At 35.8% G+C, this 72,089-nt stretch overlaps 1 protein-coding gene across 1 annotated transcript; it reads right to left on the reverse strand.

The window, feature by feature from the left end:
* Positions 1 to 15,257: 15,257 nt before the first annotated feature.
* Positions 15,258 to 50,465, reverse strand: CYLC2 (cylicin 2). Its single transcript, XM_020916518.2, has 6 exons — positions 50,371 to 50,465; positions 37,174 to 37,214; positions 35,741 to 35,862; positions 32,445 to 34,123; positions 32,065 to 32,129; positions 15,258 to 15,347 (listed from the first exon to the last, which is right to left on the reverse strand). Exons 1-4 carry the CDS (start codon positions 50,385 to 50,387, stop codon positions 33,071 to 33,073), a joined length of 1,233 nt encoding a protein of 410 aa, XP_020772177.2. The 5' UTR covers positions 50,388 to 50,465; the 3' UTR covers positions 15,258 to 15,347; positions 32,065 to 32,129; positions 32,445 to 33,070.
* Between the last annotated feature and the right edge of the window lie 21,624 nt (positions 50,466 to 72,089).

Here is a 72,089-nt window from a genome sequence, read left to right on the forward strand (position 1 = left end):
TTGTTCATGTTTTCTTTTATAACAATTTTAGGTTTACAGGATTATTTTAAATATAGCACAGAATTCCCTTATAACCCACACCCAATTTCCCCTATCATTAGCACCTTACCTTAGAAATGATCACAGTTATGAGCTGATATTGATACATTATAATTAACTAAAATTCATACTTTTTCAGAGTTCTTAAATGTGTCCTTAATGTTCTTTTTTGATTTGAGTGTGCACCCAAAATTTATCATATTTATGTTTAGTAGTCATAGCTCCTTAGAATCCTCATGGCTATGACAGTTTCTTAGACATCTCTTGTTTTTGATAACTTTGATGGTTGTTGTTTTTTTGTTTTGTTTTTTTTAAATTTAGTCAGGTATTTTGTAGACAGAACACTGTATAGATTGCCCTCAATTTACAATGATTCAATTTATTTTTCAGCTTTAAGATGGTGTGAAACAATATGAATCCCAGAGAACCCATACTAGAACTTTTTTGACATTTATCTTTTCCCAGGCTAGTGATACATGGTACTTCTTACACTCTCTCTCGGTGCAGGGCAGTGGCAGTGAGCCGCTGCTCCCAGTCAGACACTTGATCACAGGGTAAAAAATAGATACACCTTTAAGCATGCTTTCCTCGTAGCTCAGTCGTTAAAGAATCTGCCTGCAATGCAGGAGACCTGTGTTTGTTTCCTGGGTCAGGAAGATCCCCTGGAGAAGGAAATGGCAACCCACTCCGGTGTTCTTGCCTGGAGAATCCCATGGATTCTAGCAGGCTACAGTCCATGGATTTGCAAATCAGGCATGACTTAGCAACTAAAGCACCACAAGCATTCTATACCTCTACAACCATAATATTTTTTCACTTTTAGTACAACATTCAATAAATTACAAGACATAGTCAGTTTATTATAAAATAGACTTTGTATTAGTGGTTTTAAGGTTTTTGATTTTAATCTTATTATACATTTATCGGTCTGCTCTGAACACTATCTTCTGGTGGAATATTCTGTAGTAATCTCCAATAAACATAACAATATCATTTCCACCTTTTAATAGAATGTGATCTATCAAGTGACACGAGATTTGGAGGCAGGGGTGGAGAGACAGAGGACTAAAGTGCTAAATTTTGTTTACATGTAAAGGGAAAAATAACATCAAATGACTTTTCTGAAAGCTTATATGAAGATGAACATTTTGCCATAAGGAAATGAATAAAAACAAAGAATCAAAATTTAATTAGGTAAAATAGCAGATACTAAGAAACAAATTATTGAATATCAGAAACAAATGCAAATAATCCTAAAAAGATTCAAAAAATTGTCTGTGGTAGGTAATCTATGTAAACTAGTATAATCATAAATGTCATACTGAAAATAAAAAGAGAATAAATAGAAAAAATTAGGTCAAAATTTAGCCATCCCAAATTTAACCAAACAGCAACTTAGTGCATGGAGAAGCATAGAATAAGAGTGTGCTATTGTGACAATTTCTTAATTTTTCCAAGAAAGAGGCAATAGAAAAAAAAAATACTAAATATGAATAGTTAGAAAAGGAGAGATTCAAATGTGAACATATAGCTTTATTTACATGTAATGAACAAAAGTAATAATGAATAATGAATAAATAAATAGCAAATAAACAAAAATAATGATTCTTGTTGGCAAATATCTTATTTTTTTGATGTAAAAAGTAACTAGGAACTAGAGAAGAAAAAGGAGGAAGACAAAGACAAGAGAGAAGAAGGAGATAGAAGAAGCAATAAAAAGAGAAGAATGTGGTGGAGGAAGAGAGGGAACGTGGAGAAGAAATATAAAAATATAACAAGAAAAAATGTGTTAGGACAAGTATATAACAGTTCAACTATTCCTTTGAAATTCATACTTATTTTAGAAATTAAAATTACCAAATATACTCAGTTATATGTTTTCTACTATTGGAAATTAATAAATAGACAGCTACTTAGCAATATTGGATATATAGTCATTCCTGGATACCAAATTCAGTGAATGCTCAAGTCTCTTACATAAAATATTGGCCTTCTGTATCCTCATTTCTCATCCCAAAACTCAGCCATCCATGGATAGATCCCTGGGAATCTATTCCCTGGGAATCTATAACCCTGGGAACCTTTGAATATTCAGTTCAGTTCAGTCGCTCAGTCGTGTCTGACTTTTTGCAACCCCTGAACTGCAGAACGCCAAGCCTCCCTGTCCATCACCAACTCCCGGAGTCCACCCAAACCCATGTCCATCGAGTCAGTGAAGCCATCCAACCATCTCATCCTCTGTCTTCCCCTTCTCCTCCTGCCCTCAATCTTTCCCAGCATCAGGGTCTTTTCCAATGAGTCAGCTCTTCGCATCAGGTGGCCAAAGTATTGGAGTTTCAGCTTCAACATCAGTCCTGCCAATGAACACCCAGGACTGATCTCCTTTTGAATGGACTGGTTGGGTCTTCTTGCAGTCCAAGGGAACCTCAAGAATCTTCTCCAACACCACAATTCAAAAGCATCAATTCTTTGGCACTCAGCTTTCTTTATAGTCCAACTCTCATATCCATACATGACCAGTGGAAAAACCATAGCTTTGACTAGACGGACCTTTGTTGACAGGGTAATGTCTCTGCTTTTTAATATGCTGTCTAGGTAGGTCATAACTTTACTTCCAAGGAGCAAATGTCTTTTAATTTCATGGCTGCAGTCACCATCGGCAGTGATTTTGGAGCCCAGAAAAATAAAGTCAGCCACTGTTTCCACTGTTTCCCCATCTATTTGCCGTGAAGTGATGGGACCAGATGCCATGATCTTAGTTTTCTGAATGTTGAGCTTTAAGCCAACTTTTTCACTCTCCTCTTTCACTTTCATCAAGAGTCTCTTTAGTTCTTCTTCACTTTCTGCCATAAGGGTGGTGTCATCTGCATATCTGAGGTTATTGATATTTCTCCTAGCAATCTTGATTCCAGTTTGTGCTTCCTACAGCCCAGCGTTTCTCATGATGTACTCTGCATATAAGTTAAATAAGCAGGGTGACAATATACAACCTTGACATGCTCCTTTTCCTATTTGGAAGCAGTTCTGTTGTTCCATGTCCAGTTCTAACTGTTGCTTCCTGACCTGCATACAGGTTTCTCAAGAGGCAGGTCAGGTGGTCTGGTATTCCCATCTCTTTCAGGATTTTCCAGTTTATCGTGATCCACACAGTCAAAGACCTTGGCATAAAGCAGAAACAGATGTTTTTCTGGAACTCTCTTGCTTTTTCGATGATCCAGTGAACGTTGGCAATTTAGCACTGACTATACAATGATGAGTTCTATAAAAATAAGCTAAGTTCAAGCAAAAGTACTTCATGGCTCATGTATCAATCTCAATTAAAATCTAGAGAATAAACTTTGAGAAAGAAAATAATAATAAGGAATTACTATTTAAGCAGTATAACATTAAATTTGAATACGTAGTGATTATAACATAAATTGGTACTAAAAATTCTGAAATGTATCTTAAATGTGGGAAATTCAAGCAAAGTTATGTCTTAATGTAAAAAACATAATGATATGTCCATTTTAAGTTTTATTGAGATATAATTAGCATATCATAGAATTAATCTATTCAAATGAATAGCTTATGAAATGTTTGTATATTCATAAATTTTGTAGCCATCATCATGGTAAGTTGTATTTTTTCATATCCCTTAAAAACCCTGTACATGTTAGCAGTCAATTCTAATTTTCCCAAACCTCTACTTCCACCCCCATCCTAGACAACAACTACTTTCTGTCTCTATGCAAGCATGCTATAACTACTTTCTGTCTCTATGCAAGCATGCTATGTTGCTTCAGTCATGTTCAACTATTTGCAACCCCATGGACTATGGACCACCAGGCTTCTCTGTCCTTGGGATTCTCCAGGCAAGAATACTGGAGTTGGTTGCCATGCCCTCCTCTAGGGGATCTTCCAGACCCAGGGATTGAACCCATGTCTCTCATGTCTCCTGCATTGGCAGGCAGGTTCTTTTCCACAGTACCACATGGGAAGCCCTTCTGGTCTCTATAGATTTACTTATAATTTATATCATAAAATGTATTGCTCATTGTGACTTGATGTTATACTTTACATAATGTTTTCAAGGCTCATCCAAGTTGTAGCATGTATCAGCATTCCATTCCTTTTTATTGTTAAATAATAATCCATTGAATGAATGATATTACCATGAACATACACATACTTTTTTTTGGTATGACTGCATATTTTCATCTCTTGCATTAGAATCATTGGTTCATACAATAGGTCTATGTTGTACAGAATTTCCAAGCAGTTGTATGTTAAGTTGCCACACTGTTTTATATACCAACTCAGCAATGCATGATTTTTTCCATATCCTTGTCAGCATTTGTTAACTATATTTTATTTTTAGCCATTATATTGGCCATGAAATAGCATCTCACTGTGACACTGAAATGTGTTTATCTGGTGGCTAATGATGTTGAGCATCTTTTCACATGTTTAGTTCAGTCAGTTAGTCAGTTCAATTGCTCAGTCATGTCTGACTCATTGTGACCCCATGGACTGCAGCACGCCAGGCTTCCCTGTCCTCACCAACTCCCAGAGCTTGCTCAAACTCATGTCCATTGAGTTGGTGATGCCATCCAACCATCTCATCCTCTGTTGTCCCCTTATCCTCCTGCCTTCAGTCTTTCCCGGCATCAGGGTCTTTTCCAATGAGTCAGTTCTTCACACGAGGTGGCCAAAGTATTGGAGCTTCAGTTTCAGCATTAGTCCTTCCAATGAATATTCAGGACTGATTTCCTTTAGGATGGACTGGTTTGATCTCCTTGCAGTCCAAGGGACTCTCAAGACTCTTCTCCAACACCACAGCTCAAAAGCATCAATTCTTTGGTGCTCAGCTTTCTTTATGATCCAACTCTCACATCCATACATGACTACTGGAAAAACCATAGCTTTGACTATACGGACTTTTGTCGGTAAAGTAGTGTCTCTGCTTTATCTAGAATGATCTTATGGAGTAGGAAATGGCAACCCACTCCAGTATTCTTACCTAGAGAATCCCATAGACAGGGAAGCCTGGCAGGCTACACTCCATGGGGTCACAAAGAGTTGGACACGACTGAGTGACTAAGCAAAGGATGATCTTTAATTAAGGTCTGCATATTTTCCAAAAGTGCTGGAGACATTATATATATTCCATTGCAAAAGTATTAGGAAGCCTATGTATTCTATTGTTTACTATTGCATTAACTTGCACAAAGTTTATGTAATTTTTCTGCATTTTTTGCTTCAAGTCATGTGTTCTTGTGAGCTAACATTTCCTGAATGGTTTCTTGTGTCCTCCCTCTTTCCCTCCTTCCTCTTTTTCTCCTTTCTTTCTTTCATCTTTCCTTTTCTTTTTCTCTTTCTAAACCTACTTTTAGGCATTTCAAATTCCTAATGTGTGAACTGTTGGGTAGTCTACCATTTGGCTCTAAAACAGCTCTGGCCTTTCATAGCTAAGTTTTTTCTGTACTGCATGATTTTATTTCATTAGAACTTCATGTATTTGGATAGTAATAAGCAACACATAATCTAAAAAAAAAAAAGTCAAAACCAAACAAAGCATCATATCAAGTCACAGTTGTTGACTTTGCTTTGATGTGGTGAAATTAATATTAGACCAAAACAGAGAGTGGAAAAGAAGGAAGAGTCAGACACAGAGTTGGATTTCTTTTATAATTGAGATTCTGTATGATATTGTATGATATCCCATTTTTCAAGTCCTAGTATCATAATAGGAAAAGGGATAAGTAGGCAAAGCAGAAATTCAAACTATTTTTAAAGTTCACAAAATTGAACCATGGACGACATAAGCAAAACAAAACTAATCATGTAAGCATGAACTGGCTTGAAATTATGGACCATAAAGTGGTCCGTATTAAAGTTTATAGCAAGCCTATTCCCAGATGTCATCTGCATCAGTACTCTTTTTTATTTACTTACTGATTTTTTATATTTGACTGTGCTGGGTCTTCACTGTTACGTGGGCTTTTTCTCTGCGGAGAGTGGAGGCTAGTCTCCAGGTGCCATGCACGGAGCACGGAGGCTTCTCACTGTGGGGGCTTCTGCGGCGGAGGACTGGCTCTCGGTGCGGGGGCTTCAGTGGTTGCGTCCTGCGGGCTCAGTAGTTGGAGCTCTGGGCTCTAGAGCACAGACTCATTGGCTGTGGGGCACAGGCTAAATAGTTGCTCCACGGCATGTGGGTCTTCCCTGATCAGGGATTAAACCCTTGTCTCCTGAGTTGGCAGGCGGATTCTTTCCCACTGAGTCACCAGAGCAGGGCCTCCATGGAAGGGCCTCCCTGGTAAAGAATCCTCCTCTAATAAAGGATACCCCAGTTCGATTCCCAGATCTGAAAGATCCCCCTGAGGAGGGGATGACAAGCTACTCCAGTATTCTTGCCTGGAGAATCCGCATGGACAGAGGAGCATGGAGGACGACAGTCCATGAACTCTCAAAGATTCGGACACGACTGAGGGATTCAGCGTAACACAGCACAGCACTAGAGCAACCCTCGTTATTCTTATCTATTTGTGCTATTTGAGTTTTAGTCACTGTAATTACAAGAAAATTATATAAAGTGTAAGGATTAGAACAACTTTTTTTTTTTTTCACTCTTCAGGTGATAGGGCTATCTATATAAACAATCATATGATAATCTAATGAGCAAATATCAAAAATAATAAGTATTTGTTTTGTTATAAAATAAATATACAAATATCATAGAATTATTTTTTACTAAAGTGATAGTAAGGAGAATAACATGGAATAAAATATCTCATTCAGATAAATGAGAAAAATGTTAAAAAAAAAAAAAGGAAAAATTTGAACTATGCAGTAGCTATGCTTTTTAAGACTCTAAACTCTACAGAAGAGATTTGTCATGAACTTGGGCTCAGGAGATTATGTATTTTAGACCTACTGTTTCTGCTGCTACTCCAGAGATCTTCCCAACCAAGGAATTGAACCCACATTTCTTGCCTCTCCTACAGACATGAAGATTATTTACCACTAGTGCCACCTGGAAAACCCTTAGACCTACTAAATCTCTCTAAATAAAATTCACTAAATATATGACTTTCCATTATAGAACCTAATTTACATAAAATTTAACAAAATGATTCTGTAGTGCTTCTGAAAGATTATACTTGCAAATACTCTGGAAGATTTCAAATGGAAGAGTAATGAAGGAATTTATCCTTTAGATGTCAAATGTATTTTAAAACCACAGGGTTCAGATTATACAACATAAAATTAAAGTAGGTTATAAACAACATGTGAAAAGGATAATTTCTTTCTCTAGTTGTTTTACTTCTAAAATATTTTTTACATGAGATTCTTTTAAATATTGACTTAAAAAGCAGTGGGAATTTTTGAAAAAGCTGTATGGTGAACGACAGCAGAGGCATGTATTTATAGACTTGTTAAGTATTCATTTGTTTACATTGAATTAATATATGAAAGTAATTTTTCTTTGTTTCTCTATTAGGTGATTAAATCTGCCATATATCTTACTGCACAAAGTATACTAACGGGCAATTAATATAATCTGATTAAGATTAAAATCATCTGAATTTTTAATATTTAGCAACTTTATTAACTTATAAAAATAAAATTTATTTTATAGAATCTTAATAAATGTTTAATTCTGGAATAACAATAGGTATATACGATAAATGCAAAGAAAATACCAAGTGTTCTGATGTACCCCTTATTCAATTTGTTTGACATAATAGTTTACCTTGACACTTCAACACTAAGAAATCAACTTTGGTATATTGCTATTAACTCAATTCCAGTCTGTATTCATATTCATATTCACATTCACTTTCCCTAATTTTTCTATTGATGTCCCTTTAATATTCCAGAATACCACATTGCACTTATTTGTCAAGTCTCTGGGTTAAACTCCCCTGTCCTGTGCTACTGTGCTTCAGTCGTGTCTGACTCTATGTGACCCTATGGACCATGGCCCGCCAGGCTCCTCTGTCAGTGGGATTCTCCATGCATGAATACTAGGGCGGGTTGCCATCCCCTCCTCCAGGGGATCTTCCCAAGCCAGGGATCGAACTCCTGTCTCTTGTATCTCCTGCATTGGCAGGCGGTTCTTTACCACTAGCACCACCTGAGATCTCCCCTGGTCTATGACAGTTTCCCAGTCATTCCTTGTTTTTCATGCCCTTGAAGGCTTTAAGGACTACTAGTCAATATTCTCAGAGAAGGCAATGGCACCCCACTCCAGAACTCTTCCCTGAAAAATCCCATGGACAGAGGAGCCTGGTAGGCTGCAGTCCATGGGGTCATAAAGAGTCGACAGGACTGAGCGACTTCACTTTCACTTTCTACTTTCATGCATTGGAGAAGGAAATGGCAACCCACTCCAGTGTTCTTGCCTGGAGAGTCGCAGGGACAGAGGAGCCTGGTGGGCTGCCTTCTATGGGGTTGCTCAGAGTCGGACACGACTGAAGCGACTTAGCAGCAGCAGCAGTCAATATTTTGTAGGTTTCTCAAGTTGGGTTTGTCTGATGTTTTTCTAATGATTAGACTTGGTTGATTAGTTTTAGAGAGAATATTATAGAGGTAAAGTCCTTTTTTTACCCCTTAGAGTTATTATTTATATCATTTCTAGGGTTGTTTGACATCCACATGACATCATTGGTAGTTTTAGCCTTGATCATTTGATCAAGGTAGTATCTGCCAGGTTTCTCCACTATAAAATGATTGTTTCCCCTTTTCGGTATCCTTTATTTGGAAGTAAGTCACTATGTTCTGCCCATAGTTAAGGGGCAAGTGTTTAAACTCTTCAACCTTGAGAAGAGAATATTTACGTATAGTATTTGAATTTTTTTCTGGTGGATGATTTGTCTCTTCTCTCTTATTTACTTATTTATTTTATAATCTATAATAATATGATCTCCTTGATATTTATTTTATTTTTACCCTTGCTAATATAATAGTATGCCATTTATTATTGAATATTTTGCTCAGATTATTTCAATGGAACATTGCTTCCATTGGAGAATCTTTCAGGTTGGTTCTTGTGCCACATTGACAACCCCATCCTTTTTGGTTTGGAGTACTTTCTTTCCAGTACTATGAAATGCATCTCAATTCTCTTAGAGGCTAGAGCTGGGTAATATATGTATGATTAATGATGCATGCATATACAGACATATCTATAATTATTTATCATATATTTATCTGTATGTATGCACACATACACACACACACATCAAAAAATGAGTTTACATGGATGCCTCTAACACAGGCTCTAGACTAGCTTTCCTTCTTGTCCATTTATAACTTCCCTCTCTGACAGTGAAACACTTAGCTCCCAGTATTCTGGTTAATCCATGCCATCATGAAATATGAACGTACCAGCCAGAGTGCATTGCTTATGTTGAGGAATTCCTTTTGTTTTTAACCTTAGAGTCTCCAGTCAAAACATCATTTCCCCAAATTCTGTAAGATTCTGTATCCCCCCAACCCTTTTAATAAAGTGATATATCTGTAATACACTTAAATTTATTTATAATAGTTGCATTCCATCCTAGTATTCTTCATTATTTACTTGTGTGTGTGCGTGTGTGTGTGTGTGTGTGTGTGTGGTTTTTTTTTTTTTTTTTTGCATACATGAAAGATCACTTTTGGTAATAAGTAGTTCTGTGGGTTTTGACAAATGCCTGGTCATGTATCTTCCTTCCCGAGTTCTCCGCCATTCAGTATACTCTGGTAACCACAGATGATCTATTTTTTTATGCCTCTAATTTTACCTCTTTATTAAATAATAATAATATAATCTATCTTTATTTCCAGATAAAGTTTAGGTTCCCTTTATATTATGTTTCACTTCTTATCTCTCTGACTTCCCAGAAAAGAACTTAGAGACTTTGGCATTTATTAGAAAACACAGTCCCCAAGGAAAAGGAGGCTTTCTATTTGTAGGATGCAGATTGAAGCACTGTGAGTTTTCCAAGGATAGAGTCTGAGTGAAATGGTTTGTTCCAGTGTGTTGTTTCTCCTTGTTTAAATGTATGAAAATTTAAGATCCAGTACTTTCACAAGGGGTTAGAATCGCAGCAGGTCTTTTGACTGCATTGTTTTAGAATTGAGGGCCTTAAGAACAGGGAAAAGAATTGTGAGCATCAACCAGCACAGCTTACCAAAGCAGAACATTGGGATTTCAAGTCAAAGCTTTTTATGTAAACCCTTTGCTATGTACATCACTTACCTATTGCTGAGTAACAAATTACAACAAATCTTAACAGGTTCTGTCCACAGTGACTATTTATCTTTTCACAATTTCTGTCCAAGAATTTGATGCCAACCTAACTGATCAGATTTGACATTGGCCTCAAATGCTGAAAGCCTCAAAGTTTCACATTTATCGAGCCTCAGTCAGAGGTTAGTGAAATGAAGTGATAGTTTTAGCAGCCTAGTAGGCAAAGTGCTAGCTTTTATTTCCTAATATGGATTAATTTGAGGAAGAAACTGGCTAATACTGGGATTTACATGGTTGTTTCCATATAACATATTTCTCTGTGAAGGTGTATTGAGTTGTTTAGGACATCAGAAATTGTTTAAATCCCACATCAAGTCTTTTATGAATATTACTTTTAAAAAGATTCAACTAATATGAAATAAAATTATAGCACCAAGTATTTGAAAGTATTAAATATTATTTAAAATTTTAAAATATTAAAGAAACAAGCTACATACTAGCCCAAAACAGTTTTTTCCAGGAAAATTTATTTTCCAGAACATAAGTTCAGTGGTATTGAGAATCATATCAGATCAGTGATATTTGAGTCATGGATTGTGAACAGGAGAAAAAATATCTAATATTTGTCATTATCAAAATAATAATTTATTTTAAAATACAGGACCTTTGGATTTTAACTAAGTTGACTTAAATATTTGATGCTTACTATGGCACTTTAAATTATCTGGAGGGAAAAATCCATATATGCAAATCATCTCCTCAAAAATGGAAAAAAGAAATCTGGTATAATCAAAAAATTAATTTCCATTTTTCTTTTGAATCACATGTTTGTGCCAAGTGAGAGTTTCTCCGAGAATATGTTACAGTTTTAATCCTGGACCAAATGACTGATTAAGACACATTGTCTATTGTCTTCCTAAACGTTAGTATGCCTGTGTTTTCCTTTTATATTGGACTATTCTGGACACTGTTACTTCATATTTAATTTCATGTGTATCCGATTTATGTCTTAATGATTCCTGATTTCTCTTAAGGGAACCTCTATTTGTAGCTTTTGTTCTCTCTTCCTTTATATTGTCTTCATTCTGACCGTAAGACAGAATCCATCCTAGTCCTTTATTGATTTACTTGCAGACTTATCTCGAAAGACAGTGCTCCAATCTCAGGCCTTTTAAATCCCTTTTGTATCCTTTGGCTTTGCAGTATTCCTAACTAACATTTTCACTAACACAACTTAAGAAATTTGACATATTTTCACAATAATAAGAGCCACCATTTCTTTTAATTTATGTTTTAGTAAAAAATTAACATCTTTTCATGGGAAAAGTCACAGTTAGGTCTCAGACATAATTTATAAATCTGGAATTAACTTGACACGACGTATGACCCTGGTTCTCATATCTGAGGACAACTTCATGAATCTAAGGTGTATGCTTCCTCTTCTTTTTCCTGATTTTTAATCCCAAATGACACTGCCTACCTAGAAGCATGAAAAAGTTAAAGCTAGAAGCTCACACACAATTGCTCTATGGCAATCCGTTCAAATCAACAGCCTGGAAAAAAGTAGGGTTTGTTATGTCCAACAACGCACAAGGAAGATTGCAGTCAGTATTAGCATCTCCTGCAAGAAAGGTAAAGATACAAACATGCGGGGCCTTCTCTGGTGGCTCAGACAGTAAAGAATCTGCTGGCAATATGACAGGACTGGGTTTCATCTCTGGGTCAGGAAAATCCCCTAGAGAAAAGAATGGCTACACACTCCAGTATTTTTGCCTGGATAATTCTATTGCAAAGGCCATTACTCTTTGTCTGAATTCACCAATGCAGTCACCAGGCTATCTGAATAAGGTCTAGCAGTGAGTACTTCAGTTGAGGCTTTAGGTACCACATACCCCTCTCCCAAGAGAGAAAGAACCTACACCATTATGGGATTTATAATCTAGAGAAAGAAGTAGATCCAGTATTCTCCAAGGCAGACTGACTCCTAAGAAGTAGCAAGTGAAGGGCGATTAATTAATTAGCAATTTTTTAATGAAAACATTAAATCAAATGAAAGAATATGACAATATTAATAAAGTCAGAGCAGGGATAATAAAGAACAGAATGATGAAGTATAGTTTTAGAGTAATTCAGGAAGATATAGTAAGACAATTTAAACAGAGAAAGAGAGTTCCATGATAAAGCTCATATTTCTTGACATATAATAGGTGTTGAACAAATTTTAGGTTTTTAAAAATTAGACACCAATATTAAAATCTATGTTTTTATATTTAGTCAAGATACAAAATCAAGTTATGTACATTATGTGAGGTTTCCTACACCTTGTGTGTTTGTTGCCTATCTTGACTAGAAACACTGACTCATTAGATCCACGGTAAATAAAATGAATTTACAAACAAACAAACAATTTCAGCAGTGACAAAAACCTTGATTAACAGCCAAAACCACTGAACACGAACTTAAATTCACATATATTTGCCATAGCTTCCTCGGCCTCTATTTTCCCTGCTTTGTTTAACATCACCTATCAAATGAACACCATGCATCAAGTGGCATGTTAGGAGTCCTTGGTAACAGTTCCAGCAATGCAAAAGTAGTTGCATCTTAATCTAGACATTTTTACCACCCCCCCCTCTTTTTTAGATAGCATACTGTAAAAATGGTGTAGAAGCTAAAATCCTTATCTAATTGGAATACTGACCAATCCTGAACAAATACTCTCATTTAAATATCACTTGAAAATATACAAAATTTCAGGGCTAAAATAAATATCAAATAGGTAGAGAATAAACTGCTTCAGAAATCTACAGTCTTATTGCTGTAGGGCCATCCCATCAGGAATGTACTACATTATCTCAAGCAATTGAGAGAGAAGAAAAGGTGTGACTCTTAAACTATTTTAGGAGGAAAAACTCATGACAACAGTTTTGCACTTCTGCCTCCTTATTTACCCATGATAACTGAGAAAAAGAGAAAATGGTCCAAATTAGTATAAGTCAGATGTTATCTGAGGAAGAAGTTGAAATCATTCACCTATTTTAAGAGACTAAGAATCAGTACAGATGGGGAGAGGTAAGGTGAGAGAGATAAGACAGGGGTAGGGGATTAACAGGAACACACTACAATATATACAATAAATAAACCAAAATGATATACTATACAGTACAAGCAATATAGACAATATTCTGTAATAACTGTAATTGAGTTTAACTTTCTTTTTTTCAGTTTTTTTTCTTTTGTTGTTTTCTGTCAAACCTCAACATGAGTCAGCCATATGTACACATATATACACCCTCCCTCCTGAACGTCCTCCCATCTCCCTCCCCATCCCACCCTCTAGGTTGGTACAGAGCCCCTGTTTGAGTTTCCTGAGCCATAGAGCAAACTCCCACTGGCTATCTGTTTTGCATACGGTAATGTAAGTTTCCAAGTTACTCTTTCCATACATCTCACCCTCTCCTTCCCCCTCCCCATGTCCATAAGTCTATTCTCTATATCTGTTTCTCCATTGCTGCCCTGTAAATAAATTCTTCAGTACCATCTCTCTAGATTCCATATATGTATGTTAGAATACAATATTTATATTTTTCTTTTTGACTCACTTCACTCTGTATAATAGATTCTAGGTTCATCCACCTCATCGGAACTGACTCGAATGTGTTCCTTTTTATGGCTGAGTCTAATCCAGGCTATGATTTTTCCAGTGGTCATGTATGGATGTGAGAGTTGGACTGTGAAGAAAGCTGAGAGCCGAAGAATTGATGCTTTTGAACTGTGGTGTTGGAGAAGACTCTTGAGAGTCCCTTGGACTGCAAGCAGATCCAACCAGTTCATCCTAAAGGAGATCAGTCCTGAGTGTTCACTGGGACTGATGCTGAAGCTGAAACTCCAATACTTTGGCCACCTCATGTGAAGAGTTGACTCATTGGAAAAGACCCTGATGCTGGGAGGGATTGGGGGCAGGAGGAGAAGGGGACGACAGAGGATGAGATGGCTGGATGGCATCACCGACCTGATGGACATGAGTTTGAGTAAACTCTTGGAGTTGGTGATGGACAGGGAGGCCTGGCGTGCTGCGATTCATGGGGTCACAAAGAGTTGGACATGGCTGAGCGACTCACACACACACACACACACAGACACACACACACACAAAATGATGGTTTGAGACTTCCCTGGTGGCTCAGATAAAGAATCTGGTTGCACTGCAGGAGACGTGGGTTTGATCCTTGGGTTGGAAAGATCCCCTGGAGAAGGGAATGGCAACCCACTCCAGTATTCTTGTCTGGAAAATCATATGGATGTAGATCCTGGTAGGCTATAGTCCATGTGATCACAAAGGATCAGACATGACTTAGCAACTAACTCAACAACAACAAATGGTAGTTTTGAGTTAACTCTGAAGGGTTACATGTCATAAAATTCATTAGCTAAATGTCAGACTGTAAGTTATGTGTTAGAGGTGGGTAAACTAGAAATTAAGAAATTAGTACTAGCATTTTGAGAAGGTGGAAATCCCTAAATTCCCAACTAGAAATAAGCCTCATGGATGGGAATTTTGTGGAAGAATAAAAGTGTAAATTTTCAAATTTATGGGAACTAACACAAATTACATGAGAAAAAAATGAAAAATTCAGTGTTGAAATTAGAGAATGTGTTGAGAATAAAGTCAAACACATAACTGCAAATTTTGAAGGACATTTTGAAATTTCTGACACAGGAATCATATGGTGATGGAGATCAGGATGCTTTCATATCTCAGTCTTGATGAGCACATGCTGAAGGCAAAGTCAAGGTAGACCAGTAAGGAAAAAAAGAGAAAGAGAGAGAATTTTAAGTAAGACTGGTTTAATAGTTTGGCAAAACAGAAGCCACATGCAGCTGTGTGCAAGTAATTGTATGTTTGGTCAGAACACACAGGGAAATAGGGAAACAGACACACACAGGACAGAGAGTAGATTTTTTTTAAATTTATATTTTCACCATCGTGGTCAGTGTGTTCTTTCAAAATTAGAGCTGGCAAATCACCAAATGAGTGGGGTATTAGACTCCTCCAGTGTGATAGAACTTTCAATGCATCTTCATGGTAGTCCTGAAATATAATCAGACCAGAATCTAGTAAGATACTAAAGTTTCTCTCCAGGGGCAGCAATTTATACCAAAATAATAAATACAAATTTCTCTACTGGAGTTGTAAGTTCCAAACCTACTATCTTATGGATTTGAGTGATTAAAACTATAAAATGAGCTAGCCTTATATGTCCACTTTCGTGAGCCAAACTGTGTCTTCCAAAACTCATGTATTGAAATCCCTGCCCCCAGTACTTCAGAATATGGTTTGGAGATAGAGGATATTAAATAGGTGATTATGGTTATATAAGGTCATCAAGGTGGCCCCAATCCAATATGAATGATGTTCTTATAAGACGAGGTTAGTACACACACACACACACACACACACACACACACACACACACACACAGAGGGAAGACCATGTGAAGAAAGAGGGAGAACACATGTAAATCCATGGTTGATTCATGTCAATGTATGGCAAAAACCACTACAATATTGTAAAGTAATTGCCTCCAACTAATAAAAATAAATGAAAAATAAATAAATAAAACAAAAAAAGAATATCTACAAGCCAGAGAGATGACTCAGAAGAAATCAACTATGCAGACACCTTGCTCTCAGACTTCTAGCTTCCGGAACTGTAGGAACATAAATTGATGTTGACTAGGCTACCCAGTCTGTGGTACTTTATTATGGAAGCCCTAGAAGACACATATATTCTTTCTATATAAATTCTAAGAAAGATTTATCAGTTATGTTTAGAAAAGTTAAAGGGGGGTCCAACTAATATTTGGTTATGCCAGTTTAGAAAAATACGTTTTGAATATACTTACTTACATTCAAATATGTATAAATAGAGGAAAATGCCATGAAAGAGAAGTTTCTGAAGTTAAGCAGAATATATAATTGATGACTATACTTTTTTCAGATCAATTCATAAGTTAAATTAGAGGCAAGCAACAACTAAAGAATGTTTTCATTGTAAATTAAACAGCTCTTTATGAAATAAATATATTTCAGATGACACCAAACCTTAAACAATCTGTCTATATCCTTTATGTCTAAATAAGAAACCTATAACTATAATCATATGAACCTTGAGATTTTCTAGCTCTTTATTGTTAGTTTGAATTTTAGGAGTTTTTCAGTATTAATAAGATGTATTTTAATGGTTAGTTCATTTTTAAACTTGTTTCACAGCTGCTGCCCAGTTTACATTTCATTTTAAAATTTCTTTCTGTTTTCCTTACTATTTCATAACATTTTATTTATTCTCCATAAATATCATTAAAACAAATATAATGGTAGAAATGATCTTTATTGCAGATATGGGACAGCAGATGATGACAATAGATGTGACTAGAAAAAAAACTTAAATACTAAACATGGTTGTCTTAAAATTAGATCTTCAGTATGCATAAAGTGTAATTTAATTTTTTTTTCTTAGCTTTCTTATGTTCTTATTTGCTACTTTACCCTTGCCACTTAGGATAACTTTCTTTAGCACCAGCTGCCAGCTTCCCTCCCTCCATCTCAAACAACAGGACAATAATTTCCTTTTCATTTCTTATGTAGAGGAATTGACATTTCTAATGTAAATATCTTTTATCTGGGCTATGCTTAGAAGACCTCATCTCTTACGTTTAATTATCTTATTATTCCATTTCAAGGTATTTTATTTAAGATAAAGAAAACTTTTCCTGTTAACTCAACTAAATCAACTAAATCAATCAGCATGCAGCTTTTATCCCTTGATCACAAGAAATTTACAATCAATAATTAATCAGAAGCTGGATGCATGCCAAGTTGCTTCAGTTGAGTCTTTGACAGGAGAATGAAAATATAACAGAAAAATTTAAACCAAAAAGCAAAGAAAGTCTTAAACTACAATGCAATGTCCTTCAGTTCAGATCAGTTTAGTTCAGTTGTCGTTCAGTCATATCCAACTCATTGCGACCCCATGAATCGAAGCACGCCAGGCCTCCCTGTCCATCACCAACTCCCAGGGTTTACTCAAACTCATGTCTATCAAGTCAGTGATGCCATCCAGCCATCTCATCCTCTGTTGTCCCCTTCTCCTGTCCCCAACCCCTCCTAGCATCAGGGTCTTTTCCAATGAGTCAACTCTTCGCATGAGGTGGCCAAAGTATTGGAGTTTCAGCTTCAGCATCAGTCCTTCCAATGAACACTCAGGACTGATCTCCTTTAGGATGAACTGGTTGGATCTGCTTGCAGTCCAAGGGACTCTCAAAAGTCTTCTCCAACATGACAGTTCAAAAGCATCAATTTTTCGGTGCTCAGCTTTCTTCACAGTCCAACTCTCACATCCATACATGACCACTGGAAAAACCATAACCTTGACTAGACGAACCATGGTTGGCAAAGTAATGTCTCTGCTTTTTAATATGCTGTCAAATTTGGTCATAACTTTCCTTCCAAGGAGTAAGCGTCTTTTAATTTCATGGCTACAATCACCATCTGAAGTGATTTTGGAGCCCCCAAAAATAAAGTCTGACACTGTTTCCACTGTCTCCCCATCTATTTCCCTTGAAGTGATGGGACCAGATGCCATGATCTTAGTTTTCTGAATGTTAAGCTTTAAGCCAACTTTTTCACTCTCCTCTTTCACCTTCATCAAGAGGCTTTTTAGTTCCTCTTCACTGTCTACAATAAGGGTGGTGTCATCTGTATATCTGAGGTTATTGATATTTCTCCCAGCAATCTTGATTCCAGCTTGTGCTTCTTCCAGCCCGGAGTTCCTCATGATGTAATCTGCATATAAATTAAAGAAGCAGGGTGACAATATACAGCTTTTGACATACTCCTTTTCCTATTTGGAACCAGTCTGTTGTTCCATGTCCAGTTCTAACTATTGCTTCCTGACCTGCATATAGGTTTCCCAAGAGGTGGGTCAGGTGGTCTGGTATTCCCATCTCTTTCAGAATTTTCCACAGTTTATTGTGATCCAGTCAAAGGCTTTGTCATAGTCAATAAAGCAAAAATAGATGTCTTTCTGGAACTCTCTTGCTTTTTTGATGATCCAGCAGATGTTGGCAATTTCATCTCTGGTTCCTCTGCCTTTCCTAAACCCAGCTTGAACATCTGGAAGTTCACGGTTCATGTATTGCTGAAGACTTGCTTGGAGAATTTTGAGCATTACTTTACTAGCGTGTGAGATGAGTGCAATTGTGCAGTAGTTTGAGCATTTTTTGCTATTGCCTTTCTTTGGAATTGGAATGAAAACTGACCTTTTCCAGTCCTCTGTCTACTGCTGAGTTTTCCAAATTTACTGGCATACTGAGTGCAGCACTTTCACAGCATCATCTTTCAGGATTTGAAATAGCTCAACTGGAATTCCATCACCTCAACTAGCTTTGTTCATAGTGATGCTTTCTAAGGCCCCTTGACTTCACATTCCAGGATGTCTGGCTCTAGGTGAGTGATCACACCATCATGAATATCTGGTTCATGAAGATGTTTTTTGTACAGTCCTTATGTGTATTCTTGCCACCTCTTCTTAATATCTTCTGCTTCTGTTAGGTCCATACCATTTCTGTCCTTTATCGAACCTATCTTTGCATGAAATGTTCCCTTCATATCTCTAATTTTCTTGAAGCAATCTCTAGTTTTCCCCATTCTGTTGTTTTCCTCTATTTCTTTGCATTGATCACTGAGGAAGGCTTTCTTATCTCTCCTGGCTATTCTTTGGAACTCTGCATTCAAATGGGAACTTCTTTCTTTTTCTCCTTTGCTTGTCACTTCTCTTCTTTTCACAGCTATTTGTAAGGCCTCCTCAGACAACCATTTTGCTTTTTTGCATTTCTTTTCCATGGGGATGGTCTTGATCCCTGTCTCCTGTACAATGTCACTAACCTCCATCCATAGTTCATCAGGCACTCTGTCTATCAGATCTAGTCCCTTAAATCTATTTCTCACTTCCACTGTATAGTCATAAGGGATTTGATTTAGTAGTAAAAGCAGAAAGTATAACAATAATGTGACTGGCTAGCACATACAAAATTCTATTAAAATTCTGAAGGAAAGGATAAATGAATAGCATGAATAAGAGTAATATAATTGATAAGTAAGAATGCACTGATTTAAGATCTAATACACTTCGCCCAGTTCTTACAGTTCATGATAGGGCTCCCGATGGGTGAAGACTTTTCACAGAGTCATAGTATTGATCACCCTCTTTTGCTTCACTCCCATTACATGGTTCAGGGAATCACACTCATTAAGAGCTGTTCTCCTCAGTTGGCTTTATAATACTCAAGGGATTAAAGGACAGGAGACAAAGAATCATCCTACAGTGATGCTACCAACACCTCACAGTAACTATAACATTGACTTGCACCATTTTTCTGCCCAGAGGGAGCAGCAGCATGCAATGCTATTCCCATGGCAATGTGCTCAAAAGAAAACTGTCCCATTGTCTGACCTATTCTGTACCCATGATGGTGAATTTCTGCTTCCAGAGATTCCTGCTTTCCCTCAATCTTAGGCCACTCTCTTTGCCCAGTTTTGAGGTCTTTATCAATTTTCATTTGATTTCCATTCACTCAGTCATTTACTTCTGTCTCCAAATCTGAGCTTGTACTGGGCCTCAGCAATTGAGATTTGTTTCTATCTTTCCATTTTCTCTGGTTTAACGCATACTTAAATTTGAATGAATAAAGTCATTTGCGGCAAAGCAAGAAGTGAAACTAGAAGGTTAGAATATGCATAGGGACAGTGTATAGCTAGATGTAGGGAGAACATCTAAAAGCCACAGGCAGTCAGAGACAGAATTGCCCTATCCTGAAGTCTAGTAATCCATATCACTTGACATGCTCACATAGATGCTCCAAGGAATACTTACGAGATACATTTTAGAGATGATCCATGTTGAAAATGTCTCAAGGATTATTATTCTAGATTTATCCTTATATTTCCAAACATACTACATGGTACTTAATCTTGGTTTCAATAAAATCACATCTTTACTTCTTTCTCTAAAAAAATGTATTTCCAATGTTTATGTATATTTTCAATTTAACATTCTTTATCCCAAGACTGTGTTGCACAGTTAAGTGTTCTGTCACTATTACTCACTCAGCACACTCTGAAACTTATTTTATCATTTCTAACTGTAAGAGTGTAATTACCATGGATGCTATTTGCTTTTGCATTCAAGAACTTAGGAAATGTAAAAATTATAGCATGTGTTATAGCTTTCTGAGAACCATAAAATTAATTCTTGAACAGATTCAGCACTCCAAATAGATTTCCTGTTTGTCTCCTACTACCTCAATCTGGTAAGAAAACTAGAAGTCACTAGCCAGATACCCTCCTCTGATGTTTATTCATAGTAATATTTTTCATTCATAACAAGGTATACTTGTTTCATATACTTGTTCCATAATTGCCTATGGAAGCACTTTTTTTTTTTAATAGGCAATTTCATTTTTATAATACACTAGGCTCCAGATTAGGCTGATTGCAGTTCTATTTGAATCATTTAACAAGGAGAGTCTTGAAATCAGAGCTATGTTTTCTTAGAAATTATTATATTTCTCCAGAAACCATGTTCAATGATGACTAAAACCCAGAATTCTTCCATCTGGTGTACTTGAAAGTGAAAGTGAAAGTCAGTCAGTCATGTCCGACTCTTTGTGACCTCATGGACTATACAGTCCATGGAATTCTCCAGGCCAGAATACTGGAGTGGGTAACCTTTCCCTTCTCTAGGAGGTTTTCCAAACCCAGGGATTGAACCCAGGTCTCCCTCATTGCAGGTGGATTCTTTACAAGCTGAGCCATCAAGGAAGCCCAATAATACTAGAGTGGGTAGCCTATCTCTTTTCCAGCAGATCTTCCCACCCCAGAAATCAAACCAGGGTCTCCTGCATTGCAGGCAGATTCTTTACCAAGTGAGCTATAAGGGAAGCCCATCTGGTGTACTTACTAGTGAATTATTGTCCAATGCATAAATAAAATTGATATGACAAAGCATGATGTAAAAATACTAAAATAACTGAAAGAAGACCATAGAGATAGATGGCAGGTAGGCAGACAGGTAGGTGTATCGGTAGATAGGTATGTCAGTGGATGGTTGGATGGGTAGATAGATAAATATATAGGTGGAAGGGTAGTCCTCACTAGTGACCTTTTGAGAAATTTGTTATAACAATGATTACTTTTCTCTCATTTTTACAGAGATTGATCCAGATTTTAGCAAGTTATTCCTCTACTACCTGAGAAAGGTATACATTGCAAAGGGAATTTGAATAACACCTTATTCAGAATTGCTTTCATATTTTCCCTGAACTATCACTTTCTTGTTGAGGCCAAATTTTGTCTTAAAAAAAAGTAATGCGTGCCCACAAAATTTTCATGTAAGTTTTGGATACTTATAAGCTTTATATTGGAGAAGGCAATGGCACCCCACTCCAGTGCTCTTGCCTGGAAAATCCCATGGATGAAGGAGCCTGATGGGCTGCAGTCCATGGGGTCACTAAGAGTCGGACACGACTCAACGACTTCACTTTCACTCTTCACTTTCATGCATTGGAGAGGGAAATGGCAACCCACTCCAGTGTTCTTGCCTGGAGAATCGCAGGTACAGAGGAGCTTGGTGGGCTGCCGTCTATGCGGTCGCAGAGTTGGACACGACTGAAGCGACTTAGCAGCAGCAGCAGCAGGATTTATATTAATACCTCCTTCCTTGGAGGTAAACTTTATATGTACACTTCATGAAGAAAATTTAGAGACTTTATTGTTTTGTTCTTCCGGATATTTGTCTTTACTCAGGGTGTGCTGGCCATTATCTCTTTGATAGAGGGTGTAGTTGGTATTGATTTATCTGAAGCCTGTGCAGGATATGAGTCAGGGCTTCCTCTCTGTTATATCTGCCAATGTCCTGTTGGGTGTGAAGTCTGCCCCCAGTTGTTGGATAAGAAGCTCTGAGGGTTAAGTTCGACCAGGTTTTGTTGCCCATGAGTGTGCACCTTGCCCCAGAACAAGGAGTGATAATGCAGGTAAGCCTGTGTGGTCACCCAGGACCTATAAATAGTCTCTGTAGGTGTCCATGGTTCTGCTCAGAAGCAGTCCCCATCACAAAGCTTTCTCTCTTGTGTTCATCACAGATTAGTTAGCGCAAAGCTGTTGTGTTTAGTAGTCTGGGCCTAGAGCTGGTGGTTTGGAGTTGTGGCTATGCAAGAATTGAGGTGACTGCACCGCTGCCTGAGATCTCGGCTGCCCCTGTGGCAGTCTTCTCCCAGGACCTTTCTGTCCCAGATTTAGCAAGCTGCAGTGTGGAGTCAGCAGAACTTGAGTACTCTCACTGGGAGACAAACCACTAAGTACTTCTGAGTGTGCTGACAATGACCGTCACCCTCCCACTGTGACCACACCCCAGATCCTCCAGGCTGTCTCTGTGTAGCTAAATGAGTCTTATGCCACGGACTCTCTGCCCTAGATTCAGTGGTTAGCCTTTGCATACCGTTGTGTTACCAACTCCCTCTGCACACACTGACAAAGGCCACTTTTGACCGTGTTGGAGCACTTCTGCCAGTTTCCAGTTAGTTTTCCATGAGAATTATTCCACATGTGTATGCATCATATATGTGTGTGTATATAACTACATTGTGATGAAGCTAAATACAGGTATATTAGCAGTAGTGGTTTGGGCAGGACCTGATGGTAGTTTTTACTCATATGCATTATTGGAGATGAGAACTGAGGGCTACTTAGGAATAACCATAGAAATTGAAATTGAGTTGTGTTGCAAAAGTAGAAGTTGAGATATTTAATATTGTACTTATTGTTGGAGTCTGAAGTTCAAATAATGTCTTAGAGTAAATGGTGATATTTTCCTCATTAAGATATTATGACAGATGAATAATACCTTTTTTGCCCACTTGATTTAATGATTCATTTTCCCCTAAGGACTTTTTTCCAGTTTTACTGAGGTATAATTGACAAAAGTACACATCATGGTTATTTGATATACATATATATTGTGAAATGATTCCTCCAATCTAACTAATTAACATGTCCATATTTGTTAACACTGTATTGTTTAATGAAAAGTACTAAGAGAGCTGATATATTAACACCCCTCCTTGTTCCAACATTGACGACTATGACCAAGCACTGACACTATTAAACACTAACTTTCTTTAATACATTTTGTATCTTCTGATTAATATCATGACTGATTTTTGTGTATAACTGAGAAAAAAAATCATGTTTACTTGAAACATGTAGCAGAATAACAAAGCTAATGCCTGTAACTACTGTGCCTTTAAAGTTATCCCAGTTTTATTCATAACATTAATCGGAGAATTTGCTTGTTAACCAAAGATACCTCACATGCTGTGCATTTTGAAAGATCAAATCTGTGGAAGAATTTATTAAAGAAATCACATTCAGTGATGCTATTAGTAAAAATAGTCTCTACTTTAAAGAGGATGGCACATACATGGCCCAATCTTCCATTTCTATGTCTTGGTTGTTAATTGATAAAGATATAATTTCCGACTGAGCCTTTTCAGAATCCTCAAAACAGCACTGTGCAACCAGTTAATCAGAGATGGTATGAGAGTTGGAATTCATTTGTCATCCCCATTTTGTGCATACTTGTTCAGTTGCTTCAGTTGGGTCTGACTCTTTGCTATCCCATGGACAGTAACCCACCAGGCTCCTCTGTCCATGGGATTGTCCTGATGAGTAAGTTGCCATTTCCTCCTCCAGGGGAATCTTCCCAACCCAGGAACTGAACCCACAGTCTCCTGTGGCTCCAGCACTGCAGGCAGATTCTTTACCACTGAGCCACCAGGGAAGCCCATTCCCATTTTAGCAGTAAGTAATCCTTTGTTCCCCCCAGATAATCACTTTGAGTGTGTATCATCTAGGTTTTTCTCCCACCACAAGTATAGTTTTCTGGTTTTTGTCAACTCAGCTCATCTGAGCTCACAGAAAGTGATGAATGTTTCTAGCAAATTGACAGTCCTACCTTAAACACCAGAATTTCTTAGTCTCTGCTTCAGAACTTTCTCTGGTACTACAGGTTTCTCTTGATTAGGGACAACCCAAAATTGTGGGAAAGTGCAGTCTGGGAGACCAATACTCAGTGAGGATCAATCTATTTCCCCAAGTGAGAGAAGAATCAGAGGATAAATGCCCTGGCCTGGTCATTCCCTCATGGTTCAGCTGGTAAAGAATCCAACTGCAATGCGGGAGACCTGAGTGTGACCCCTGGGTTAGGAAGATCCCCTGGTGAAGAAAACAGCTACCCATTCCAGTATTCTGGCCTGGAGAATGCCATGGACTGCATAGTCCATGGGGTTGCAAAGAGTCTGACACTGACTGTCTTTCACTTTCATTTTCACTTGCCATTCCACAGTAGTAAGGTCCCAGTATGTGTTCTCCATGGCTTATCAGAAGTTTCAGAGGGAGACTGAGTGATTATCTGCTCATTAGCATTTTGTTTCCCTGATTTTCTTTCTTCATTCTTCATTTGTGTCTCCTAGGATCACTCAAGTCCTTATGTCAGGGTCTGCTCTTAGAACTAAAGCTAAAATGGTGGTTTTTGTCTTCATGTTATATAGGACATTTATTCACAAGTTTCAGTCAGTGACGTTCCTCCTGATGATCCATAGACTGAGATGCAAGCTCTGACTCAGCACTCCATAGAAGATCCAGTAAAAACAAAAACATCTTTCTTTCCTCTATGGAAAGTCCCACAGGAGAATTATCTTTTGGACTATAGATCAGAAATCCAACAGGGTTCTCACTGGCAAAAATCAACATGTCAGCACAGTAGCTTTCTTTTATGGAGCCTCTAGAGAATACTCTGTTTCCTTGCCTTTTCGAGTTTGTGAATGTCTCTATAGATGTGTTTTTGATGTTGCATGTTATGGGGAGGTGAGCTCTATGTCTTCCTACCCTGCCATTTAATCCCCCTCCTTTTTACTATTGATTTTTATTCCTGTATTAGAATTATTGACAATAGTGATTTTAGTGAAATTGGAGGAAACTGGTAGTATCTAAAATCTATTATTTCAGAAAATCAGTGGGTATTTTATATTGGGTATAATGTGATGTTTGTTTTCCCTTACATAAAACAAATAATTAAAATCAATCAGTTATTTCATCTTTAATGATACTCACTTTTAACATTTTTTTATTTGCTCTGTAACATTGACAAAATTACATAAATATAGACAGACGCACATATACACACATGCAGAGAAGAAAAATTCTTCAAACCAGGAACACCTTGCAACTATTCATACCATTGCAGGTAATGAAGCATATTGTGGAGTATCTATAGAATTCTATAATATCAAACATGACTAAAGAATGATTTATTGAACTACCTTAATTTTCCACACAAGGAGGCCAGAGAAATTACGTACTTTTTTTCAGACTATACATTGCTAAAGACAAGATTTCCCTTTTCTTTAAACAGTAACTGCTAATGGGATTTTAGTCATACTGAAAATCTTTAGCCATCACTGCAAGTCATCACAATGTTTAATCATGTATCAACAAGCTTACAAAAGTAGCAATTCTTTCATATCTGGATTTCAATTTTAAAGCTCTAAACTTTACTCATGAAAAATTAACCAATAAGAGAAGAAGACTATCTTCCACATGCAAACTGTGTGATGAAAAGTCAAAATTGAGGATTGAATCATATGTCAAGATTATTGAGACAAATGTTGTCCTACACATGGAGTTCTCCCTTTGAATTGATATCCCATCCTGTTTCACTTCCTGTTTGGCCTTAGTAGGAGACCAGGCCAATAAAGGTTAGTGAAACAACCTATAGTTAAACAATCAATCATCTCTGCTGCTTATTGTTAGAAATAAAGAAAAAGCAAATGACTAAAAGTTAGAAAACTGGATATATCTTAGAGACAGATAATCCTCATTGATTGGAGAGTTTTCTTAATATATATTTATTATGTTAATGACTAAAAGCCTTTTTTGCATATGAATTACAGGTTTATTTTTTTATCATTTCCGTATATTTCTAACAGAACTCATAGTCCACATTTGGCTCATAAAATAAAGCATTAGGAAAAAACCAAGAGCCTCTTCTATAGGTCAGAGTCTAAACTGATAAGTAAGGTTGTTTTTAGGTGGTACTAGTAGCCCTTATGGAAGAATTAAGTATGTAGGTTGGAAATCAGAGCTACAAGTAATTACTCAAAAAACTGAGCCTGTATTTTTTCTTCATACTAGATTTGGAGGGAATATGATCCTTAATTGATTCTATGTAGTGGAAACCTTTTTTTTTTTTTTAATTCTAATCTATCATACCAGACCATAAATAGGAAGGGTACAAAACTAGGTAACATAACTTCTAAGTTGAGCTAACCATTTGAGAGTGAATATAGTCACATTGAGAGGAATCTTATCACGTGAGATTAGGCCATATCCTTATGAGCTAAATAGCAATTGGAGAATTAGTTTGATTTTTCTAAGTCATATGTTTCAGTTTAGGATCTTGGAGATGCCTGCCCCAAGTAAGTAATTTCAAGTAGATACTCCAACTGACACATTCATCTACCAGACATATGGCTGAGTGTATACTGCATGCACAGTACAGTACATGCTCTATACTAGGAACAGCAGTAAATACGCCCCATAATTTTCCTTACCCAGTGAAGTTTTTATTCTTATCAAGAAAGCAAGCAGAAAGCAATAAATGATTTTGACAAGAGAGAGAAGTAGATAGATTAAAGATAAGTTAGATTGGAAAATGAATAAAATAGATTGATAGATATAGACAGACAACAGGTGGTTATAGGTGTTACACAGAATATAGCATGTTAGAGGAGAGAAGTAGCTGGGTGACAGGGAAGTGAAGGGCAAAAAGATGTACAGAGAAACATGTCTAGATCAAATGGATCACAGACCTAAACAGAAAATGTAAAACTCTAAAAGTCTTAGAATGTAAGAGAAAAACTAAATAATCTTGGGTTTGGTAATAACTTTTTAAATACAAAACCAAGTAAATTCGTGAAAGAAAGAATTGATGAGCTAGACTTCATTAAAACAAATTTAAAAACTGTGCTTTATGTAAACATTGACTAGAGAATAGAAAATAAGCCACAGAGTGGGAGAAAATATTTGAAAAAGATATATCTGATAAATAATGTTTATCCAAAATATTCATAGAATTCTTGAAAATCAACAATAAGTAAACAGACAGTCTGGTTAAAAAATGAGTCAAAACCTTGACCTCATCAAAGAAGATAGATTGCAAGTAGCATATGAAAGGGTTCTCACCTGTGTGTCTTGGAAGACATGCAAATCAAAACAATGAGGTACCACACCAATTAGAATGGCCAAAATCCAAAATACTGATACTGCCAAGTGCTAAGAAGTATAATATAGAGCAAGAGTAACTCTTATTCATTGCTGGTGGGAATGCAGAACTGTAAAGCTCAGTTTAAAAAGTAGTTTTCAAATTTCTTTTGTGTGTGTATCTATATGAGCATGTGTAATAAGTAAAGTACACATACATGCATGTGTTTTTTACTTCATCGCTCAGTTGTGTCCAATTCTTTGCAACATTATGGACTGTAGCTGGCCAGGCCCCTCTGTCTGTGGGATTTTACAAGCAAGGATACTGGAGTGGGTTGTCATCCCCTTTTCCGGGAGAGCTTCCCTATCCAGGGATTGAACCTGTACATGTATATATCTGTATGTATATACATATATATATACACACACACTTTTTTGACTTACAAAGATCTATAGATATTTAATGTAGACACCTTGATGACTTCATGAGTTTGGAGATCAATATATATCTTAGAAATCATCACCCCAGTCTTCATTATAAACGTATTCATAACCTCCAAAAGTTTCCTTCCACCTTCTTTATATATTGTTACCATTTTTAATTTGATTAAAAACAGACCTAACCTTTTAGCAAATTTCTAAGTATATAATATGGTATTGTTACAAAACTAAGCATTCTTACCATACAATCAACTAATTGTGCTCCATGGATTTTACCCAAAAGGGTTGAAAACTAATACCTATGAAAATATCTACATATGCATGTTTATAGTAGCTTTATTCATAATTGCTAACATTTAGAATCACCTAATATATTTTTCAGTAGGTGGTGGTGGTGGTTTATTCGCTAAGCTGTGTCCGACTCTTGCAACCCCATGGACTGTAGCCTGGACTGCCAGGCTCCTCTGTACATGGGATCCTCCAGGCAAGAATGCTGGAGTGCGTTGCCATTTCTTTCTCCATTTCAGTATGTATATAGATAAATTGTGGTATATCTAGGTAATAGAATATTATTTAGCACCACAAAGAAATGAGCTATTAAGCCATTCAAAGACATGGAGGAATCTTAAATACATATTGCTAGATGAAAGAAGCCAGTCTAATAAAGGCTATTAATATTCCAACAGTATGATATTCTTGAAAAGGAAAAACTCTGAAGACATTAAAAAGATCATTGGTTGCTAGGGGTAGGGGGTAACAGTGAGATGAATCAACAGAGCACAGAAGAGTTTTAGGACAGTGAAACTATTATGTGTCATTATGCATTTTTTAAAACCCATAAATTATACACCATCAACAGTAAACTATTGGTTTTATGTCATAATGATATGTAAATGTAGGTTCATCAGTAGTATCATGTATTATTCCGGTGAGGGGTATTGACAATGGGGAAAGCTATGCATGTGTGGGTACAGGGCATGTATGGGAAATCTCTGTACTCACAGATTAATTTTTATGTAAACCTGAAACTGTTCTAAAAATAAAATCTATTTTAAAATACTCAGGTAAAATTTAAGCTGAAGATGATTAATTTGAAGGTGTCAACAGTGTGAAGTGTGTGGAGAATTGTATTATAAGCAGAGGGAACAAGTGTGAAGCCTAAAAACCTTGCTGGTCTGTACAGTTAAATATAGAAAGAAAGCCAATGTGACAAGACCATTGTAGGCAGTTTTGATACAAGAGGGCAGAGAAGTAGTGAGCAGTCAGATTATTAAAGACTTTATAAGCTAGAGCAGAAGGAAAGTTTATGCTTAACATGGCTGTAATACACGGAGAAGTTTGAGTAATGGAGAAACATCATGACTTTTTGTTAAGAATGATTTACAGCGTAGAGGTGAGAAATGATAGAGGGGGGCTTCCCCTACATTTAAGTGGAATTTGGGAGGTATCCAACTGAGATATAATAGCTAATTGGACTTCTAGTGTGAAAGTGATAGAAATGCAGTGAAAAAGACCAATTCAATTATCTTGGAGGTAATCAGGAAGAATGTGTTAATTAATAAGTCAGATAAAAGGAAAAATTAATTATGAATGACCCATCAATTTTGGATTGCGTCAGCAGGTTAGATGTCACTGTCATTTACTGATTTGGTGACATTTTGGAGAACCACAGGAAGGGTATCACGAATTCTACTTGGGAAATGTTAATTTGAGAAAGAGAAGAGCTCCTTGGAAGAATAGTTATGACAAACCACCTGACAGTGTATTGAAAAGCAGAAACATTAATTTGCCAACAAAGGTCCATATAGTCAAAGCTGCAGTTTTTCCAGTAGTCATGTATGAATGTGAAAGTTGGGCCATAAAGAAGGCTGAACACTGAAGAACTGACATTTTCAAATGTGGTGCTGGACAAGACTCTTGAGAGTTCCTTGGACAGCGTGGAGATCAAACCAGTCAATCCAAAAGGAAATCAACACTGAATATTCATTGGGAGGACTGATACTGAAGCTGAAACTCCAATACGTTGACCACCTGATTAGAAAAGAGCTGATACTGGGGAAGATTGAGGGCAAGAGGAGAAGGGGATGAGGATTTCATCTCAAGCATTGAGGATGAGATGGGTGGGTCGCATCACTGACTCAATGGACATGAGTTTGAGCAAACTCAGGGAGATAATGAAGGACAGAGAAACCTGGCATGCTGCAGTTCACGGTGTCACAAAGAGTCAGACACAACTTAGCGACTGAACAACAAAAAAAATTGAGATGGGCTTCCTTTACCATTCAGCGGTAAAGAATCTGCCTGTCAGTGGAGAACATGGGAAGATCCCTTGGAGAAGGAAATAGCAACCCACTCTAGTATTCTTGCCTGGGAAATCCCATGGACAGAGCAGCCTGGTGGGGTACAATCAATCAGTTGCAAAAGAGTCAGACACGACTGAGAAACTAAACAAAACAACAATTTTGAGTTGCCCGGATGACAGTGATGTATATGCTTTAATTTAATATTTGGATGTATGAATTTGGAGTTGAGTGGAGAAGTCGATATGATGTTTAAAATGCAGGATTCAACAGAGTAAGAATGATGTATAAATCCCTTTAATGGATGGGATAACTCAGGGAAATATACAGATAGAAAAGAGACGAGCTGTCGGGATAAAAAGATACTGTTGTTTGATTGGGCTATGCGGAGGTTTCCTGATGACCTTGGCGAAGTTCAGTAGAATGGTAAAGGCAAATGTTCAGTTGTTCTTTCACTAGATATTAAATTTGAATCTAAAATTTGACTTTTGAATATTATGTTAGAAAATTTTAAGGGTAGTTTTAGAGGTAAATGGGGGATTTTAAATGATTTCCTAAATTAACACAACATTGTAAATTAACTATATGTCAATAAATTTTGTTTTCAAAATGTTTTCCTAAATTTTCAGACTGATGCTAATATTTTCAGTAAACGTTGAATATCTGAACAAGAATTTTACTATAAGCAGAGGGAGAATGAGGAGTTTCCTGGAAGGGGGAGAGGAGACCAATGGGGCAGGATTCAACTGTTTGTCATCACAACTGATTCAGATCAGCAAGGTAAGACCACCTGGAAGACCATGAGCTACAATAGCCATTAACCCCTGAGTAGTTGATATATGGCGACAGGGGCCAATATTTAAACAGGCAAAGAAACTACACTTCACTCTTAATAGAAAGTTAGTTTTTGAGTGCATACGGAATAGGAGACCCTTCCTTTAATATTAAAGGGGAAGCTTTATTTTAGATATAGAGTTTATATTGGGAATAAGAAAGGGGAGAGAAAATCACTTAGCAAGTTCTGCAACATTGTTGAGTTCACCTGAAAGAGTATGTTTTAAATCAAAAAAGATTTAATTGACACTAATTGGGAAGTCCAAGGTTTTGACTTTTGTTTTATTTTGCTTTTTATTTTTTTCACATTAATAAGATCCGTGGGATAAAAGAGAGCTTAATATAGTTATAAAGTTAACTATTTTCACATGAAAATAGTATCATGGAAGTATTTTCACTCTGCTAGTGAGTAGTGAGTGAGTGAAGGTCACTCAGTCATGTCCGACTCTTTGCAATCCCATGGACTATACAGTCCATGGAATTCTCCAGGCCAGAATACTGGAATGGGTAGACTTTCCCTTCTCCAGGGGATCTTTCTGACCCAGGGATGGACCTAACCCTAACCCTAACCCAGGTCTCCCACATTGCAGGAGGATTCTTTACTAGCTGAGCCACAATGGAAGCCCAAGAATACTGGAGTGGGTAGCCTATCACTTCGTCAGCAAATCTTCCTGACCGAAGAATCGAACCAGGGTCTCCCGCATTACTGGCAGATTCTTTACCAACTGAGCTATCAGGGAAGCCCCTGCTAAACTCTGTTTAACTTTGGTTCATTTGCTTTTATATATATATATATATATATATATATATATTTATCAAATTATCAAGAATTGATATGTCTCATTTAAATTTACTCACATTTGTAATTTGGACAATTTTGATTTGCATCATTCCTTAAATGGAGAGAAGTTGGCCACCATTTTCTGTTAAAACAATCAAATACATAAAATTTTTGGTAAACAATTATGTTATATATCATAAACCAGTCTCTTCTCCCTCACCTTAAATAATTCTGCTTCCCTTAACCTTTCCACTGGTGCTTTAAAAACCTTCATTCATGTGGTGTTCCCATCAGATTCTTAAATATTATGAAAATGTTCAAACCTGATGAAAATCTAGTAAAAATCTAATCAGATCACAGAGATTTTATAAGAATGATAAATTTCAGTTCAAACCTTTAAGCTAGTTCAGTTGATTTTTAATCTTATTTTATTTAAAAGGAAGAAAAACTAACTCACCAAGTATGTTTATCTTGTCTTGGAAGCAGAGTATTCAATATCCATCAACTGTTTGTGGCTGATTATTCTTCAGAGATGGTATAGGCTCACAAAAAACAGTATTTTTTTTCTTTTTCCGTTTTTTTTTTAAGGAATTCTACTTTTAATTTGTATTTGTGCTTATTTGAAAGTAGATTTTATGAAATTTGTTTGACTTCCCCTCATGACTTCTATGATTCTTTTTTTAAATCTGTGGGTATTAACTTCTAGTTGTTTAAATCTATGGATTCAACATCTGCATCCATGAATTTTTTGACTCCTTTGTTGGTTTTGTTTCTTCTTTGTATCCATAGATTCAACATCATTAACTTCTACATTCTTATTTGAATATTCTTTCTTGAATCTTTCTGGGGGTCTTTTGTTGAATCCTCATCTCCTCAAATTTCATGTAGTTAACCTTCAAGCCCTTTTAAAGTTTTGCCTTATTTTTTTTAAAATGAAGCTTTTCTGAGTCCATCTTTGAATTCTTCTTTCCCCCATTTACAAATTATTTCATTAATTCTTTGAATACCCCTTTCACTCATAGATGCAGTTTCAGACTACTAAAATTGTTTCATCAAATATGCTTTTGAATTATCATCCAAGGCCTACTTTCCCTTTTTGGTATCTTTCTTGGCATCTTTCTTGGCATCCTTCTTGGCATCCTTCTTGGCATCCTTCTTGGCATCCTTCTTCGCTGCATCCTTTGGTTCACTATCGGCCTCACCAGGCTTCTTCTCATCTTTCTTTTCTTTTTTACTATCCTTCTTCTTTGAATCTTTCTTGCCCTTTGATTCATCACCTTTCTCACCTGCTTTCTTTGAATCTTTTTTCCCTTCCTTATCCTTCTTTGAATCTTTCTTTTCACCTTCCAATTCTGTAGCAGACTCCTTGCCCTTCTTTGAACTTTTCTTATCTTTTTTGTCATCTTTCTTTGCATCTCCTTTTTCACCTTCTTCCTTTGAATCAGGCTCCTTGCCCTTCTTTGAACCTTTCTTATCTTTATCTTTTTTGGAATCTTTCTTTGCATCCCCTTTTTCACCTTCTGATTCTGTAGCAGATTCCTTGCCCTTCTTTGAACCTTTATCTTTTTTGGAATCTTTCTTTGCATCTCCTTTTTCACCTTCTGATTCTGAAGGAGATTCCTTGCCCTTCTTTGACCCCTTCTTATCTTTTTTGGAATCTTTCTTTGCATCTCCTTTTTCACCTCCTGAATCTGAAGGAGATTCCTTGCCCTTCTTTGACCCCTTCTTATCTTTTTTAGAATCTTTCTCTGCACCTGCTTTTTCATCTTCAGATTCTGTCACTGATTCCTTGCCCTTCTTTGAATCTTTTCTCTCTTTTTTTAAATCTTTCTTTTCATCTGGTTTCTCTTTTTTAGCTTCTGGTTCTTTCTTTGAAAGTTTCCTGGATTTTTCCTTTGAAACTGTGGGTTCTGCTTCTGAATCTGATTTGTCCTTGTCTTCTTTACTTTTCTTAAGCATCGGAGATGAAGGTTTTGCTGCCTTTTCAGAATCTTCCTTGGAGGAACGAGTTGCTTTCTGGGGAGGCTGACTCCTGGCAGCTAAATAAACAGATGGTCTCTCAGAAATTCTCATTAAAGAACGATGCATCCATAAAGGTCGTTTACGATCTCCCCTTAACTTCTCTGCATCATAGTTCTGAAATATTGGTTAGAATAATGATGAACAACTTGTGTGTGAGTTACACAGCCCTTTTTACCAAATATTAAATGCATTCAACTTTGACCATGAAAACATTTTAGATTTTGATAAATAGAGGGTAAGTGGTAGTTTGTATAGTTTATTGTGCTTTTTAAAAAAATTTGTTCCTTGTTGTACTAAAGGACAGCCATACCTCATTTTAGGCCTAATAATTTAGAGGACCTTCATAATTCCCTCAAGATATATGTTAAAATTCTCAGAGACCTCCACTTTCTAATGACATACCAGAAGCTCGCTTCACAATCATGAGAGACTTTTTTTTTTTTTAACTCTGTGTTCTTGAAGCTTGTTGGAATATCTTATCCACTTTCCATTTCTATGCTAACTCAGGAACTAATTATTCTCTAATATCTAAGAGTTTCATGTTCAAGCATATCCTGGTCTCTATTGTCATGTTCAAGGTCTCTGGAATTTTGAATGCTACCTGTGGCTAAAATTAAAAGCCTGATACTCCTCTCCTTGACAAGATATAATTTGAACATCAGCTGGGAACCTGCATTAATGAAAGTAATAACCTTTGGTTGACAACTAGTTTCTGAAGAATGGTGCATTTTTTCAACTCCTAATCAAATATTTTTAAAAACTTAATTGCAAAAATAACAAATTTTGGAAAGAATGTTCATGAATGGTAAAACAAACAATAAAGAAAGAAAGAACATGAAAAAACAGAAGAAACTGGGTTATATCAACAAGAGTTGAAGATACATCATTTTGTGAAAACTTTTCTTGAAATTTTTCATATTCCATGATGATCCCAGAAACATTGGGAAATATTAATCTTCTAATGCTCAGAATTCTGAATTATGTATTTCTAGAAATGAGAAAGCATTGAAACTTTCTGTGTATGATGTAACCTCATGATTCTAATGAGGGGATATCTCCAGCTGAGAAATATTTTCTGAATGTTTATACTAACTGTAACATTAGGATATCCAGATTTCTATGTTGCTTGGATACATATTTTCTGTAATGTGGTATTGCTGAACAAATATTTGATAGAAAATACAGGAATAATTTTTAAACAGTGAAATGCAAATAAAATATATCTACTTTCTCCAAGTAGTAGAATTGAGTTACCTTTAACTGTACTATTCATGGATTTCCCAGGTAAATAAGCTGCCTGCTAATTTAGGAGCCTTAAGAGATGGGGGTTAGATCCCTGGGTTGGGAAGATCCCCTGGAGAAGGGCATGGCAGTCCACTCCAGTATTCTTGCCTGGAGAATCTCATGGACAGAGGAGCCCAGTGGGCTACAGTCCATAAGGTTGCAAAGAGTTGGACATGACTGAAGCAACTTAACACACACATATGGTCCAGTATGCTATTTAAAAGCCACATGTGAACTGAATCTAGTTGAATTGTAAAATCCAATTGCTCATTTGTACTAGTCTCATTTCAAGTGTTCAGTAGCAATATTGGAATTAGAATGTAAAGATATAAAATACTTCCATCATCACAGAAATCCCATTAGTCAGCACTGATTTGTAACATATATAAAATATTCATGATTTTAAGATTATTATGAGTAAAATTATAAAATCTTTTCAATACTCACAGGACCTGTATCTTCTCGTAGTTGGGAAGGTTTTGATCTCCTTTTTTTCCCTGGCCTTGGTGGTTTGGGAAATACCAGGGCGAAGTGTTGCTGATTCCATGATTTTTTGCTTAATTCACTGACTGAAATAAAAAACCAAAAATAAGCATACATCTCAGAGTAAATAGAATTTTATCAGGTCTAAAATGGCAGTATGGTGATTATATGCAAATGAATAAATAAATGATTCAAATTATGGTTTCATGCATTTGGTAATATTTGAAATTTTGTATTATTAATATGAGGAAATTAAATTTGATTGTTTTTAAATTTTAACCAGCTTTATGGTTAGCTATATAGTCATTGTGAAACTAATAGAGTCTGTAATGTAAATAGAAGGAGTTTTACTCTTTCCTCTTAATCCTTCTATCTCTTCCATTCTAGATTTTTTTTTTTTTATACTCTTTTGGTTGGAATACAATTCTACTGAGAAAAGATGTGGTAACTACTCCTGCAGCTTCCAAAGTACTTAGTACATTTCTTGTTTAAAATAATCAGTAAATATATGATTGAGTCTAAGATTCTCTTAATTATTCATCATTTTCTAAGCTACAAGAGTAAATGTTATATGCCCCAGAACTGCACTATTATAAATGACATACTAATGAAGAAAATTCATAAGCAGTACCTACAGAATTATGATTATGATGGTTGAGTTACATAGAAACTGTAATATAAACAGTTAAAAACATTGAGGCTACCAATGAGACCAGTGAAAGAGATATGTTTGCTCAATTTAAATATGTACAAAACATGCTATATATGAGACTTGTCCAGTGAGTCACCTAAAGACAGAATCAGGATCAATGAGAAAATATGCAAAATGAAAGATGTGTTTAAGTTCAATATACGAGTTAAAATTGATTACTTGGTATAAGAGAAGGAGAAGGAAATGGCAACCCACTCCAATATCCTTGCCTGGAAAATCTCATGGACAGAGGAGCCTGGTGGGCTGCAGTCCATGGGGTCACAAAGAGTCGGGCACGACTAAGCGACTAACACTTACTTGCACTTCAACATCAGATCAACTGGCCTTGTCAAGTAATGAAATTTTGTCAGTTTTAAGTCTGGTACAGAGTGTCAGGAATGTAGCAGAAGACATTTCTGACACAGATAAGTTGTTTATCCATTTTTTACACTGCCATTCACATGTAAGATTTTCTGATTGTTTTGAGTTCTAACATGTAAATATGTCCTTCTTTATGTTGCTAAATATATTTACTTAATTTTCTTTGAATTAAAGACAAAATATCTTTGGAAGGTATTTACTGAACACATCAGAAAAGTGCTTGAAAAATTAAAAGTTTGTTTTTAATAAAGCTCCATAACAGCTGTTGTTTTATCACTTATCTGTAAAATTACTTATACATTTTTTAAAATGAACTCTTTCTTACCTGGAATGTAATTATCATATGCTCCAAAGTTTATTTTTTGGCTATTAAAATAAGAGGGAAAAGTTTTAATTAATTTATATAAAATCACTCTATTTAGTGGTCATTATTATACATAAACACTTGCCACTACAAGCTAGACAAATATTTGCATTCTTAGATCTGTTTATTATGTAAGATTATGTCAACACAGAAAAACGGAGAGCAGTAAATATGTGTTTTTAGCACAAACTTCAACATAACTAAAATAAGGTGGGTAAAGATTTTTTGAAACAAAACTCATCAATTGACATATCTTAAATATTGACATTTATGGCTTATTTTTAATGTGAAACCATGAATGAAATCTTCCCCATTTTGTGTTCCAAAGACTTAAAATTGAACTGTAAGACATTGTAAGAATTATAATACATAGTCTTAAAAAGACTATGCCTAAGTAAAACCAGATCCTCAAAATAGCCTGAGAATTTAACCAAATCCAGATTAATAAATGGCAAACATGTTTTTCCATGAGATGCGTGTGTGTGTATGTGTGTGTTGGTCAGTGGGTACCACAATTATTGATATGAATTTTGATGTTTTCAAGATAAATAAAACTGGTGTTGTAAAGTAGTTTCTATTTGTCTTAATACTGTAAGCACATGTTTATGCTCACAAACAAATATTTTACATCTAATTCTTACTTATTTTAACTAAGTCACATAATAAGATCTGTTAAAAAATATAATTATACATTATCCCACTATATTACAAAAATACAGTCACTGATCATCATGAGTTTCAGTTTTACACACACACAAACACACACAAGCATACACCTAAAAACACACATGCCCACAAAACATTTTACTTTTTTGACATTACATAAATAATACTAATAAAATATAGTAAGAAAAAAATATATATTGGTAGCTTCATTACAATTTTAGTTCCCAGCACAAAACCTGGCACACGTTTGCCACTCTACAAAAATTTGAATGAATTAATTGAATAAAATTTAAGATGTATTGACTATTAAGTTATCTTCTTGACTGGGGACTTGTATTAAAATTACTTGTCCTACTATATCTAAATCTCTAGACTTAGATCTAGCCAATGTACATTTATATACTGCTGAAAATTTTTATTTCCAACCATGGTTATAAACTTTTTTTTTCCCAAATTGCTCTGGAACAGGAAACACGTTATTATATATGAGATTTTAAAGTGGTACATAAGCATGGTTCATGAAATTGAATGTAATATCTGAGGAGTATTCATTGATCAAAAAGCAGCTGAATTAAAAATCAATAACAAAATTATAGTTGATCCTTGAACAACAAGGATTTGAACTCATCAGTTCAGTTGCTCATTGTGTCAAACTCTTTGTGACCCCACTGACTCCAACATGCCAGGCTTCTCTGTCCATCACCAACTCCCAGCTTGCTCAAACTCATGTCCATTGAGTCAGTGATGCCATCCAACCATCTCATCCTCTGTCATCAGCTTATCCTCCTGCCTTCAATCTTTCCCAGCATCAAGGTCTTTTCCAATGAGTCACCTCTTCTTTCAGGTGGCCAAAGTATTGGAAATTCAGTTTCAGCATCAGTTCTTCCAATGAATATTCAGGATTGATTTCCTTTAGGATGGACTGGATTGAACTCCTTGCACTCCAAGGAACTCTGAAGTCTTTTCCAACAACACAATTCAAAAGAATCAATTCTTCAGCTTTCAGCCTTCTTTATGGTCGAACTCTCACATCCATACATGACTGCTGGCTAGACAGACCTTTGTTGGCAAAGTTATGTCTCTGCTTGTTAATGTGCTGTCTAGGTTGGAAATAGCTTTTCTTTCAAGGAGCAAGTGTCTTTTAATTTCATGGCTGCAGTCACCATCTGCAGAGTTTTGGAGCCCCCAAAAAAATGTCTGTCACTGTTTCTGTTGTTTCCCCATCTATTTGCCATGAAGTAACAGGACTGGATGCCATGATCTTCGTTTTTTGAATGTTGAATTTTAAGCCAGCTTTTTCACTCTCCTCTTTCACTTTCATCAAGAGGTTATTTATTTCCTCTTTGCTTTCTGCCATAAGGGGGATGTCAACTGTGTATTTGAGGTCACTGATATTTCCCAGCAATCTTGATTCCAGCTTGGGCTTCCTCCAGCCTGGAATTTCACATGATGTACTCTGTATATAAGTTAAATAAGCAGGGTGACAATATACAGCCTTGACATACTCCTTTCCTAATATGGAACCAGTCTTGTTATTCAGTGCCCAGTTCTAACTGTTGCATCTTAACCTGCATACAGCTTTCACATGAGGCAGGTAAGGTGGTCTGGTATTCCCACCTCTTGAAGAATTTCCCACAGTTTGCTGTGATCCACACAGTTAAAAGTTTCAGTGTAGTCAATGAAGCAGAAATAGATGTTTTTTTGGAATTCTCTTGCCTTTTCTATAATCCAACATACGTTGGCAATTTGATATATGGTTCCCCTGTCTTTTCTAATCCAGCTTGAACATTTGGAAGTTCTCAGTCCATGTACTGTTGAAGCCTAGCTTGGAGAATTTTGAGCATTTCTTTGTTAGTATTTGAGATGAGTGCAACTGTGCAGTAGTTCAAACATTCTTTGGCATTGCCTTTTTTGGGATTGGAATGAAAACTAACATTTTCCAGTCCTGTGGCCACTGCTGAGTTTTCCAAATTTGCTGGCATATTGAGTGCAGCACTTTTACCACATTATCTTTTAGGATTTGAAATAACTCAGCTGGAATTCCATCACTTCCACTAACTTTGTTCATAGCAATGCCTCCTAAAGCCCACTTGACTTTGCACTCCAAGATATCTGGCTCTAGGTGAGTGATCACACCATCATTGTTATCTGGGTCATTAAGATCTTTTTGTATAGTTCTTCTTTGTATTTTTGCCACCTCTTAATATCTTCTGCTTCTGCTAGGTCCATACTGTTTCTGTCTTTTATTATGCCCATCTTTGCATGAAATGTTCCCTTGGTGTCTCTAATTTTTTGAAGGGATCTCTAGTCTTTCCCATTCTCTTGTTTTCCTCTATTTCTTTGTACTGGTCACTGAGGAAGGCTTTCTTATTTCTCCTTGCTATTCTTTGGAATTCTGCATTCAGATGGTATATTTCTGTTTTTCTCCTTTGCCTTTCACTTCTCTTCTTTTCTTAGCTATTTGTAAGGCCCCCTCAGACAACCATTTTGAATTTTTGCATTTCTTTTTCTTGGGAATGGACATGATCACTGCCTTCTGTACTTTTAGAATTTACTTTTAGGTTTTGAAAAAAAGTGTTCACATAATTACTTGATAGTTACAGGGGAACTTAATTGATATTTGTAGAACATTTCATCATAAGGAGAAGAATGCGTTTTTTTTTTTTTTTCAAATGTACATGTAACATTCCTCAGGATTGATCACATTCTGGGCATCAAAATGAGCCTTGGTTAATTTTAGAAAGTTGAAATCATATCAAGCATATTTTCTGAACCACAAGACTATGACATTAGTCATCAATTTAAAAAAAAAAAAAGCCTAAAAAACATAAACATGTAGAGACTAAAAAAACTGCTACTAAGCAATCAGTGGATCATTGAAGAAATCAAAGAGGAAATTTAAAAATACCTAGAGACAAATGACAATGAGAGCATTACAATTCAAAACCTATGAGACAGAGCAAAAGCAGTTCTCAAAGGAGAGTTTATAGCAATACAATCTTACATGAGGCAACAAGAAAAATCTCTAATAAACAACCTAACCTTACCCTAAAGTAACTAAAGAAGTAACTAAACCCAAAATTAGTAGGACAAAAATCTTAAAGATAACAGCATAAATAAATGAAGTAGAGATGAAAATACAATAGAAAATATTAATGAAGCTAAAAGCTGGTTCTTTGAAAAGATAAACAAAATTGATAAACTGTTAGTGAGACTCATCAAGAAAAAAAGGAAGAGGGCCCAAATCAATAAAATAGCAAATGAAAAAGAAGTTAGAGCTGACATTAAAGAAATACAAAATATCATAATAGATTACTCACAGCATTATATACCAATAAAATGGACAATCTAGAAGAAGTGGGCAAATTCTTAGAAAATTACAATCTCCCAAGACTGAGCTAAGAAGAAATAGAAAATATGAACAGACCAGTCACAAGTACTGAATTTGAAACTGTGATTTATAAATTCCCAACAAACAAATGTCCAGGACCAGATGGTTTCACAGGCAAAGTCTCTCAAATATTTAGAGAAGAGTTGGTGGGTTGTCATTTCCTTCTTCAGGGGATCTTTCTGTCCCAGGGATTGAACCCATATCACCTGCATTGGCAGGTGGATTCTTTGCCACTGAGTCATCAGGGAAGCCATCCTTCTGAAACTATTCACACACACACACAAAAAATACAGAGGAAGAAACATTCCAAAGTTCATTCTATGAGGTCACCATCACCATGATGCCAAAACCGAATACACCACAAAAAATAAAAAATTACAGGCCAATAAACTGATGAATATAGATGCAAAATTTCTCAACGAAATACTAGCAAATGAAATCCCTCCGTACATTAAAGGATCATACACCACTATTAAGTGGGATTTATCCCAAGAATACAAGCAGTTTTCTTTATCTACAAATCAATTAGTGTGTTACACCACATTAACACATTGAAGACTAAAAACTATATCATCATCTCAATAGATGATAAAAAGCTTTTGACCAAATTTAACAAGCATTTATGATAAAACTCTCTAGAAAGTGGGCAATGAGGGCACATGCCTCAACATAATAAAGGCTACATATTTCAAAACTACAACTAACATTGTACTCGATGTTGAAAAGCTTGAAAGCATTTCCTCTAATCTGTGATGAAGAATCAAGAATATACAATGAGGAAGACACAGTCTTTTCAATAAATGATTCTGGGAGAACTGGACTGCTACATGTAAAAGAATGAAATTAAAACATCTGATCACACCATACACAAGAACAAACTCAGAGTGGATTAAAGACCTAAATCTGAGACCAGATACTATAAAACTCTTAGAAGGAAACATAAGTGCTCAATATATTACAATGCTTTTTGACATAAATTGCAGCACTGTATTTTTGGTCCATCTCCTAGAATAATGGAAATAAAAATAAACAAATGTCACCTAACTACACTCAAAAGATTTTTCACAGAAAAAGAAACCATAAACAAAAGGAAAAGAAAATCCACAGAATGGGAGAAAATATTTGCAAACAATGCATTCAAGAAGGGATTAATCTCCAAAATTTGCAAACAGCACACTCAGCTCAACGCCGAAAGAATAAACAACCCAATAAAAAAGTAAGCAGAAGACCTAAATAAACATTTCTCTAAAAAAGACATAGAAATGTCCAAAAGACACATGAAAAGATGCTCACCTTCACTAATTATTAGAGAAATGCAAGTCATAACTAAAATGAGATCACCTCATAGCAGTTAGAATGGCCATCATCAAAAAGTCTACAAACAATAAATGCTGGAGAGAATGTGGCGAAAAAGGAACCCACCTACACTGTTGGTGGGAATATAAATTGGTATAGCCAGTGTGAAGGACAGTATGAAAGTTCTTGAAAAAAAACTAAAAATAAAACAATCATATGATTCAACAATCCCACTCCTGGGCATGTATCTGAAGGAAAACATGGTTTGGAAGTGTACATACACCCCATTGTTTATTGCAGTATTGTTTACAATAAGCAAGACATGGAAGCAGCCTAAATGTCAAATGATGAAGGAATGGATAAAAAAGATATGGTACACGTATACAATGGAATGTTAGTCATTAAAAAGAATGAAATAATGCCATTTGTTAACAACATGGATGGACCTTGAGATTATCATATTAATAGATAATGATAAACATCATAATCACTTATATGTGGAATCTCAATAAAAAGATACAAATGAACTTATTTTCAAAGCAGAAAGGAACTAACAGACTTAAAAACAAACTTAATGGTTACCAAAGTGGAAAAGTAGGGAAATTAATAAATTGGGTGCCTGGGTTGCCATATACATACTACTGTATTTAAAAGTAGATAACCATTACAGTATACTAACACATATATATGGACTTTAGAAAGATGGTAATGATAACTCTATATGCAAAACAGAAAAAGAGACTCAGATGTATGGAACAGACTTGTGGACTCTGGGAGAAGGCGAGGGTGGGATGTTTCAGGAGAACAGCATTGAAACATGTATATTATCTAGGGTGAAACAGATCACCAGCCTTGGTTGGGTGCATGAGACAAGTGCTCGGGCCTGGTGCACTGGGAAGACCCAGAGGGATTGGGTGGAGAGGGAGGTGGGAGGGGGGACCGGGATGGGGAGTACATGTAAATCCATGGCTAATTCATATCAATGTATAACAAAAACTACTGTAATGATGTAAAGTAATTAGCCTCCAACTAATAAAAATTTAAAAAAAAAAAAACAAAACAAAAAAAACAAAAAAAAAAAAAAAAAGTAGATAACCAACAGGGACCTACTGTATAGCACAAGAAACCTTGATCAATATTCTGAAATAACCTCAATGGGAAAAGTATTTGAAAAAGAGTTGGTCCATATATATGTATAACTGAGTTTGTTGTACACTTGAAACCTGCAAATCAACTATATTCCAATATAAAATGATAATTTAAAAAATTAGAGCAAATATAAAAATCCAATGTTTGCTTTTTGAAAAGATTATTAAAATGTATTGCCTTTTAAAAAGATTGATTAGAAAAAGAGAGAGAATACACAGATTACCAGTATCAGGATAGACGAAGGTTTTATAATTATATATATTTTAAAGGATAATGAGCTATATCAGTAATAATTTTATTATAGTAAATTGAACAGCTTAAGAGAAATAGATGAGCTCCTTTTAAAATGTGTTTATTTACCAGTAAGTGTGTTAGTCTCTCAGTCGTGTCCAACACTTTCTGGCCCCATGGACTATAGCCCTTCAGTCTCCTCTATCCATAAAATTTTCCATGCAAGGATACTGGAGTGGGTAGCCATTCCTTTCTCCAGGATTGTTTACCAGTACTGACACTCAATGAAACAATAAAATGGTGAATAGTCTGATAATTATTCAATAAACTTCATCTCTTATCTTAAAGCTTCCCAGAAAAAAAAGCACAGGCTTATAGCATTGTATTGATAAATCAAATTGAAAACTTAAGGAAAAAATATTAACTCTACACAATTTTTTCAGAAACAAGAGGGAGCAGAGGTTTAAACCCATTCTTGAGACTAATATAAAGAACACTGTCATAAAAATGTCTCAAGAACATTACTAGAAATGTGTATTATAGACTAACACTATGCATTATTACAGACAGAAAATTCCTTAATGATTTCTTAATTATTCTTGCTGAACAATATGTAATACATGTAAAGTCTAACATATCATGATTGCTGAGGTTTACTCTCTGGAATGTAAACGTGTTCATTTAAAGTATATTAATTAATCAGTGTAATTACTTAAAAAAATATAAGAAAATCCTCTTGATCATCTCAAAATATTTAGAAGTTTTGAAAAAAAAGTAACATTCATTCATAATTAAAGAGTCTGAGAAAATGAAAAATAGAACACATCTTCCTCAAATAGACAAAAAGAGTCTAGACAATACTTACTATCAAAATTAAATTGATGGTGGAATATTGACTGTCTTTCCTCTAAAATCTATAAACAAGTTATGGATATTCACTTCACTCCTGCATTGTAACCTAGACCCTGTTTTGTTCTAAAGGCAATAAAACCATTAAGACTACACAGGAAACAAAATGGTCTTTATTCACAGAGAGCATGATTGAGTAAATACTATATTGAACAACAGCTAAAAGATAATTATTTAGAGATATTTAGTGAATGTAATAAGATCATATGATATAACTAATTATATGAAATAATTATATTTTTATAATTATAAAAAAGAATATACGTTTAAGGAAACAATAGAATATAACTTGTAATAATAGAAATTATTTTAAAGCAATTTTATTGAAATATATGAGACCTATGTAAGAAACTAAAAGTAAAAAAAAACCTCTGGGAAATGAAAGATGAAAAGGAAAAAAAATGATACATGTAAAAATATATATTTCTGATTAGAAATAAAAGAACCCTTTAAACCCACTAAAATACCTAAAGTGTTAAGGATTAATGACACCAGTCATCAGCTACAATATAGAGCATCTGACATGTTCATCATCAATGATGGATATACAAATAGTACTATCAATTTTGATTGTAATATGATATTTTTAAAATAAAGTTAAGCATACACATATTTTATGGTTCAGCATTTTCACTAGTAGCTTACCAAAGAGAACTCTACCAAAAACTTGGGGAAAATATTTATAGCAGCTTTATTCTTAAGAACCCCAAACTGAAGTACCCCATAGTAATCAAAAACTAAAGCAATCAATTGGGGAATGTGTAAACTAAGTGCAGTGTATCCATGTAATGGAATACTACTCAGCAGTGTAGAGGAATGAATTACTAGTGTATTCAACATGCAACACAGATGATGCAAAAAAATGCTGTACTGAAAGAAAAAAAAAATATTCCAGAAATCAAAAATTAAAGCATATGTATGTTATGATTTAATTTGTATGATTTTCAGGAATAGGAAAGATTTTGAATGGTAACTTAGCAGCCATTTATGAAGAGGGGAAGAATGGACTGAGTATAAACTGCAAAATGTAACTTAATGAAATGGTTGAAATTCCTGTTTCTTAAGGTTGGCTAGGCTAAGGTTAACGACAATTCAATGCACTTAATTTTATTTTTACTGAAGAAAATGTATAGGACCCCAAAATAGCAATGATCCGAATATCAGAGTTCTCACTCACTATGTAAATTTACACACATCATAAGCAGTTAAATCAATTTACTATTTTAGGACTCAATAGTTCCCCCAAGTCTGGCTCTGCTAGTAATCGAGTCTCTCTCCTTGCCTCTCTGTAACAGTCAAGAAATTTATTTTAGACAAGGATGTATTCAGATTTAATTTTTGAAGTTTCTTACTAAAAAAAACAAAAACAACACAAACTGCCAGTATATGTTTTAATAGGTTTTATTTAAAAACTATTTTTATGTGAATATAAATTTATTTCTATCCTTCATTAAAGAAGTCCCTCAAAAGTTTGGAAATGGTCTAATTTAATTACTTTAAGAAGAAGAAACACATTTAAGTCGAAAGACTGTTATTCTGTGATGCAATTAGTGTTTGAATTAAGGTCTCTGAATACATATATTAAGGTCTTTGGGCTCTCCTGGTGGCTGGGACGGTAAACAATCCGCCTACAAAGAGGGAGATGTGAGTTCGATCTCAAGGTAGGGAAGATCCTCTGGAGGAGAGTATGGCCACCCAATCCAGTATTCTTGCCGGGAGACTCCCCATGGACAGAGAAGCCTGGAAGAGTCCTCCATAGCGTCACAAAGACTTGGATACAACTGAAGCAACTTAGTGCACGCGCACGCATGCGTGCGTGCGCACACAGGCACGTGCGCGCGCGCACACACACACACACACACACACACACACACACACACCTTGTATTACACATACATACAGAATAACTAATACATCATCTTAACTAAGATTAAATGGAATACAGAAGCCACAAATCTACCTTTACTTCAGATCCACACATCTAGTTGTTAGAAAAAAGTTTCAGTATCTGTGAGTGTTTTTATGTAAAGAAGATACACATTGTCAGCTTTATGAAATATAATATGGTCATGACTTAACAAAGGGAAGCTAGCTTTAGAGTTTCCTGAATAAAAGGTTGAGATCCCAAACTAGGAGACATGAGGAGATCATATTTTAAGAGAAAATACTGTTTTCATATTACCACTGGAAATTGTACTTTATTAAAGGGTTACACATTTAAACAAATTTGTAGGATTTAGTTTTGGTCTGGAAACTTAATATAAGAACAAAATACACCTGCTTTTCCTTTTTCCTTTAATAGGATATTTGTTTGGAAATAATTATAAAAATGAATAATAAATTCATAGGGTAAGGACTCTCAATAATGTGATATTGCCTCCAATTTCATTTTGTTGAAGTCTTTTTATGTTATAGTAGATGTACAATTTTAAAGGTTATAGTCCATTTCCATTTGCACTTATTATAAAATATTGGCTATATTCACTATGTTGTACAGTATATCATTGTAGCTTTATTTATATTGGTTTGTGCAACTCTTATTGCCTCCCTCTTTATTGCCCCTCCTCACTTCCCTCTCCCCACTGGTAGCCACAAGTTTGTCTTCTGTATCTCTGAGTCTGTTTCTTGTTTGTTATATTCACTAGTTTGTTTTATTTTTTTAGGTTCTATGTGTGATATCATGCAGTATTTTTCTTTCTCTAACTTATTTTACTTAACATTCTTCAAGTCTATCTATTTTGTTAGAGTAGCACAATTTCATTCATTTTTTCTGGCTGAGCCATATTCTATTTCATATATATATATATATATATATGTATATATATATATATATAAAATACATATATGTGTGTGTGTACATAAATATATAAATGAGCGCAAGTCAGACATGTGCTCAGTTGTGTCTGGCTCTTTGCAGCCCATGGACTGTAGTCCACCAGGCTCCTGTCCATGGGATTCTCCAGGCAAGAACACTGGAGTTGGTCACCATTTCCTTCTCCTTATGCATATATGTATAATAATAGGTATATATACAGTGGCTTCCCAGGTACCACTACAGTGGTAAAGAATCTGCCTGCCAATTGAGGAGACACAAGGGACACAGGTTTGATCTCTGGATCAGGAAAATCCCTTGGAGTAGGAAATGGCAACCCACTCCAGTATTCTTGCCTAGAAAATGTCATGGACAGACGAGCCTGGCAGGCTATAGTCCATGGGGTCACAAAGAATCAGATGTGACTGAGATGTGGCATATATATCATTTTTATCCATTCATCTGTCGATGGATCTTTACATTGCTTCCATATCTTGGTGCCTGCAGTTTCATTTGAAATGCCCATTGACAGCCTTTATGTGTGAATATCCCAATATATCCAGTCAACAGGTGTTGGAGTTTTGGGTTCTGTATCAATAGTATAGTAAATAAGGGCACAGAACACTTAGTAAAAAGTTTTCCAGGGACTGCAGGGGCCTGAGTTAATCTTGTATTTGCAGAGGTGTCTCTAAATAAAGGCAAATGTCATGAGCCACATGGGATTTTCTTGGTGAGGGATGACTGTAAGTGCGCGCGCGCGTGCACACACACACACACACACACACACTTGCTGATACTGACATCTAATGGGTAAGAATGCTGCTACACATCTTACAATGCACAGGATTCCCATTCCTCCCTGCACAACCCTACCCGTCTTCAACTCCAAAAAAGAGTTACCCCTCCTAAAATTAGGGGTCAACCTGAAATGACAGGTTGACCAAAACTTGTCAACTGTACAGGTTGGTAAACCCTGTTCTATATATCAAGGTGAATCTCTAGGCCAAGAGTGTAAGAAAGAACTTATTAATGCAATGTAAGGAAGAGAAAGATAAAACGCACAATGGATATGAGATATGGAAGCTAACACTGAGAGTTTTCGAAGTTCAGATTTTTAGATACCATATGTAATGCCAAATTTTGGGGGAAACCTCTCCACTTCCTTCAGATGTCCTAGACAAACTTAAAATTAGTAATGGAAGGGTAGAGTTAACTGACACAACCTGAATTAGAGGTGAAAGCAAGACAAGGTAAAACTCTTCAGGTTCGGATGAATAAAGATACTAAAGAATAAATGGGAGGAAGGCATAGTGAGCTCAATGAGGAGAATTTTATTTATCAGGGACGAAGTTGGTAGTCATGGAACAGAAGCATAAGCCTAATATTAAGTTCCTATCATTGCCAGACAAATTCAGAGGTAAGACAAAGTAGAAATTTATTTTCTGCATTTCAAAATGAGAATGAGAATCTGCCACTTGAGATAGAAGTTATATGATAATTTTATTAAGGATTTTTGTATGTCATTGGCCAAAAATGAAGCTATTTGATTATGAATTCAACCACACTTTTATTCTATAATAGCGCAAGTGTTTGGGGATTACAGTAGAAACCAACATTATAAAAATAATCCTAAAACCAAAAATAAAGTTTTTAACCATTATGGTGAAATTCTTTGAAAGCTACACAATGATCATGATAATGAAAGCTACACAATGCTCATGATAATAATAACATCAGTATTTTATTGCACTGAAACATTTTTAAGAAATTACAATATAATGTTATTCTGTCATGGTGTATGCCTGAGCAGAGATTACTGTGAAATAGTCAGCAAGTCACACAACATTTAAAAAGCAATCATGACAATTATAAACATTTTGCTAAAGATTGTCCTTTAAAGTAGTGATTGCATTATAAAGAGGTAGGCACAGGGAAGCCTGTTTTATTCTCAAGATTTGTGTTTTATCTTTTCTTTAACAGTAGTGTTCAAAGAAAATCCAGTTACACTTTCTTTTATATTTCACAGTTACATGCCTTCGCCTTTGTCCCATGTCTTCACAGTTAAAAAAAAAAAAAAAAAAAAACTTTAAATAATTGAAAAGTTTTATTTTTCTACTTCATTTTAACACAAGATAATTTAAGAATAAGTATACTATTATCATCCTAGGTCTGGATAATCTGCTTCTAATTGCAAAGTACTTTTGCATACACAATATTTCTCAAGGAAATACATCTAGTGTTTAGCTGTTCTTTATGTTGGGCTGTGCCACTTACTACCAAAGTTTTCACACCCTTGACCTATGTCCCCTAAATTTCAGTAACATTCCTTAGTCTAGGTGACAAAGAACATGTTCCCATAAATTTCCAAATGTCCTCTAAGGAGATGATAGTTCTCTGAATATCAATCATGTATTCTTTCATTTTATATGATCCAAAATACAATATAATAAAAAATGAAGAATCACATTGAAAAAGAATTATCCATCATCATATATATATTTTACTTGAGTGAACTAGTTAAGGCTTGTATCAAAACAACTTATGATGCTGCTGGAAACATAAGTGTCTACTAAACACATGTTCTCTGTTTGTTAGTGGAATAAAATAATATAGCAAACATCTCTTTACACTGAAGAGAAAAAAAGTAAAGTTAACTAGAGAGTTTCAGTTATTTTAAAAGATAAAATTTGATAAGAGGACTTACAATCTTGGCACAGACATTTCCCCCACCTAAGATTTTCCAGGACTTAAGCATTGTGAGTTCAAATTAGTGATGCTCAGTGGTGACATCATAAACAGCCAAGAACCCTGAGAGTTAAAGGAAAAAAAACAAGAGGAGCCACTTTTCCTTGTGTTTTATGTTTTCTACTACTCAGCCTAATATTGGTATTTACTTTCATAAACATTTACTGACTAAATGGTGGTTTTAAAATAACCAATTGATTTACATCATAATAAAAGTTGTTGCAGTTTTTCATATAGGCTTAATTTATTGGATGATATGACAGAAGTATGAATCTAAACATTTATCTGTTAAGCTTGGATGTAATCCTAACTTCCCTGACATTCACGTGTCTTTTGTTAAATCCTCTGTATAACCTTACATTGCCTTTTACTATTGTAACCTGTTTAGTTGCTCATGGATACAAGTTGTTTTTTTTTTTTTTCCATATATTTTTATTAGTTGGAGGCTAATTACTTTACAATATTGTAGTGGTTTTTGCCATACACTGACATGAATCAGCCATGGATTTACATGTGTTCCCCATCCCGATTCCCCCTCCCGCCTCCCTCCCCATCCCATCCCTCTGGGTCTGCCCAGTGCACCAGCCCTGAGCTCCCGTCTCGTGCATCCAACCTGGACTGGTGATCTGTTTCACCCTTGATAGTATACTTGTTTCAATGCTATTCTCTCAGATCATCCTACCCTCGCCTTCTTCCACAGAGTCCAAATGTCTGTTCTATACATCTGTCTCTTTCTCTGTCCTGCATATAGGGTTATTGTTACCATCTTTTTAAATTCCATATCTATGTGTTAGTATACTGCATTGGTGTTTTTCTTTCTGGCTCACTTCACTCTGTATAATGGGCTCCAGTTTCATCAATCTCATTAGAACTGATTTTTAAAGAACACTTGTACTCATGTTTAGTCACTCAGTCATGTCTGACTCTTTGCAACCCCATAGACTACAGTCCATCAGGCTCTTATGTCCATGCGGATTTTCCAGGCAAGAATGCTAGAGTGGGTTGCTGTGCCCTTCTCCAAGGGATCTTCCCAACCAGGGATCGAACCCAGGTCTCCCACATTGCAGGCAGCTTCTTCGCTATCTGAACCACCAGGGAAGACTTAAAGAAGTCTAGGTACTTATTAACATTATCAACTTATTGATAGAACTGAGTTAAAAAATTTTAATTCTACCTACCAGTCCATCCAACTAATATATATGAATAAAAATACTATGTAGAATAGTATTTGCATATATTGCCATTATTTAGCTCCTCAGGGAATTTCAGCTTTTTCCCCTAAATTATACACACACACACACACACATATATATTTACATAAATATATATATATTTATATTTATATCTATAATTTTTTTGAATCAACAATAAAACTGTAGTTTTGATTTCTGCTCTACAAGAAAGTAATTCACATTCTTATGCATTATGGATTATCACAGGATATTGGATACAGTTTCCTGGTGTTTTACATTTAAGACCTTATTGTTTTATCCTCCATATACATAATAATTTGCATCTACTAATCCCAAACTCCCAGTCCTTCCCTACCCAACTCCACACTTCCTTGGTGATGACAAATCTGTTCTCTATGCCTGTGACTCTGTTTCTGTTTCATAGATATGTTCATTTCTGGTATATTTTAGATTCCATATATAAGTGATATCATATAATATTTGTCTTTCTGTTTCTGACTCACTTTGCTAAGTATGATAAATTCTAGATTCATCCATGTTACTGCAAATGGCACTATTTTATTTTTTATGGCTGAGTTGTATTCCAGTGTGTGTGTGTGTGTGGACTTCTTTATCCATTATCTGTTGATGGACAGTTAGGTTGCTTCTATACCCTGGCTATGGTAAATAGTGTTGCTATGAACATAAAGGTGCATGTATGTTTTTGAATTATAGTTTTTTCTGGATATAAGCTCAACAATGGAATTGCTAGATCATATGGTAACTGCATTTTTAATTTTTTGAAGAACCTCCATATTGTTTTCCATAGTGACTGTACCAATTTACATACCCTCACCAGTATAGGAGGGTCCTCCTTAACTCCTCATTACATTCAGCATCAGATCCTCACACTATACACAAAAATAAACTAAAAATGTCTTAAAGACTTAAACATAAGACATGAAAACTCCTATAAGAGAACATAGGCAAAACATTCTCTGACGTAAATTGTAACAATGTTTTTTTAGATTAATCTTCCAAGGTAATAGAAATAAAAGCAAAAATAAACCAATGAAGCCTAATTAACTTTAGAAGGTTTTTCATAGTAAAGCAAACCATAAAAAAAAACAAAATGACAGCCTATGAACTGGGAGAGTATATTTGCAAATGATGTGACTGCTAAATGCTTAATTTTCAAATATACAAACAGCTCATACAATTCAACAACAACAACAACAAAAATAAACAAGTCTATTGAAAGATGGAAAGGAGACCTAAATAGACATTTATCCAAAGAAGACATGCAGCTAGCTAATGGCCACATGAAAAGAAAATGTTCATCATTGCTAATAATTACAGAAATGTAAATCGAAATTACAGTGAGGTGCCACCACACACCAGCTGGAATGTTGTTGTTGAGTCACTAAGTCATGTCTGATTCTGATATATTGCTTTACTATCCACTAATTCAACACTATTAATGTTTATGTTTTCCTGCAAAATGCTTATTTAGTTAAGAAAAGTATGAATTTCTAAGTCCACAGTAAGTGATTTGTAGGCTATAAAATTATTTTTTAATTATTCATTTCTTATAACACAGTAAAAAGGTAAGGATAATAGGTTTTTGATAGTAACAGTATTTCCTAAGATTTTGCAAAATGTTGCTAATTTGAAAATATGGCACATAGATTTTCCCATAAAATATGTATATATATATATATATATATATATATATATTAATACATAAAAGAGGTTCTTAAATAAAGTAAGTTCTTCAAGCTTGTGATGGTTTCAGTGATTCACATATTTATGTGTATATGCCTATAAAGATGTATATATGTATGATTTGTATATCTATCTATCTATCCATCAATGGATTATCAATTTAGTCATTTTCCTCTGTGCTGCATAAAAGATTTCAGACACTAAATGATGGCACACAAATGTAAAAATAAAATTACTAAGTGAATTCAAAGTGATTTTGTATAATAGCATGTATCTTTGTTATAAAAATTGACCTTGTAATTGTGCAAATATCTGAAGTTTTCATTATACTTTTAAACATAATTAAAATCATAAGTGATCAGCATAATAAAGTATCAAAATGAGCACAGTTTTAAACAACTATTTTTATTACAAATGGATCATTACTAGTAGCCTATTATCTATTCAATTTGTTCTTATTTATACCCTCCCTGAAGGCGACCACTCTTCTGTCTTATAACAGTATTAATTATGTGATGGTTTGAAATCTACATGAATTGTATCATGCAACATATTTTTTATGTGTGTCTTCTTTAAAATAGATTTTTCCATTTATATTGTGACATCTATTTGCAATATATGCCAAACAATAGAATGATAAAGACGAGAGATCTCTTCAAGAAAATTAGAGATATCAAGGGAATATTTCATGCAAAGATGGGCTCAATAAAGGACAGAAATGATATGGACCTAACAGAAGCAGAAGATATAAAGAAGGGGTGGCAAGAGTACACAGAAGAACTGTACAAAAAAGACCTTCATGACCCAGATAACCACAATGGTGTGATCACTCACCTAGAGCCAGACATCCTGGAATGTGAAGTCAAGTGGACCTTAGGAAGCATCATTATGAGCAAGGCTAGTGGAGGTGATGGAATTCCAGTTGAGCTATTTCATATCCTAGAAGATGATGCTGTGAAAGTGCCACACTCAATATGCCAGCAAATTTGGAAGACTCAGCAGTGGCCATAGGACTGGAAAAAGGCAATTTTCATTCCCATCCCAAGAACAGCATTGCCAAAGAATGTACAAATCACTGCACAATTGCACTCATCCCATACAGTAGCAAAATAATACTCAAAATTCTCCAAGACAGGCTTCAACAGTATGTGAACCAAGAACTTCCAGAAGTTCAAGATGGATTTCAAAAGGCAGAGGAACCTGAGATCAAATTGCCAACATCCGTTGGATCACTGAAAAAGCAAGAGAGTTTCAGAAAAACATCTACTTCTGCTTTACTGACTATGCCAAAGCCTTTGATTGTGTGGATCATAACAAACTGTGGAAAATTCTTAAAGTGATGGGAATATCAGACCACATGACTTGCCTCCTGAGAAATCTGCATGCAGGTCAAGAAGCAACAGTTAGAACTGGGCATGGAACAACAGACTGGCTCCAAATTGGCAAAGGAGTATGTCAATCCTGTATATTGTCACCCTGCTTATTTAACTTATATGTAGAGTACATCATATGAAATGCCAGGCTGGATGAAGAACAAGCTGGAATCAGGATTGCTGAGAGAAATATCAATACCTCAGATATACAGATGATGCCACCTTTATGGCAGAAAGTGAAGAAGAACTAAAGAGCCTCTTGAAGAAACTGAAAGAGGAGAGTGAAAAAATTGGCTCAAAATTCAACATTCAGAAAACTAAGAGAATGACATTCAGTCCCATCACTTCATGGCAAATAGATGGGGAAATAGTGGAAACAGTGGCTGACTTTATTTCCTTGGGCTCTAGAATCAGTGCAGATGGTGACTGCAGGCATGAAGTTAAAAGACATGGAAGAAAAGCTTGGAAGAAAAGCTATTTCCAACCTAGACAGCATATTAAAAAGCAGAGACTTTTTTTCTGCCAACAAAGGTCCATTTAGTCAAAGCTATGGTCTTTCCAGTAGTCTTGTATGGATGTGAGAGTTGGACCATAAAGAAAGCTGAGTGCCGAAGAATTGATGCTCTTGAACTTTGGTGTTGGTGAAGACTTTAGAGAGTCCCTGGGACTGCAAGGAGATCCAACCAGTTCATCCTAAAGGAAATCAGTCCTGAATATTCATTGGAAGGACTGATCCTGAAGCTGAAGCTCCAATACTTTGGTCACCTGATGCGAAGATGTGACTCATTGGAAAAGACCCTGGTGCTGGGAAATATTGAAAGCAGCAGGAAAAGTGGACAACAGAGGATGAGATGGTTGGATGGCATCATATACTCAATGGATATGAGTTTGAGTAAACTCTGGGAGTTGGTGATGGACAGGGAAGCCTGGTGTGCTGCAGTCCACAGGGTCACAAAGAGTCGGACCTGACTGAGTGGCTGAACTGAACTGAACTGAGCATTCAAGGATTTTGTTGTCTGAGTAGGGGTCGTGGAACCAGTCCCCCATAGATAGGGAGGGACAACTCTATACCCCTGGGCTTTCCCCCACAATTTGTTTGGAGTGTTCCTGCTTCATGAACTTTTTATTGTTGTTGTTGTTGTGTGCATAATAAACTTTTACTGATTACTTAAAACACTCTCACACACAAATAAAAAAAAAATACACAACAAATGAACAAAAAAAAGAAATGAGTTTTTCTCACTTTGGCTTCCTCACCTGTAAGACTCAAACATAGTTTGAGTGCAGCAAGTGTCTGGGACACTCTCCAACATACTTATGGGGTTTGGGAGGCAAGATGAATTGATGCAAACATGGAACTCTTGCCACATGCTATTCCATAATAGGTTGTGTGTCTCTGACCAGGAGTATCCTGTCTTCTGCCAGAATCCATGGAACTGTTGCAAGCTTGTTAAAATCTCAGAAACCACACAGTTCTTAACATGGATCTCTAGAATAATGATTTCATTTTCATAAAATGGTAATTTTGTACCAAAGTCCCGTCAAGTTTTTTTTTTTTTTCCCATGATTTGCTTCATTTATGTACTCAGTGTTGATTGTCCATGTTGACCATCATTTTCATGTCTTATTTTCTGAACTTTGAAGTGTGTTTTCCTGGCCACTTGCCCATTCCCCATCTCTTTGAGAGAGAAAATCTTAATCTGTATTATTTAATCTGATTGATGACTGTAATTTATAACTTTATTGCTACTTCTGTCTTGGGTATTGCTTTGGAAAAGATATATGAATTCATTACATATTCTACTGTGTTGTCTATAGATTACAAGATAAAGTCAAGCAGGTATCTGCTGATACTTTTTAAGTTGACCTGTCTTTATACTTAGAAATGTCTCTTAATAGTAGGCTTCCCTGGTGGCTCAGATGGTAAAGACTCTCCTGCAATGCAGGATTCCTGGGTCGGGAAGATCCCCTGGAGAAGGAAATGGCAACGCACTCCAGTAATCTTGCCTGGAGAATTCCATGGACAGAGGAGCCTGGCAGGATACAGTCCCTGGGGTTTCAAAGAGTCAGGCATGACTGAGAGACTATCACTTAATGTGTTTCTAATGTGAGTGCTCTTCTAGTGTGAAGCTTCCCTGGTTGTTCAGATGGTAAAGCATCTGCCTACAATGAGGGAGACCTGGGTTCAATCCCTGGGTCAGGAAGATCCCCTGGAGAAGGAAATGGCAATCCACTCTAGTATTCTTGCCTGGAGAATCCCATGGACAGAGGAGCCTGGCAAGCTACAGTTCATAGGGTCACAAAGAGTCAAACATGACTGGGTGCTCTTACATGTTTATTTTCCTTGTAATCTTCCTTACTTATTCATCAAGATCATCATCTTTGTCTTTTCACCTCACACCTTCACTTTTACAATTGAGAGTTGGCCCTATCCATAAGGTTTGCTATAATCATTTTTAATGCAGCCATTTTTCATTGTATTCTATTAAAACTTACTAAATATATTCACTAGTATCTTAATTTTATGCTTGATCTTTTAATACATGCTTTTTATTGGTGTTCTCTAATTTTGTTCCTTCAGTACTGTATTATGTAGTAGCATTCTTAGGATACTTATGTTGAATATTATATTGCCTTTAAATAAATTATATATAATCAGAGCACTTTGATATGACATACTAACTTCCCTTGTCCCTGCTCTATTTGCATTTCTGAAACAACAATTTTCTTTTTCTTTTTTTGTGACTGTACCTGAAGCTTGATGTGCATAATATATAATATTTAGGGCTTCATCTAATGTGAATTTTATCTACAGAACTTTAGCTTTTCCCATTCCTTTGATTCATTCATTCATTCATTTATATATATATACCTACACACACACATACATACATACATACATATGCATATACATGCGGCTTCACTGGCAGCTCAGACAATAAAGACTCCACCTGCAATACTGGAGACTTGAGTTCAGTACCTGAGTTGGGAAGATTCCCTGACAAGCAGAATGGCTATTCACTCCAGTATTCTTGTCTGGAGAATTCACTGGCTATAGGAGCCTGGTGGGCTACAGTCCAAGGGGTCTCAAAGGGTTGGGCACGACTGAGCAACTAACACTTTCTCTTTCATACGTACATGTACCAGTGAGTGCCGAATGTACTGTTGCTTTAGTTGTGTCAGCCCTGTAAACTGTATCCCTCCAGGCTCCTCTGCCCATGGGATTCTCCAGGCAAAAATACTGGGGTGGGTTGCCATGCCCTCCTCCAGATGATCTTCCCAGACCCAAGGATCGAACCTGTGTCTCCAGCGAATCCTGCATTGCAGGTGGATTCTCAACTGCTGAGCCACTGTGGAAGCCCCACATATATGTGTGTGTGTGTGTGTGTGTGTGTGTGTGTTTGTATTAAACATTTGTCAGCATCAATTACTGTATTAACTGCTAAACATAAAATGGTGAATAAAACACACAGTCTCTGATCTCAGGGTGTATGTGTTCAGAGAAGTGCAAAAAGAAATGCAATAGTTAAATAGTCATATAAATATATAATTGAAAATAATGTAAGAAATGTAAATGTAAAAGGATAGAAAACTGCTCTAGTTCAGGTGATCAAGGAAGTCTTCCACAAGGAACTGACTGCTTATGATCTAAACTCAAGAAAACATGGGAGGAAAAATTTCCTGCAGAGTTAATTCATATCCAGTGATATTAGGTGGAAGAGAGGATGTCCTGTTTAGAGAACTTAAAGAATGTGTTTGAAGCACAAAGGAGTGGAAAGGGGCGTGAGAGGGATTTCAGTACATCGATGTGATCATGACATTAAGGTCATCATAGACTAAGTTTTTGTGCTTTTATTTCTAAGACCATTGAGAAGCTGTCTTAAATAAGGATTGACCTATTAACACATGCATTTCAAAAGACATTTGAAGAAAAGAAGGTTAAAATAGAAAAGGAGTTGAAGATATTATGAAGCTTCTGCAGTGGTCAAGTGTTTGGAGAAAAAGAGTGGAATAGAAAATATTAGGAAATATTTAGTAGTCAAATTTCACATCACTGATAATGTGACTTCAGATGCATGAATTAATCTCATTCCTTTGGGAAGTGCTACTAGTTTCCTCTCTGTCTCTTTATACACCTATAGTCAGATAGGTATCTTATCAGTCAGTCAGTTAGTCACTCAGTTGTATCTGACTCTTTGTGACCCCATGGATTGCAGCATGCCAGGCCTCCCTGTCCATCACCAACTCCTGGAGTTTACTCAAACTCATGTTCATCAAGTCGGTGATGCCATCCAACCATCTCATCTTCTATTATCCCCTTCTCCCACCTTCAATCTTTTCCAGCATCAGAGTCTTTTCCAATGAGTCAGTTCTTCGCATCAGGTGGCCAGAGTATTGGAGTCAGCTTCAGCATCAGTCTTTCCAAGGAATATTCAGGACTGATTTCCATTTAGGATGGACTGGTTGGATCTCATTGCAGTTCAAGAGTCTCTCAAGAGTCTTCTCCAACACCACAGTTCAAAAACATCAATTCAGCGCTCAGCTTTCTTTATAGTCCAACTCTCACATCCATACATGACTACTGGAAAAACCATAGCTTTGACTAGATGGACCTTTGTTGGCAAAGGTATCTTATACTTGTTTTCTTTTTTTTGAAAAAATGCCTCTTTTAGTGAAGATAAAAAAAAACTGTGAGAAGAACAGAAAGACACAGGATTCAGACTTCTCCTACAAGAATAGCTGCACAACAGAGTTAGGATTGCCTAGCTTTTTATTTATGTCTATTTATTCATTTGTCCCAAATGATGGGACTTAGACTCAGGGGTAGAGACGACTAAGGTATGAAATATCTTCCTATATTTTGTAAAATATTCTGTTTAATGAGGTAAATCTGTGGATATCATGAAAGAAACTTAGGTTATCATTGTCTCAATTTAGTTTTATCTATTTTTAAGAGCTCTTCAAAATTCTCACAGTAACTTCTATGTAATTTTACTTTTAACAAGGCTTTGTAGATATTTATATTTGTGTTTCCCACTCCAGTACTCTTGCCTGGAAAATCCCATGAACGGAGGAGCCTGGTGGGCTGCAGTCCATGGGGTCGCTACAAGTCGGACACGGCTGAGCGACTTCAGTTTCACTTTTCACTTTCATGTATTGGAGAAGGCAATGGTAACCCACTCCAGTGTTCTTGCCTGGAGAATCCCAGGGACGGGGGTGCCTGGCGGACTGCCATCTACGGGGTCGCACAGAGTCAGACACGACTGAAGTGACTTAGCAGCAGCATATTTGTGTTTATTTGTTTTTAGTGTCACTTTTGTCCTCACAGATATTATATAAAGAAGTTGGAAGAGAAAGTATAGGCTGCTGATAAAACCAATTTTACTTTAAATTAGAACTTCTCCTAGCAGTCAATTTAATTGGGATTGGGTTAAGCCTATATTTGAAGAGCGTTGAGACCTTCATAAATCATTTAGTTCTGTCCCTTTGCCTTCAGACAATTGAGTGCCTGAAACTAATGGAATAATATTCAGTCTTGTCCTTTAACTAATCAAAACTAAGATAAACAAAGAACAAAAGGCACGTTCACTTAATTACTGTTATTAACTACTTGTAAGTTTGATTGTGTAATCTCTAGAGACTGCTGACTCCATGCATATTTTCTTCACCATAAGATTGGCTGACCAATTCACTGTAATTAATTTATAGTGATACAAGTATTATCAATGCTCCCCCACCAGCAACAATAAAAAGCTCAGTAATTTTAATAGAATTCATGCATATATTATCAAATATTTGCATTGTGTTGTGACTTACATGTCATTTGTAGAAAATTCATTCATCAATTCATTTAATGGAATAGTCACTATACCAAGTTTTATAATGACTGAGTGATTGTTAGATACTAAGCACCTTTTGAGTACTGTCTACCTCTGAACAAAACAGACACAAGTCCTGCCACCAGGTATGTTTCCACTGCAAATTACAGTTGGAATTCTCCTGGAGGGCAAGTGCCTCAGATGTATTTCACCGTGGGACAAGGAACTGGGATGGTAAACCTGAATTCTCATAAGACATCAATGTATATTGTCCCCAGAGGGTGTTACATTTTCAGTGTTCCTGGTCTCTGAAGATATAAGTATAACAGGCTCAGGTGACTCAGGAATTTTAGGAAAACAGATGCATATGCCTGTAGTTAGAAATTGAACTGATGTGCCCTCACAATGGGATAATTTGAGGGAAAATAGTTAAGAAGCAATAGAATATTCTACAGTCCACCTCTGCACAACACAAAGCAATGTATGCTTATGTTCATGCCATCCTGTCACTGAATTTTCAGGGTGGTATCTGGTCACAATTGCTTTTAAACAAAATGTCAAGTGCAGAATTAGTGAGATAATGCAATCCCTGATACTGCATATAGTCTTGAGAACAGTTGCTTACTAAATATTTGTGTTCCCATATCCTCATTTTATATGGTAAAATCCTAACCCCCCAAATATTCAAAGGTCAGACAAAAGAAAAATGTTATAGAAACCTCCTTCGTAAATTGAGTTGGAAGCTTTAGTACTCCTATTAAGCAGGTAGTGGACTAATTTTGGAGTGAGATGCTGGGAAATTAAATGGGTATATGGTTGTCTCTAAAACTCTTGAAGTAGATAAAATATATGGCTGTTTTATTTTATCCTCAGGGGTTGTATCAGGGATTCCTGAGTCCTTGGAGAGCCCCCTGAGAGGAGTAAAGGCCCAAAAGCTCGAAATATTATGGAAAGCTAAGAGTTGGAGTGAGAAGGAAAAGGCCTGGCAGAAGTGAACAGAGGAAAGAAGGTAGAGATTTTGAAGGAGGGCATTATTCAAGGGAACTGAAAGGAAGATCAAAGATGGTAAAAGGATCATGAGTGATGGGAAGGGAGAGGTCTTAGATAAGCCATTTAGGAGAAAACTTAAGTCCCCACTCCCGAAGAACAGTGAAAGTCCAAATTATTCATAGTCAAATCATGCCAACAAGGAGGGAAGCAGAGGGAGTTATCACCATACTGACAGGGCAAGAGGTCAACAGGAGTCTTCAGAGGAGGAAAATCAGAGGAGTGAGAATTCCCAGTGGGAAGGGAGGCATCAAAATAATAGCAACAGAGAGAAAATCCTAAAAAAGCTATCCACAAAGGAAAATAATCCAAACAAAGTCTCCACAAAGAAAGTACTCTAAATCCCAAAGAAACAGAGTTCAATCAAAGGAGATCTCAACTAAAAATTTCCCATGATCAAAAACAATGGTAATGTTGAAATAAAGAAGTCCAAGACTCTAGCTCAGCCTCACCTGTTTAGTCAAAACCCTAAGCATCACAAGTTATTCTACCGTGCTTCACATGGACTTCCACTATAGCACTAGATCAGGATTACAACTCATAATTGATAAAATCCCAATAGATCTTAAAAAGTCTAATAAACCACATACTTAGATGAAACTGGCAAACTTTAATTAGTATATCCATGTATATAATGTAGATTTATTTTATGTTTTCTTGCATTGTCTTCACATCATTATTATATTTGCATTTGATACATTTGAGAGCTTTTTATCAGCTAACTATTATGCCTAAAAATAATGATTGAGGCACAGTTAGCTCTACTTTTCTTTAGTTTTGACAGTTCTTTCTTCATCAACTATTAAACAAATATCTTGATTTAATGGTACAAATTTCCCAATTCTCTGCATCTTTCTTACAAGTAATATTTCTCTAAAGAATTTAAACAGTGATTACTCCAATCAACAATATATTCTTAAAAATCTGTCTTCTTAATTGAAGCTGAATGGTTCAAATTATCTTTGGGGATATTTGATGGGAAGAAATTTTAAACAGAAAATTGTCCATGTAAAGCAATAATTATATTCATAAGAAAATATTTTCATTGCTGCTCAATATTATGACTTTTCTTTGAGGTGACTCTGTTTATTAAGGTGTTTTGTAAGTGTCGCAGCATTGTCTAATTTGTGCCATGGTTGACATTAAGGGGAATGAGAATAATGTTTCATGTCAATAAATTTCCTACATGCAAACTATTGGTTGTTGTTCATTTGCTCAGTGGTGTCTGATTCTTTGCAACCTCATGGACTGCAGAAGTCCTGTCCTTCACCATCTCCCAGAGTTTGCTCAAAATCATGTCATTTGAGTTGGTGATACCATCCAACCGTCTCATCCTTTGTCATCCCCTTCTCTTCCTGGCTTCAGTCCTTCCCAGCATCAGGGTCATTTCAAATGAGTCAGCTCTTCGCATCAGGTGACCAAAGTACTAGAGCTTCAGCTTCAGCATCAGTCCTTCCAATGAAAATTCAGGACTGATTTTCTTTAGGATTCACTGGTTTGATTTCCTTGCTGTCCAAGGGACTCTCAAAAGTGTTTTCCAACACCACAGTTCAAAAGCAACACTTCTTCGACACTCAGCTTTCTTTCTTGTTCAACTCTCACATCCATACATGACTACTGGAAAAGCCATAGCTTTGACTAGATGGACTTTTGTAGGCAAAGTAATGTCTCTGCTTTTTAATACTATTTTCTAGGTTTCTCATAACTTTTCTTCCAAGGAACAAATGTCTTTTAATTCCATTGCTGCAGTCAACATCAGCAGTGATCTTGGAGCCCAAGAAAAGAAAGTCTGTCACTATTTCCATCATTTCTCCATCTATTTGCCATGAAGTGATGAAACAGGTTACTATGATCTTAGTTTATTGAAGGCTGAACTTTAAGCCAGCTTTTTCACTCTTCTCTTTCACCTTCATCAAGATGCTCTTTAGTTTTTCTTCACTTTCTGCCATAAGGGTGGTGTCATCTGCATATCTGAGGTTGTTGATATTTCTCTAAGCAATCTTGATGCCAGCTTGTGATGCATCCAGCCAGCATTTAGCATGATATAATCTGCATATATATTAAATAAGCAGGGTGACAATATACAGGCTTGACATACTCCTTTCCCAGTTTGGAACCAGTCCACTGTTTCATGTCTGGTTCTAATTGTTGCTTCTTGAACTAGATATAGATTTCTCAGGAGGCAGGTAAGGTGGTCTGGTAAATTGCTCAGTGGTGTCTGACTCTTTGCCACCCCATGGACTGTAGCACACCAGGCTTCCCTGTCCTTCACCATCTCCCAGACTTTGCTCAAATTCATGTGCATTGAGTCAGTGATGCTATCCAACCCTCTTTTTAAGAATTTCCCACAGTTTGCTTGTGATCCACACAGTCAAAGACTTTAGCGTAGTCAATGAAGTACAAGTCGATGTCTTCCTAAAATTCTCTAGCTTTTTCTATGATCCAACAGATGTTGGCAGTTTGATCTTTGGTTCCTCTGCCTTTTCTAAAATACAGCTTGAACATCTGAAAGATTTTGGTTCACTACTGTTGAAGCCTAGCTTGAAGGATTTTGAGTATTACTTTTGTATCATGTTAAATGAATGCAATTGTGCAAGAGTTTGAACATTCTTTGATATTTCCTTTCTTTGAGATTGGAATTACAACTGACATTTTTCAGTCCTGTGGCCACTGCTGAGTTTTCCGAATTTGCTGGCATGTGAGTGCAGCACTTTCACAGCATCATCTTTTAGGATTTGAAATAGCTCAGCTGGAAATCATTACCTCCACTAGCTTTGTTCACAGTGATACTTCTGAAGGCCCACTTGACTTCACATTCCAGTATGTCTGGCTCTAAGTGATTGATCACACCATCGTGGTTATCTGGGTCATTAAGATCTTTTTTGTATAGTTCTTGTAGTCTTTCCACCTCTTCTTAATATCTTCTGCTTCTATTAGGTCCATACCATTTCTGTCCTTTATTGTGCCTATCTTCGAATTAAATATTCCCTTGGTATCTCTAATTTTCTTGAAGACATCTCTGGTATTTCCCATTCTATTGTTTTCCTCTATTTCTTTGCACTGATCACTGAAGAAGGCTTTCTTGTCTCTCCTTGCTATTCTTTGGAACTCACATTCAAATGGGTATATCTTTCCTTTTCTCTTTTGCTTTTCACTTCTCTTCTTTTCTTAGCTATTTGTGAGGTCTCCTCAGACAACCATTTTGCCTTTTTGGATTTCTTGTTCTTTGGGATGATTTTGATCACCACCTCCTATACAACGTTATGAGCCTCTGTCCACAGTTCTTCAGGCACTCTGTCCATCAGACCTAAACCCTTGAATCTATTTGTCAGTTTTATTGTATAATCATAAGGGATTTGTTTTAGGTCATATTTGAATGGCATAGTGGCCATGTTCAATAACTAAATTATTTAGTTACTATTTTCAATATGCAAAATATATAAGAATTAATCCAAACTATTGGAACAATTTGAAGTTACTTCTTTAGATCATATACGGTTGCAGACCATTTCCTGCAATTATTAAACAAAGATTTTAGTTTTTTGGTATACAAATTTTTTTTACATGATGGAACAAATGATGATTTATGACAGAACTATTAAATCTCTTTTTGTAAAGTACCTATAGCTATTTGAGTTTATGTTGATGATCTCTGAACCTCATTCTGCTTTCTGATCCAGGGCTTCATTCACTTTATTTGTCTCTTTTATTTGACTGCACCTAGTTGGTTCCATGAATTTCCACTGTTTTACTTTTAAACAGTTTTATGTAGTCATCACAATGATCCCAAGATTAGTTACACAATCTGCTATCGTTGAAGACCTTAATTTATCATTGCTAGCACAATGAAACTAGCGAAACAAGAAAAGTTAAGGGTCTCCAGAGTTTTAAAGTACTTAGAAATCTTGCAATTTTTAACAATCTTGTCCTATATACTTGCAAACACTATTAAATTTCTTAGTTTTAATTTACTTATTATAAGCAAAACTCTTATTTTAATATTTTATAACATTACTGTATTGCTGATTGTCATCAATCAACCCTCTCTGCGGCAAATATTTGCCTTTTTCTATGACTTTTTATCTGTTTAGTGAGACTATTAATCAAATCATGACAGAGCAATAGGTGCTATTTATTTAAAATTATTGGCAAATAATGCATATTCATATGGGCCAACTTGGAACACTGTGGTCTTCATTCACCAAAAATGCACCATGTCTTGGGTGTGCAGGCTACTTCTTCCCTTCTATAGGTTTCTTAATTATGTTTGACAGTTGAAGCAATAACTTTAATGCCATCTGATATGATTATAAATGTATGTTGAATAAATATAAGAAAATTATTTGATAAATGGGGAGTATAAAAGGATGTATACAGAGGTAAATTTTCTACAGTTCACTGAAACTGTTGAAAAAACACTAAGAGACTCTGATAAGCTTTTCATATATGCATGTATATAATATTACACATAGTTACTCATGTTTATATTATATTATATTATATATACATATATATTTGTATGTAAAAGATAATCTTTATAATTATATAATTTATAATAATTATATATTACATATATAATTATATGTGTCTATAATACTTAGCTCAAAGACTTAAAATGATACACAGATACAGTAAAAATTGGAATCAAGACAAATAAAATTCTAAAATAATGTAATCTAAAAGCAGGCTGTAAGTAAAAAAGAAAAAGAGAGAGAAACAGGAAAATAGAACAAATCAAAACAAAAATTGGAAAGACAGACTTCAGGCTTAATATATTAATAATTGTATTAAATGTAATGCTCAAAAATATGTCAAATAAAAGACAGAGATTAGAATTGTGGATTAAATATTACCTCATGATATACTATCTACTAGAAACTCATTTCAAATATAATACTATAGACAGCTGCAATTTAACATGGTAGAAAGATATTTATCATGCAGACAGTAATGAAAAGTGGAGTGGCTATATTAATATCAGGAAAAGTAAACACAAAAACTTGTTAAGGACAGACAGACATTGTAAAATGAATAAAGAATCAATCCACCAAAAGTCATAGCAGTTTTAAAAGTGTAAACAGCAAACAATAGAAATCTTGTGGTGGCTTGTTTGCAAGCTGTAGGCCTGAAAAAATAGTGGTATACTTCTTTCTGAGTTCAAAGGCTGAAGAACCAGGGATACTGATGATTAAAACCCAACTCCCAGAATCAAAGAAGATGGAATGCCCCACCTCAAGCATGCAGAAAGGAAGGAAAATGGATTGATTTCCCTCCTTCCTCCAACTTTGTTCTAATCATTCCCTCAATGAATGGGATAATGGCAAGAACAATTTTCTTTACTGAGTCCACTAAGTCAAATGCTAGTCTCATCTGGAAACATCCTCATAGACACAGCCGGAAATAATGTTCAACCTGGTACCCCACAGCCAATCAAATTGACATATAAAATTAATCACCACTACTCCATTTTTAAACGTAACAGAAATTGGCTATCTGAGAAGACTTCCTCTTTTTTTCTTATTAATATATGACTATTAAGGAAACTGAATTCACAATTGAAATTTTTTTCAAACAAAATAGTTTCTAGAGCCAGATGATTTTACTGAGAAATTTCTTAAATGATTAAAGGAGAATTAACAAATATTCTATACAGTTTGTTCCAAAAACTAGCTGAGGTGTGAACAGTCCTCAATTCATTTTATGCAACTAATATCACTATATTACAAAAACCTGACCAGTGCACAACAAAAATAAATCTAAAAAACAATATCTTTCTTGAGTGTAAAAAGAAAAATCCTTAACACAATATTAGCAAAGAACATTTCATGATATGTAAAGTAATTATATGTCATGTCAAACTGGGGATTTGATTCTAGGGATGAAAGGATGGTTTGTTATCCAAATATTAATTAAATTCCACCACATAAAAAGACTAAAGAAAAAAAACATGTGATTATTTCAAATGATGCAGAAAAGCTACAAATCAAATCCAATGCCCATTCATGTAAAAACTGTCAGAAAAATAGATATACAGGTAGGCATCTTCAATTCAATGAAGAACATCTTCAAAAAAGCCTTCTGCTAACATCATATTAAAGACTGAATATTCTCCTCTCAATAACAGTAACAAGGACATATGTTCACTTTCACCCTTCTTTCACCACAGTGCTGGAAATTCTAGCTAATGCAATTAGGCAAAACAACAACAATAAAAAGGAAATAAAAGATAAGCAGAAGAGCAAAGATGAAATAAAATAGTTTCTATTTGCAGATGGCATTTTCCATGTAGAAAATGACACAGGTCTACAACACTCTTGGAATTTATAATTGATTTCAGTAAGTTCATTTGATAAGCATAAACACATATATCTATCACAAGATACACATACAAAGGGCTTAGCTAGGTAAAGAATCCGCCTGCAATGTGGGAGACTGACTTTTACTTTCACACATATGAAAGGGTTTCCCAGGTGGCATGAATGATAAAGAACCTGCCCGCCGATGCAGGAAACATAAGAAGTGTGCGTTTGAACCCTGGGTTGGGAAGATCCTCTGGAGGAGAGCCTGGCAACCCACTCCAGATTCTTGAAAAATCCCATGGACAGAGGAACCCTGCAGGCTACAGTCCCTAGGGTCGCAGAGTTGGACATGATTGAATTGACTGAGCGCACACACACACACATACAAAAATCAATTTATTCATAGTACTAGCAGTTGGCATAGTGAATACATATGTTAAAAGTATAATATTTACAATTACTTGGCTCAGCATTAAAGAATCTGCCTGCAACGCAGGAGACCCGGGTTTAATCCCTGGGTGGGAAAGATACCCTCTGAGAAGGAAATGGCAACCCACTCCAGTATTCTTGCCTGGAGAATTCCATGGACGGGAGAACCTGGCAGGTAAGTCCATGTGGTCGCAAAAAGCCGGACACGACTGAATGACTAACACTTTCATTTTCACTTTTCAAGGAAATACTTAGATATAAATTGAAGACAAGATTGTGTATGGAACTTGTTTGCTAGACATTTCAAATCACTTCAGAAAAAGGAATGTAGAGACAGGTGATTTTTATGGACAAAATATTTTAAAAGTTAAGATTAAAATATTTATATTATGACAAGATTGATCTCAAGATAATATCTCAGTAAGAGTACTCATTCAGTGGGAGAAATATTAGTCTCATCAACAAATGGTGCTAAGCCAGCTAGATATATGTCTATGGATAATGAATGGATAGAGATTCACAAAAGAGTGAATAGATCAATGTTCATGTATTATCACCACAACGTTTATATATTAAAGAAAAATCATTATTAATGTTTATGGAACCATTTGAATACATAATGGTATATTCAAACAGTAGAATATGAGGTACAGAACATTTTACCTGTTCTGTATGTGTATACATTGTATGTGTATATACTGGAGATTATATGTGTTTATATGTGTGTATCTTTCCAAGTTATGTATTCAAGACATCATGGAGACTAGGACATAGTGTCGAGAAAGAGGGAGAATTTAAATTTTAGCTTTCTGTATTCTAATTTAAAAAATTAAATCCCATATATAATTTGTTTTATTAATGAAATTCTAGTTTAAAAAAATTAAGAATGTTTCCAGCAAAACTCATTAATGTAGGTAATTGTTTTACATTCTCCCAAAAGAATACTTGCTTTCAAAGACATTCATTTTGCTTGATAAACTTTTCATATGTTTTGAGACAAATTATTTGATTTTCATTAAATAGAATTCTGGTCTTTTCAAAAGTCCTTAGTAGTGTACACACATGCTACCCATATGTTATGCAAGATAAGTTGAATTACTGAAAGCTAGAGGACAATGAAAAAATTTTATAATATCTAGACCGGGAAATTGTACATTCTTAGTAGTTTGAGCTATGCTCAGCCATCTGTATAGTGAGAACATGCCATCTATACAGCTTAAGTTGATTAAAGAACATCTATTACTGAGGGATGTTGTGTAATTCCTTTTGAATATATTAATTGTTCAAATTTTATAATAATATAGTTTGATCTGTTAACACCACCAAAGGAACTATCTTCTTTTAAAATTTTTATTTTATTGAATGATTTACAATGTTGTGTTAATTTCTGCTGTATAACAAAGTGATTTAGTTATATATATACACACATATATATATACACACACACACAATATATATATACACATTCTTTTTCATATTCTTTTCCACTATGGTTTATCACAGGGTATTGAATACAGTTTCCTGTGCTATACAGTAGGACCTTGTTGTTTATCCATTCTATATATAAGTGTTCACAATTGCTATTCCCAAGCTTTCAATCTATCTTTCCCCAACTTTGGCAACTACAAACCTGTTGTCTATGTTTGTAAGTCTGTTTCTATTTCATAAATAAGTTCATCTGTGTCATAGTTTAGATTCCACATATAAGTGATATCATATGATACTTGTCTTTCTCTTTCTGACTTACCTCACTTAGTATGATAACCTCTAGGCTCATCCATGTTGCTGCAAATGGCATTACTTATTTCATTTTTTATGGCTGAGTAGTAAGGCACTATCTTTTTGAACCCTATGGAAAAATATTCATCTTATCATATTTTACATGACATAAATAGTAAATCTTAGAAATAGTTGGCACCTTCTCATGGAAGTCTCAATGCCATTTCATTAAATGGGTAAACTCAGTAGCACGGAGAAGGTTTGTGATTACAGCCAACACTGTACTTTGAAAATACAATACACTGTTTGGCAGCATATGGAAAGGTTCCCAATTAATCCCATCTTTTAGTATCCACATCCTTGCATGATCATCTCCCCTATAATGGGGCTCACCAAGTGACATATTTCTCACAAATAAAATATGGCAAAGGTGAGGGGAGGTTACTTCCAAGATTAAGCTATGGAAAACTGTCCTTCATCTTTCTGACTTTCTTTCACTTGTCTTAAACCATTTGTCCTATGGAGATGCTCAGTTCAGCTCAGTTCAGTCACTCAGTCTTGTCCGACTCTTTGTGACCCCATGAACCGCAGCACACCAGGCCTCCCTGTCCATCACCAACTCCTGGAATCCACACAAACCCATGTCCATGTGTTGGTGATGCCATCCAACCATCTCATCCTCTGTCGTCCCCTTCTCCTCCTGCCCTCAATCTTTCCCAGCATCAGGGTCTTTTCCAATGAGTCAGTTCTTAGCATCAGGTGGCCAAAGTATTGGAGTTTCAGCTTCAACATCAGTCTTTCCAATGAACACCCAGGACTGATCTCCTTTAGGATGGACTGGTTGGATCTCCTTGCAGTCTAAGGGACTCTCAAGAGTTTTTTCCAACACCACAGTTCAAAAGCATTAATTCTTAGGCACTCAGCTTTCTTTATACTCCAACTCTCACATCAATACATGACCACTGAAAAAATCATAGCCTTGACTAGATGAACCTTTGTTGGCAAAGTAATGTCTCTGCTTTCTAATATGCTTTCTAGGTTGGTCATAACTTTCCTTCCAAGGAGTAAGCGTCTTTTAATTTCATGGCTGCAATCGCCATCTGTAGTGATTTTGGAGCCCAGAAAAATAAAGTCAGCCACTGTTTCCACTGTTTCCCCATCTATTTGCCATGAAGTGATGGGGCTGGATGCCATGATCTTAGTTTTCTGAATGTTGAGCTTTATGCCAACTTTTTCACTCTCCTCTTTCACTTTCATCAAGAGGTTCTTTAATTCTTCTTTACTTTCTGCCATAAGGGTGATGTCATCTGCATATCTGAGGTTATTAATATTTCTCTCAGCAGTCTTGATTCCAGCTTGTGCTTCCTCCAGCCCAGCGTTTCACATGATGTACTCTATGTATAAGCTCATCTAGCAAGAAATGAAGAGAGGCCTCAGGTCATTAGTCACCAACCTTCTGAGATCCTCAGCCCAGAACCCTATGAGAAATTGAACCCCACCAAACAACCATGTAACAAATTCTTAAGATGACTGCAGTCCTGGCTGAGCCACCTTGATTGTAGCCTTGTGAACTATTCAGAGCCAGAATGACATGGCAATGACATGCCATGCCATGACATGATGTGGCAAAAGACATGGCAGTCCATGCCTGGACCCCTAACCAATATAACCTGTGATTTAACAGCTAATAAATTTTGGGGAGATTTCTGTGAAGTAACTGAAAACTGGTACTATTTTGGAAATTAACTTCAAAGGATTTAATTAAAAAAAACTTACCTAAACATTGGAGACAAAAAACATTAGTATTCAAAACTTATTGGAAGATAGACTATCAGCATGGCACTTGATAGAACCAATAATTGGTGATTATGCAGTTTTGAAATTATTGGTTCATTTCTGAATAGTGTATTTTCAGAAGAAGCTTAGGCAATCCGAAGTGCTTCCAGAAGGTACTAAGAATGTGAAATATGAGAAAATTAAAACAAAAGGGTAAAGCTTATGAGAGTTATAGTTAGTATATTTTGCAGCTAAAAGCTATAGTGATATAAGTCAAACAGAGAAAGACAAAAGCCAAGGCAGTAATCATTGCCATATA

This window comes from Odocoileus virginianus, chromosome 31 (genome assembly GCF_023699985.2).
Source record: "Odocoileus virginianus isolate 20LAN1187 ecotype Illinois chromosome 31, Ovbor_1.2, whole genome shotgun sequence".
NCBI lineage: Eukaryota > Metazoa > Chordata > Mammalia > Artiodactyla > Cervidae > Odocoileus > Odocoileus virginianus.

Excerpts from the sequence above, each read along its gene's own strand:
- CYLC2 (XM_020916518.2), bottom strand. Across the intron at positions 35,863-37,173 it reads ATATGATAATTACATTCCAG|TCAGTGAATTAAGCAAAAAA; the intron begins GTAAGAAAGAGT and ends TTTTTATTTCAG. Across the intron at positions 34,124-35,740 it reads TACGAGAAGATACAGGTCCT|AACTATGATGCAGAGAAGTT; the intron begins GTGAGTATTGAA and ends CCAATATTTCAG.